Source organism: Rosa rugosa, chromosome 5 (genome assembly GCF_958449725.1).
Source record: "Rosa rugosa chromosome 5, drRosRugo1.1, whole genome shotgun sequence".
Lineage (NCBI taxonomy): Eukaryota > Viridiplantae > Streptophyta > Magnoliopsida > Rosales > Rosaceae > Rosa > Rosa rugosa.
In genome coordinates, this window is record NC_084824.1 from 18,449,806 (window position 1) to 18,510,753 (window position 60,948).

Below are 60,948 nucleotides of genomic sequence, written 5' to 3' on the forward strand. Positions count from 1 at the left end.
GAATGACCTTACGAGATTGTTGTTGTGAAATTTTAATTAAAACTCGCAAGCGCACGAATCGTCGTTAGTATAGTGTGCAAGTACGAGGTCGTTCCAACTGAGGATTGATAATCAATTTAAACCCTAACTCAATTAATCCAAACACAAAATCACATAAACAATCAAGCAAAAGAAGATATTGATTTTTGGGTTTTTTAATAAACAAATAATTTGAGAATTAAAGAAACAAACAAATAAACAAATAATGATAAAACCTAGGGTTTCTAAATCAACCACTAACAATCCTATTTATGTTTCGATGCAATTAATAGTTTCTTTTATTTATTTTGATGACAATTCCCGTATCTAAGTCCAGGTACGGCACTTAGACCATAGTTTTCCTTAAGTGTATGATTCTCTCCAGGTACGGCAGAGGTCGTATATCCTAACATGCAGTTTATCCAGGTACGGCATAAATTTAACACTTAGGACTCATTACGTACTAGAAAACAAGAGAATCATGCAAACCATTACTTCAGGTACGACAATAATGTAATTCACAACTCTTAATCACAAGAAGCTAATTTGAATTATATTGGAGGTACGCCTCAAATTCATCTTCTAATTACTAGATGTAAAGCCCTAAGGTGATCAATCGAAGAACTTAAACATAAAGCATTAATTCAAATAGTGACTAAGAATTCATCATAAAGAAACTATAAATCCATCAATATAATATCAAAGTACATAAACAATCATGATAGAGCATCATCTTAACCCTAGAAAAAGGTTTAGCAAAAGATAACTAAATAAAACATAGGAAAGACATAAAAAGAATGGAAGGGGAAAAGAAAGGGAAGATGGATGAGTCGTCTCCGCTCCTTAGGCATCTTCAATGTGCTCTGAGACTCCCCTCTCATGTAAATTCGTGCTCCCTTATATAGGAAAGATTTCTGCTCATCTTTGGCTTCATGTTTCCTTGTAAAACTTGGATTTAGATTCATTTCTTCATTTAGAATGGGAAAACCTTGAAATATCTCTTGTATAAGTAGGAATAAGTTCATCATTGAATCCTCATCTGAATTAACTTCCTTGAAACATTAGGATTGATGATCTTGTGCCACGGAACTTGAGTTCTCCACGAATGGTTGTAAATTCCCGAGCAGATTTCCTGTCCGACTTATCTTCACTCAAATAATCATAACTTTCTCCAGAAGTATCGAAATCAAGATCCGTAAAATTCTACAGAAAGTAGACATCCGTAGCTTTCCAATGATATAAAGCTCATTGTCTGATTCGATCTGAGAATTTCCCAGTAATTCGGCGAAGTTGGATGTTCTGCACAGACAGATTCCCAGTCTCAGATTGCACATTGCCTTTCAATCCTACTTAGCTCATTTTGGCTTCTTTTCTTCTTTCTATGGAACAAACCTACAAAAACGCTAAACTAACGTAAATAAATCATAAATAAAGAGAACTAAACAAAAATATGAAGATTAAGAGGCATAGAAATATAGGATAATATGAGCACATCAATTGTTGAAGCCATGGGGCTAGCCACCTTTTACCTGTGAGGAGGTGATGGAAATATACTGCCACACCCGTGGAACGCCTAACACCTTCACTATTACCCCAAGTAGGGAGGAACAACCAAACCCAAGCTCTTAGAGCGCCCTTTCGCCACACAAGCTCTATTTCAGCATCATCCACTTCACCTACCAACTCACCACAAGGATCGTAAGCCATCTATTCATGTATTTTTTTACTTGCCTCTAGAGCAGCACTTAATGAAACTCTTTTATTAGCACTACTGTACATACATAACACTTGCCGACCATAATCAGCACTCATACTTAACCATGTCACCTTGTCGGAATGACTTCAACGGTGTGACCCCTGGAAACACAGCAAGACAACCTTCACCAGCAAGCCAACTCCAGGCCAAAATATGCGTCAACGCGCCAACACGCGCCACCCAAAGTTGTCTCTGCAGAAAGGACCAAAACTCAGCAAACTGAAGTATATCAGTCCCACATCGAAAACAAGAGTGAGGTAACTCACTATTTCACCTATAAAAGGTTCACTTCTCTCTCTTCATTCATTACACATTCAATAGCTATTTACAGCTACATTTGTCAATACAAGTACATCGTCTAACTTTAGCATCGGAGGAGCGAAGACCGCCAACCGCGGTCTCCCCTCTTGACGTCGTTGTATTTCTCTTGACAGATTAACGAGATTTCGAAAACTCTATACATATCGGAAGATTGGACCCTAGTCCATGTTATCAGAAGCCGACATCATATGGCGGTATTCTGAACATTAACAACTACATATTGTCATCTCTAAAAGCATATTATCACCAACATGATACACTCGCCAATCGGTTATCTATATCGCCATAACGATTCCCAGTAAACCTTATATCTCCTATCGCGATCAAGCCATGACAAGGCCCAAAAAGATCAACAACAAAAAAAACACTAAAGGCATGGGCACGTTGTATAGCAATTCCAAAATACTGCCAACGCGTCGCTAACGATACACCCAATACATATCGCCCACGGCCGGTTTTGTTGATATACCCAAAGTGTTATCCCTCTCAAACCCTTATGTTGCCTATCGCAATCAACAGGCCATCGACCTTAACCAATAATGTTGCCCACAACCGGTTACCAACGCAACCAGGGGCTATCACTCGCTAATCACCAATTCAATGATCAATGTCCTAAGTCTAAAATGTGTATCGCCAGCATTTCAGGTCACCAATGTCGATATCAAAACATAGCCAAATTAAAGCGCATATCGCCACATTTCGATAATCGCCAACAATATCTACATTTCAACAATTACCAAGGTCAAACAAACACAAAGGTATCGAATGAAAATCAACACATTCATTTGTTACAAGACTTTATGGCCAATAGCAATACATCAAAGTCCATTCGTTACAGACAATACGATACATCAATATCTACTCTGGTCAAGGCGAGATCACCCCTTCGATAAGCCTGGTGCTTTGGAATTTGAGGAACCCCGGAAGAAGATCAATGTCGCCGACGCCGAGGGTGCTAGCTTGACGGGCTGATTAGATACCAGTGAGAAAGACTGGGGGATAGAGCCACTCTCTACCCCATCACCGCCCAATCTCCATCATTGTACCTGTGCCGCACCACCAGCAATCAGTGCCCTTAGGTTTCTCACTTGGACGGAGTTAAGCTTCCCAGGAGCACCGATTTCTCAACCCCTCAAGTGATGGAGGGGCTGAGCCTGCCTGAGATTAGGCTATAAAGCATATAACTCAGGGATGAGATTAAGCTATAAAGCCCAAAAACGCAAATGCTACAAATAATTTCTAGAAGAAATGATTTCAGCAGAAGAAGCAAAATCCAAACCTAGGAAGAAGACATGTTTCTTACTGTTAGTCTAGACTCCAGAGCACCGCACCTATTTATAGGGAAAAATTGGCCACCAAACCGCCTCAAGACGCCCAAAGGTCGAGTCACCTTAATGACCTGCAATAATGACGACATTGAAAACAGAAAAAAAAAAAAACAGTTAGTGCATTCAACGCATGGGGGACTATCGACCATTGAGGTAATCATTCCCAACAAAAAGACTTTCCATATTTTTCAAAGAAAAGAAAGGCCTACAATCCAGTCAAAACGACCAATGTCCCAACAAATTTCAAAATATATACACGTCAGCAAACCTATCGCCGACCAAAATAAAATAGCTACCATGATCAAGGAAAACTAAGTCTTGCCCTCGGCACTACGCGCTCACTGCCTCACTCGCCCTTCAGCATTATTGACCCTTGTGTCTCCTCAGTATCCGCGACTAGGACTTCGCCAACATCACCCACGCGAGCTTCAACACCGACTCCAACTCCTCGACTCTCACTCTGATCCACACTCTGCTCTTGAGCACTTGACGGTTCCCAAATCACGATACCCCCGCCACGACCACCACTTCCCGCACCAGCCTGAGACTTTGTCGCCTTTTTTGCCTGCATATCGCGAACCATTTTCTCGTGATCAAGCCAACCTTCGACACGACCCTCACGAATCCAGTGAAGGGCACCCTCCGAGAACACCCGGTCAATCTTTTCCTGAAAATTGGGCGACAAAAGATAATCATCCACAACACGATACGCCTCATCCCTCTTGGCCTTCTTAAGCTGATCCACATGGGCTCCAGCTTGTGCTCGAAGGCGGATGTACTTTTCAGCAAAGGTACTAGCCCGAGATTGCTTCTCAACCACTTCCTTTCGCAAACGCTCCAGCTCAACATCCTTCGCCCTTGCTTGCTGCTCGATAACCCTCAGGCAATCCATCTCCCACTGCAAGCGTCCGAGTTGCCCTTCTAATTCATTCATGCAATCTAGATAACAGCCAAACTCTGCAGCGCCACATCACGGAGCTCCAACTTTGCGTCCCGATCTCTAACTTGCCTCTCCAACCCTTGTAAACGCCCTTTGACAGAGCGGAATTGCTCTCTAACCTCCTCCAAGGCCTTTAACCCCACCTCGGCTAGCTGCAACTTCCCAATAAGATCTAAGTTAGCATCCTTTAGGGGACTAAGAGCCTCTTCAGCCTCTCGTTGCTGAGTTTCCTCTATCGTCAAGGATCACTCTAATTCCATCCTCCTTACAATACCTTCGTCAATTGCCCGCCTCATATCCTCGCGATTAGCCTTATCGCGATCCAGCAAATCTTGGAGCTCTTGAGCCCTCCGTCTTTCTGCTTCCAATTCGGCCCATAGCCGGGCAATCTCCCTGTCAAAATGTTCCAGCAACTACGATGACGCTTGATAATTCATATTCACAGCCTGCATGCAACACCACATAAGAAACACAACAACGTTACCATCACTAACAAAATGAAAGAATAATTACCCTCATCAGCCTCTCCTGGGCATCCCGATACCCTGGTCGAGGATCATCAGTATTGACCCAGCCCCGATCACTATGACAGTTGCACAGATCCGCCACCATGTGCAAGATAGCGCCATCAGTAATTTCAATCTCGCCAAGAGTGCGAGCAAGGCCCCCAGCCACCTCATCACAAGAATGCCAAGACCTCTCGCTCGTGGACTGCGAACGTGTTATCTCATCAACTCGAGACTTCTTTTCTCCACGAGGATCTATGCTCACTCCCACCGGGGGACTCCCGAGACAAAGTTGAGAGGCACTCCTTTTCCTCTGACTGCTAACACCATCAATACGCGCACAAGTACCAGTATCTCGAGATCCATCCCCCTCGCCAGGCTGTGCACAAACTGTCACCATAACCTCCATACCAATACCCTGGCTAGTCACCTTAGCTTCTCCACTATCGACGGTGATCATCTCCTACCACATGGGACCCTCGATATCGGCACCAAAAACGCCCTCAAGCTGTTCCAAAACGGCATCCTTCACCAAGAGAACCCTCACGCTAGCATAGCTTTGCCGCCTCTCTACTTCCTCAAACAACTCCTCCACGGAGATCTCTACCTCAATAGGAGGTGGAGCTGACTGCCTCACCCCAGCACCACCATGGGAGCCCTGCTCAATATCGCGAGCCTTTTCCTCCACTTGGACTCGAGGGGACTGCCTCCCCTCGCCCATTTCAACTTGGGAAGATGGCTTCCCCTCGCCCACCTAAACTCAGGGGGATCGCCTCCCCTCCATTCGAACCTGGGGAAACTAAACCCTTTGCTCCACCTGATCTCGAGGACGATGTTCACTCTCGCCTACCTGGTCTTGATGACCTTGCCCCCTGCCTTGTCTGCTCCCCTTGAACCGAGGCACCCTCAGCACTTGCTGGCGCCTTAGTGTCAACCGCTCGACTGTTGAGAAATTCTAAAACTCTATCGGGAAACCTGTCATATACATCCCGAGGAAATTGCATGTTCACCCGATGAGCGGTATCGTAAACCTCTTTTGTCTGCAAGTTAACATTGGCCTTCCTGACTGCCTTAGAATCACGAACCAACTCCTCGATGATGGCATTAGTGTCAACATAGGCGTAGGGGGCATCACTCTTGCTAGCAGTCTCGCTCGGCATATTAGCTTCAAAAAAAAAAAAGTCAGAAAATGCAATATCAACATAATGTCAGCTACAAAGGCAAAAACCTCACCAGGACGTCTCCCCAACTACCATCTCTCGTATATCACCAGTCTACTGACGCAGTCGGAAGTAACCCTAGCAATAAACCTAAAACAATAATTCTGGAGTCCACCAGAGATAAATGAGAAAACTCTCAATTTTGATTGATAATATGATAAAAGATAGGTTCTGCAGCCGTTTAAGGTTGCTTATATATGAGAAAAGAAACCCTAGGGCGACTAACAATGAAACCCTAAAGCCCACGGGTAAAAACAAAAAAATCCAAAACAAACTAGAAAACCGAAAATTCTGAAAATTAGTAAATTGTAGTTTTGAGGCCCTAAACGACCCCGAAAGCCTGAAAAAGCCCACACGTCATAGCATAGCAACGAGTTTTGTTCCTGGCAGCAAACCGGGTTTTCCTCCTTTTCCACGATCGAGCTATTCTTCAATTCAGACCGCCATTCATTCTACATCATCTACACATGTGATAGAACCCCCTCATCCCCAAAGGGAACTTGCCCAACACCCTCATGATGCGCTTCCGCTAATGTTAGTGTCTTGTCTCCCTACTGGTCAAAAGAAACGCTATTAGCACATACCCATAATACAATTACATCAAAGACATGATCACATGCATGACTCACCAATGGGCTAGCACCGAGTCGGGACCTGATGAACCATATCAGGGTTCTGCCAGAGGCCACCAATGAGACAAGGTTTTCCCCTCCACCGAGTGTAAATATTGGAGGGAAAATCCTTAATGACTACGCGCCCACGGGCCCTAAAATTCACACACCCGCTATCACCAATCTTCGTTGAATACTGCATCTTAAACATGGAACTAAATTCATTTATGCTGGGACACTGTTGTTTGCTAACCTTCCACAGCAACAAGACTCCCATAAGATGCCTCAACGCATTAGGCGATAGTTGACCAACGGAAATATTAAGACAAGATAGCAAGTATTGCATCTCATCAGATATCGGAAACGATAACTCGCACTTCAGTTGGTACTAATAAAAACACGCCCATCCCAATTCAGGATGACTAAAGAACCCCCCATTCCTTAGAGGCTGCAGCAACACATTATCCGGGATACCCCAAGTCGCCCTCATCTCGTCAATCTGCTCCTGCATCGTACTCGGTCTCGGTTGGTCAATTGGCATATCGTCAGAAGCCAACGACAATCGCCCACCCGGCGATTGAGGAACCTCCAACAATTCGTATTCCTCAGAGCCGAAGTCCTCGTGACCCATCTCTTCCTCAGGAGTACCAGCACCACTCGGAGCACCACGAGAGGACCCTTCCCCACCCCCCCCCCCCTCGCCATGGGCACATTACTCATAAGCCATACTGCAAAACAACATACCTAAGGTTAGTCAAAGTCAGTCAACTCTCCCTATCGCCTTCCCCAACCCACCTCACGACAAAAATTTTCAAAATCAAAAACAACACTCTTGGAGCCATAATACCCACACACCCACAGAAATCTATTCCCCTAAAACCTGCCACAACAACGCCACAGACTAAATCTTCTCCAGCCAAACTAACCCAACCCCGGAAATATTCACCCAAACCCATATTCTCTCAAAAGACAAACAAGAACCAAAACAGAAAGTAAAGAAATGGTACATGTTGATGCTGATTTGCGAATATTGTTGAGACCAACGACGACCTCACATGTCAGACGCTCCAAACTTCAAGCGCTCCCACAACAGGGGAGATTTAAGCTTTGGGAAAAAAAAAAAAAAAAAAAAAAAAAAAACCCAACTTTATCCTGTTTTCTCTCCAAAATTTGATCAGAATATGGGAACAATAGTCGCCCTCGTCTCTCTTCCTAACCTATATATAGGGTCCGCGAGGGCACAGGGACCGTTGGACGTGCAAGGACTATAACACCAGATTTCGCCACGTGTCAGACATGTCTGAGCGTAACAGTAGTCGTGCGCCGTCGCCTCGGCTCCCTCCCCACTACTCCATTATTACCTGTTACAAAACCCAGTATGCTAGACTTCCTGCACACGAAACACGAATAACAGCAGGACACGTGTCGCCAGGGCATAGAAAATATTCCAAAAGACACATGAAATCCTAGTCCAAGTAGCCGATCGCGATACAAGAAAAGGAAGCACACTCTACCCCAGTCAACACTCCTCTTAGCTCGAGACTTGGGGGACTGGGGGTAATGGTTATACGGAAGCCACGTGACAAGGAGACTCGCCTTGCACTTCCGATATCTCTACCAAAACGAACTCCCCACCTAAGAGAACTCTTGACCGAGGACTTGGGGGACTTGTTGGTATATATACCTCCCAGGCACAAATATCGGAAACACAAGGCTCATCTAGCCACCAAAAAACAACAAAGATACTCCCAAACAGGGATCCCGATACCCCTTTGGGAGGTATCGGGAACTCAACCGTCTCACATTGGATGCAAAGAAACCACATCTCCTCAAATCCTCTACAAATGGGTCATCTCCAACATCCTAAAGAGATAACTGTTTACTATCGCTTTCCATTATCTTTATCTTATAACGCTACTGACCTAGGCATCGGAGCGTTGAAGGCCAGCACACCCGGTCTTTCCCTCTAACCTCTGTTCTGTTTTACAGATAAACGAGACCGAGAGTGTACTTACATAAGCATTTTCCAAGCATAATTAGCTATAATGAGCCACGGTCATGCTACCACCAGCGGTACCAACGATTACCAATGGTGTGACCTACGGAAACACAGCCAAGCAGGCTATCACCTGAGCCCCAGCTCACCCCCAGATCACCACTGACGCGCCGCGCCAAAATAGCCTCGCTGAAGCATCAGAAGCTGGGAACTGAAGCATATCAGTCCCACATCGAAAACAAGGAAGAAGTCATCCTCTTCCCCACCTATAAAAGGTTCACTCCTCTCCCCTCATTAATTACGCATTTACTACTTACCTACTGTCATTCTGTCAACATAAATACATTGACTAACTTAGGCATCAGAGAAGAAAAGATCGCCCAACGCGGTCTCCCTCTGACGCCCTTTGTATTTTACTTGACAGCTAGCGGAAACTCTGAGAACATCACAAGTAGCGGTCAGCCCACCGGACCAGCATTAACCGAGATTTGGGCTACCGCTCAATCTTAGACATTAACATTGGCGCCGTCTGTGGGAATTCCTTGAACAAAAGGCCATCCCACCACAACAATCACCATGACTAACGGTAGTGGGGGAAACGCTGAAGAGCAGGCGGATCAATCTGCCAACCCCCATCCCACCAACCCCGCGACCAACGTTAACCCAGATGGTAACGTTAACCGTGCGTTATTCAACACTCCGGTCAACCCTAACATGGAACCCCAAGCTACACCTCAGGTCCCGCCGACTCAAACTGCAACGGAGGCCCGACCTGGCAGCAGTCGCCCACTAGGCCAGGACCTTGCCGCTATGTATGAGCTGGCATTGGCGGACCTCCATAGGGCAAACAGGGAACGCGAACAAGAGCGCAGAGAAAAGGTCGAGGCCCAAAAGCAAGTGGCCACGCTGATGTCAAGATTCGACGAACTAAAGAAAGCGCTGGAGGCAAACGATAACCCAGCGCAAAGCGACCAATCGCAGAGCACCAGACGTAGTCGACCCAATACCGGCGGATTGGTACCCGCACCAATCATACTGATGCAGCTACCGCTGAACCCACTAGAGCTACTGGGAATGGGTCCACCTCCCCCACCCCGACTAATGATAGAACAAGAAGCGGAGTCACAACCGCACACCAACCGCTCTGCAGCCAGGGCTAGAACTGAAGGTAATCAACCTGCCCCCTAGGCGGGAACTGGTGCAGCGGAACCTCTAGGCGGGGCCCGCCGGTGACACAACTGCCTGATCCTGGAAAGGATGTAACAACTAGAACAAAGGCTAATACGGGCAGAGGCGGGCGCCCCAGCGCCAATACCAAATCCGCTCTTTGCGTCCAGGCCAAGACCATTCACCGCCAGGATCCTACAGGCCGTCAGGCCAGCACATGCAAAGACGCCAAAGATGTCACAATATGGCGGCATGACTTACCCTTTCGTCCATATGGACACCTTCAAGAAAGTCACTAAAAATAAAGGATTTGATGACGCCACCCTCTGCCACCTGTTCAGCGAAACGTTAGATAGTGAGGCAATGAGTTGGTTCTTTGAGTGCCCACCAGGATCCATCGACTCATTCCACGAGCTATCAAACGCTTTCCTATCACGGTTCATCCTGTTGATCGCCGGACATCACAACACAAGTCACCAGGTGGCGAGCGGCGGCGTCTCAGTACCGCGACCTTGATAAAACAATGGCACTGGCAGCCTTTAAGCAAGGATTCCTAATGGGACCATTCCTCTATCATCTCAATTACAATCGTCCAAACGCCGCGTATGACCACGTCATGAGCGAGGTAGTCATCCACGCACATGTAGAGTTCATCACATATAGAGAAACCCCGCCAACGCCAGCAAAGTCTACGCAACCCTCCTCCAGCCAGCAGGAGACCGCTAGATAAAATCTCTACTGCGCCGCCAACTGATAAGAAGAGAGAGTGGCAACAAGGCAACTACCAGAGTAAGCGGCAGAAGGACCAGTATTACCATAAGGGCAACCGCTCATCCCATGGGGATAACCGTAACAAACAGACGGAGTCTTCCCAGCGGTACGCAGTGTTTACAGTCCTTACAGCCTTGTATGAAGAGATATACGACCAGTGCAAAGACCAGATCCCACCGCCACCCCCAAGAAAGTACCCAAGGGTGGGAAAACCAAGAAACACCGGCAAGTGGTGCAAATACCACGAGGACAGCGTCACAACACCAACAACTGCAACGCTCTCAAAACGGCAATTGAGACTTTGTATCGTGAGGGTAAACTGGAGCAGTTCAAGGTGCGTCAGCCGCCTCCAGTGGTCGCCAACATCGAGCCCATGCGCCGCATAAACACCATCGACGGTGGTGCTCCGATCACCAACATGTCTCATAGAGCAAGAAAGCGTTATCCACGCGTTAACCACCCCAAAGAAATTTGCAACATCCGCTATGAGATATCCGCTAAGCTCCCAAAGTCTGGTTGGGAACCCATTACCTTCTCAGAGGAAGAAGAGCGCGGAGTACCTCTACCCCACGCCGATCCATTCTTGATCGACGCCATGTTCGATAAATGGTCCGTGGGAAGGGTCCTCGTTGACAGCGGATCTGCTGTCAATGTCATCTTCAATGGCTGCTACAACCAACTCTAGCGGAATAGAAAATTACTACAAGATCATGAGCCCCTGCTCAGCTTCTCCGGTGACGTCACACAACCACTAGGCTCTAACTACATGAGCCTGGTCATCGGCGCTAGCCCATGCACAGCGGAGATCCACAGAATTCATCGTCATCGATTACTTCAGTTCTTATAATGCCATCATTGGTCGACCGTCGCTCAACAAATTAAAGTGCATCATAGCCGGATATATGCTTCTCATGAAGTTCCCTACACCCAACGGGACAGGCTGTGTGAAGGGAAGTCAACAGCTGACACGAGAATGTTACTCAACAACTGTGGCGCGGTTAACACGCCGCCATGAAATCCTAACAATGGGAAACCATGTGTCGTTGACTGATGCAATTGAGGATCCCAGGGACAACGAGGAGAAATATGTAAAGAATGAGCTTGTCGACCCAGAAACATCCTTGAAGGTTATCAGCATCTCCGACGAGCACCCTGAGCGGACAGTCCGCATAGGTGCTCAGCTAGCCCCAGAGATAGCGGCAGAACTCACTCAGTTTCTACGAGACAACGCCGCCGTCTTTGCATGGTCCTACGCTGATATGCTAGGCATCTCCCCTGAAATCATCACGCACAAGTTGACCATCAAACCATCCTTCTATCCAGTCAAACAACGACGAATGGCCTTTGATGAAGAAAGATATCGTGCAATAGGGGAAGAAGTCGCCAAGCTTCAGGGCATTAGGTTCATCCGCCAGGTTAATTATCCCCAGTGGATTTCCAACTTGGTCATGGTCAAGAAACCTAGCGGAAAGTGGCGGATGTGTGTAGACTTCAAGGGTCTCAACAAGGCATGCCCCAAGGATAGTTTCCCGCTACCCCGCAATGACCAGTTGGTTGACGTTACAGCGGGACATGAGTTGCTCAACATGATGGATGCCTTCTCAGGATACAATCAAATCAAGATGCACCCTAGCGACCAAGAGTGCACCACCTTCACAACCGACAAGGGCCTATACTGCTACAATGTCATGCCCTTCAGATTGAAGAACGTTGGGGAACATACCAGTGGTTAATGAAAGCCATGTTCACGGAACACCTCGGCAAAATAATAAAGGTCTACGTGGATGATATGTTGGTCAAAATCATCAAAGCCAGCAGACACATGGCAAACCTCCGCATCATATTCGCCATTCTCTTGGCCTATGGTATGCGCCTTAATCCAGAAAAATGTTTCTTTGCCGTCACCGCTAGCAAGTTTCTGGGTTACATCGTCAGCGAGAGAGGCATAGAGGCTAATCCTGACAAGGTGCAAGCCATCCTCAACATGAAGTCTCCGGTATGGAAGGTACACGTCCAGAGCCTCCAGGGCAAACTAACTGCCCTTTCTCGGTTCATCTCCAGACTCACCGACAGATGCCTCCCATTTTTCAAGGTTCTGAGGAGGACCCATAAGAAAGTAATCGACTGGACCCCAGATTGTGAAGCGGCGTAACAGAGCTTGAAAGAGTACTTGGCAGCAGTCCCACTACTCTCCATCCCTGTACAGGGTGAGGTACTCTACATATACTTAGCGATATCCCCGTCAGCAGTAAGCTGCGCCATTGTACGGCGGGAAGGACAAGATGAGCTCCCGGTATTCTACGCCGGCAGAGGCATAAATGGGGCGGAGACAAGATACACCCCCCTGGAGCAACTCGCTCTTGCACTAATTGTCACCGCTAGACGTTTTCGCCAATACTTTCAAGCTCAGACAATCCATGTCTTAACAAACCAGCCGCTGAAACAGGTAATGCAGAACCCTGAACATTCAAGACGCCTCAGCAAAAGGGCCATTGAGCTCAGCGAGTTCGACATTGACTACAAGCCATGAACCGTTATGAAGGGCCAGGCTGTGGCCGACTTCATTGCTGATCTCACGGAGCAAAAGGATGGGCCCATCCCAGAGCCAGTGGAGGGCGACACCGCCATGACAGCCGCTGAGGGATCAGCACCCAAGCAACAGTCAGACTGGAACCTCCATGTGGACGACTCCGCCTCCGCCAAGGCATGTGGCGCCGGCGTTATTTTGATAGGCCCAGGGGGACTGAACGTGGAGTACGCGTTGAAGTTCAATTTCACAGCCTCAAATAATATGGCGGAGTATGAAGCGCTCATTGCAGGCTTACTCCTCGCCATCGACTCAGGTGCTGACAGCGTCAACATATTCAGCGACTCCCAGCTAGTCGTTAACCAAGTCAACGACAGTTTCCAAGCAAAAGACAAACAGTTGGCGACAAACTTGGGCTACGTCAAAACACTCTTCATGAAATTCAAATTCCACAACATCACACAAATCCCCAAGGAAAAGAATGCCAAAGCTGATTCACTGGCAAGGTTAGCAACCGCTCAACCACACCAAAGTCCAGCGGACACAAGGTGGAGTGCCTTGACAAGCCAAGCATCACCAAAACCCTAGCGAAAATTTTCAACATTGAGGTCCACCCCAACTGGATGGATGAAATCATCGAGTACGAGCTCTATGGAACGCTGCCAACAGACAAGGTCGAAGCGCGGCAACTCAAGCGGCGGGCAACCCGCTACAACATACAAAACGGCAAGCTTTACCGCCAGGGGTTCACCCATCCCAACTTCCGGTGTCTGACCCCAGAAGTAGGCAAGGTCGTTCTGGCAATGATACATGCTGGGGAATGTGGCAATCACTTAGGCGCCAGGTCATTAGCAAATCGCACAATGCGACAAGGGTACTTCTGGCCCACGCTCGACTACGACGCCAGACAAGTCTCGAAATCTTACCACAAGTGCCAACAATACGTTGACCTACCACATGCCCCGGCAGAGCCCCTCTCGATAATCATCGGCCTATGGATTCACTCCACTTAGGGCCTTGACCTACTCGGCAAATTGCCAACCGCAAAGGAGCAATTCAAATATATCATTGTGGCCATTGATTACAATAGCAAGTGGATTGAAGCGGAACCGCTGACAGCCATAACAACCGCCAAGGTCACTCACTTCCTCTGGAAAAACATCTACTGTCGCTATGGCGTCCCCCACACTATCATCACAGACAACAGAAAGCAGTTCAACAACAAGGAACTCATATCCTTCACCGATAACCTGGGCACCAAAATGAGCTTTGCATCTCTCGCTCACCCCCAAACCAACGGCCAAGTCGAAGCGGCAAACAAGATAATCAAGAGGCTGCTAAAAAAGAAGCTCGACGACACCAAGGGCTTATGGGCGGAGAAGCTCTCGGAAGTTCTGTGGGCCATCAGGACAACCCCAACATCCGCTACCGGTGAAACACCATTCTGTATGATGTTTGGGACTGAGGCCGTCCTACCCATCGAGGTCACCCAGCCAACCACTAGGGTGGAGGGATACTGTCCCGAGACCAACGGCGCATGCATCAACCTCGACAAGGACCTCCTCGAGGAGAAACGCCACAGGGCCCATTTGCACAATTTGCAAAACAAACAGCGGGTATCGCGTTTCTACAACGCCAGAGTTAAGGCCCGAAACCTCCAACTTGGGGACTGGGTCATGAAGGAAGTCATTCCCCCGCCAACGGCACTCCGTCCAACTTGGGAAGGGCCATACAAAATAGTGGAAGTCGTCAGCCCCGGCACCTTCTACTTGATGGATAAGGATGGCGTCACAACGACCCACCATTGGAATACCGAACACCTTCGGTATTATTACAAATAGTCATGCCGCTACCCAAGAGCATCTTGACTTAGCTAAATTTTTGTTTAGTATTTAGCTAAGGGAAGCTACATGTACATACATGTACATTTGCAAGCATAATTAGCTATAATGGGCCACGCTCATTGTACCGCCAAAGGTACTAATTCCAACCAAAGGAATGACATGCAGACACACCGCCAGGCGGGCTACAGCCTCAGCGTCGAATCACCTCCAGATAGCCGCCAACGCGCCGCCACGCGTCGCGCCAAGATAGCATCAGAAGCTTCTGAAACTGGGAACTGAAGCATATCAGTCCCACATCGAAAACAAAGAGAAGATCAACCTCTTCCTCACCTATAAAAGGTTCTCTCCTCTCTACTTATTAATTACGCATTCAATACTTACCTACTGTTACTTTGTCAACATAAATACATTGACTAACTTAGGCATCGGAGAGTTGAAGACCGCCCAACGCGGTCTCCCTCTGACGCCCTTTGTATTTTACTTGACAGGTAGCGGAGGCTTTGAGAGTACCGCAAGTATCGATCCGCTCACCGGATCAGCGTTAACAAAGGTCCAGCTACCGCCGGACTTTTAGACATTAACATTGGCACCGTCTGTGGGAACCCTTGAACAAAAGGCCATCCCACCACAATCACCATGACTAACGGTAGCGGGGGAAACGCTGAAGAGCAGGCAGACCATCCCGCCATTCCCCAACCCTCCAACCCAGCGGTAGGCGTTAACCGCGCACTATTCAACACCCCAGCCAACCCCGGCGGTGAGGCAAATCCAAGCAGCAGCCGCCCACCAGGTCAAGACCTCGCCGCCATGTACGAGCTGGCATTGGCAGACCTTCACAAGGCAAACAGAGAACGTGAAGAGGAGCGCAGAGAGAAGACTGAGGCCCAAAAACAGGTGGCTACGCTGATGTCACGGTTTGATGACCTGAAAAGGACGCTGGAAAGAACCGCCAATCCAGCGCAGAGCGAGCAATCACACAGCACCAGGCGTAGTCAGCCCAACACTGGCACATTAGCACCAGGACCAGTCATACAGATGCAGGTTCCGCTGGACCCACCTGAGCTATTGGGGATGGGACCACCGCCCATCCCTCAGCTAATATTAGAGCAGGAGGCGGAGTCTGTACCGCGCACCAACCGCTCGGAAGCTAGGGCAAGAACTGAGGGCAATCCGCCTGCGCCAAGGCGTAGGCAGGCCCAGCGGAGTACCCAGGCCGGATCCGCCGGCGACGCAGCAGCCCAAATTCTGGAAAGGATGCAACGATTGGAACAGAGGTTAGTCCGGGCGGAGTCGGGCGCCCCGGCGCCAACTCAAAGTCCACTTTTCAAGTCCAGACCAGGGCCCTTTACCGCTGCAATTCTGCAAGCTATCAGACCGGCGTACGCAAAAACTCCAAAGATGTCACACTATAGCGGCACGTCCGACCCCTTCGTCCACATGGACACCTTCAAGAAGGTCACCAACAACAAGGGATTTGACGACCCCACCCTGTGCCACTTGTTCAGCGAAACGTTGGACGGTGAGGCGATGAATTGGTTCTTCGAGTGCCCGCCGGGATCCATTGACTCATTCCATGCACTATCGCACACCTTCCTCTCTCGGTTCATCTTATTGTCCGCCGAACATCATAACACAAGTCAGCTGTTCAGCGTTAAGCAGGGGGGAAACGAATCACTGAAGGCATTCGTCACAAGGTGGCGAGCGGCAGCATCTCAGTGCCGCGATCTAGACAAATCAATGGCATCGGCGGCCTTCAAGCAGGGACTCCTCAAGGGGCCATTCCTCTACCACCTCAACTACAACCATCCAAACGCGGCATATGACCATATCATGAGTGAGGCGGTCATTCACGCCCAGGCGGAATTCATCACATATGGAGAAGCCCCACCGCCACCGGCAACGCCAGCAAAGACAACACAACCCACCTCCAGTCAGCAGGAGACCGTTAATAAAGCACCCGCCGCACCGCCAACTGACAAGAAAAGGGAATGGCAACAGGGCCACTACCAGAACAGGCGGCAGAAGGACCAATACCACAAGGGCAACCGCCCAACCCAGGAGGATAACCGCAACAAGCAAACGGAGTCTTCTCAGCGGTATGCAGTGTTCACGGTCCTCACAACCTCGTATGAGGAAATATACAATCAGTGCAAGGATCAAATCCTGCCACCACCCCCAGCAAAATACCCAAAGACGGGCAAACCTAGAAACACCGGCAGGTGGTGCAAGTACCATGAGGACAGCGGTCACAATACCAACAGCTGCAACGCACTAAAAACAGCCATTGAGACCCTGTACCGAGAGGGCAAGATGGAGCAATTCAAGGTGCGCCAACCGCCACCTGTGATCGCCAACGTCGAGACCTTGGGCCGCATTAACGCCATTGACGGCGGTGCTCCAATCACGAGCATGTCTCACAGGGCAAGGAAGCGTTATGCACCCGCCAATCACCCAAAGGAAGTCTGCAATATCCGTTACGAGAGGTCCGCCAAGCTCCCAAGAACGGGTTGGGAACCTATTACCTTCTCAGAGGAGGAGGAGCGCGGAGTGCATTTACCCCATGACGACCCATTCTTGGTCGATGCCATTCTTGGCAAATTCTCAGTAGGGAGAATCTTGGTGGATAGCGGATCCGCTGTCAACGTCATCTTCCGCGGTTGCTACGACCACCTCAAGCGGAACAAAAAACTACTCCAGGATCACGAGCCACTGCTCAGCTTCTCCGGTGACGTCACACAACCGCTAGGTTCGGATTACATGCGACTGGTTATTGGCACTAGCCCATGCATGGCGGAGGTACATACGGAATTCATTATTGTCGACTGTTTGAGTTCGTACAACGCCATCATTGGTCGACCAGCGCTTAACAAGCTCAAGTGCATCATTGCCGGGTACATGCTTCTCATGAAGTTCCCCACGCCCAACGACACGGGCTGTGTGAGGGGAAGCCAGCCGCTGGCACGAGAATGTTATTCAACGACTATAGCGCGGTCAGCACGCCGCCATGAAATCCTGACTGTGGGTAATGAGGCACCGCCACCAAACATCTTTGAGGATCCTAGGGATGAGGAGGAGAAATATGTAAGGAAGGAGCCGGTCAACCCGGACACGTCGTTGAAAGTTGTCTGCATCTCAGACGAGCACCCTGAGCGGACAATCCGCATAGGCGCCCAACTAGACCCAGAGGTGGAGGCAGAACTCACTCAATTCCTACGTGATAACGCCGCCGTCTTTGCATGGTCCTACGCGGACATGCCAGGTATCTCTCCTGAAATTATCACTCATAAATTGACCATCAAACTCTCCTTTTATCCCATCAAGCAGAAGCGGAGGGCCTTCGATGAGGAAAAATATCGGGCAATCGGAAAGGAGGTCGCCAAACTCCAGGACATTGGATTCATCAGCCAAGTCATCTATCCCCAGTGGATCTCAAATTTGGTAATGGTCAAAAAGCCCAGCGGCAAGTGGCGGATGTGTGTCGACTTCAAAAATCTCAACAAGGCATGCTCAAAGGATAGTTTCCCGCTACCTCGTATCGATCAGCTAGTCGATTCAACCGCCGGACATGAGCTCCTTAGCATGATGGACGCTTTCTCCGGATACAATCAGATCAAAATGCCCCCCAGCGACCAGGAATGCACCACCTTCATCACCGACAAAGGCCTCTACTGCTACAATGTCATGCCTTTCGGTCTGAAGAACGCCGGTGCAACTTACCAGCGGTTGATGAACGCCATGTTCGCTGAGCATCTGGGAAAAATCATCGAGGTCTACGTGGACGACATGCTAGTTAAGAGCATAAAGGCCAGCGGACATGTGGCAAATCTCAGGATCATAGTAACCATTCTCCTGGCCTATGGTATGCGCCTCAACCCAGAAAAATGTTTCTTTGCGGTCACCGCTAGCAAATTTCTGGGTTACATCGTCAGCGAGCGAGGCATCGAGGCTAACCCAGATAAGATACAGGTCATCCTTAACCTGGCGGACCCCGAGTATAAGGTGGACGTCCAATGCCTCCAGGACAAGTTAACCGCCCTTTCTCGATTCATCTCTCGACTCACTGATACGTGTGCCCCATTCTTCAAACTCCTCAAAACAACTCACAAGAAGGTCATCGACTGGAACCCAGAGTGTATGGCGGCGTTCCAGGGCCTGAAGGAATACCTGGCGGCAGTCCCTCTCCTTTCTGTCCCTGTGCAAGGAGAAATACTATTCATATACCTAGCGGTCTCGGCATCGGCGGTAAGTTGCGCCATTGTCCGGCGGGAAGGCCAAGATGAGCTCCCAGTGTTCTACGCCGGCAGAGGCATGAACGGAGCAGAAACAAGATATCCTCCCTTGGAGCAACTGGCCCTCGCACTTATCGTCGCCGCCAGACGCCTCCGCCAATACTTCCAGGCTCACACGATCCATGTGTTAACCAATCAGCCGCTGAGGCAAGTGATGCAGAACCCTGAACACTCGGGGCGCCTCAGCAAGTGGGCCATTGAGCTCAGTGAGTTCGACATAGAATACAAGCCAAGAACCGCCATGAAGGGCCAGGCAGTGGTGGACTTCATCGCTGAACTCACCGAGCGTCAGCCAGAACCCGGTACCCAGACAGAGCCCGGAACAGAAGTGGTAACCGCTGAGGAAACAATTTCCCCACACTCGGATTGGAACCTGCATGTGGACGGCTCCGCTAGCGCCAAGGCCAGCGGCGCCGGAGTCATCTTAACAGGACCCGGGGGACTGAACGCGGAGTACGCGTTGAAATTCAACTTCAAAGCTTCAAACAACATGGCGGAGTACGAGGCACTCATCGTCGGTCTGCTCCTCACCATTGACTCAGGGGCTGACAGCGTCAACATATTCAGCGACTCTCAATTAGTCGTTAACCAGGTCAACGACAGCTTCCAAGCCAAGGACCAGCAGTTAGCGGCATATTTAGGGTACGTCAAAACGTTGCTAAAAAAGTTCAAATTTCACACCATCACACAAATCCCCAGGGAAAAGAACGCCAAGGCTGATTCACTGGCGAGACTGGCAACCGCCCAGCCGCATCAGAGTCCAGCGGACACAAGAGTGGAGTGCCTTGACAAGCCAAGCATCACAAAGACCCTAGCGGAGATCTTCAACATTAAAGTCAACCCCAGCTGGATGGACGAGATCACTGCATACAAGCGCAGCGGCACATTGCCAGAGGATAAGGTCCAGGCGAGACAGCTCAAGCGGAGGGCAACCCGCTACAGCATCCAAAATGGCAAACTCTACCGCCATGGATTCACTCACCCCAACCTCCGCTGTCTAACCCCAGTGGATAGAGGCAGAGCCACTAACGGCAATAACTACCGCCAAGGTAATTCGCTTCCTCTGGAAGAACATCTACTGCCGCTATGGTGTCCCACATACAATCATTACAGACAACGGCACACAGTTCAACAACAAGGAACTCATATCGTTCACCGCCAACCTTGGCACCAAGATGCGTTTTGCGTCTGTCGCTCACCCCCAAACCAACGGCCAAGTCGAAGCAGCAAACAAGATAATCAAGAAACTGCTAAAAAAGAAACTCGACGACGCCAAGGGTTTGTGGGCGGAGAAACTTCCAGAAGTTCTATAGGCCATCCGGACAACTCCAACCTCCGCCACCGGCGAAACACCCTTTTGTATGATGTTCGGAACAGAGGCTGTCCTACCTATTGAAGTAACTCAGCCTACCGCTAGGGTCGAAGGCTACTGCCCAGAGACCAACAGCAACGGCATCAACCTGGACAGGGACCTCCTAGAGGAAAAAAGACACGAGGCCCATTTGCACAACCTACAAAACAAGCAGCGGGTATCGCGTTTCTATAACGCCAGGGTCAAGGCCCGGAACCTCCAACTGGGGGACTGGGTAATGAAGGAAGTCATTCCACCACCAACAAAACTCTGCCCAACTTGGGAAGGTCCATACAAAATTGTAGAAGTCGTTAGCCCAGGCACCTTCTACTTAATGGACAAGGATGGCGTCACCACGACCCACCCTTGGAATACCGAACATCTTCGGTATTACTACAAATAGTCATGTCGCTACCCAGGAGCATCTTGACTTAGCTAAATTTTTGTTCAATATTTAGCTAAGGGAAGCTACCCAACTGGTACATCCCCACTTTTGTAAAACCTGATCCGTCAGTTATCAATGAAACGAGGAATTATTCAAACCATTGTTACCAAGTCTAGCACTGAGGGCAACTGGTAACGCCAGTAATCGTCAGCGGACTACGTCCGCTACGTTGTGCACTTGGACCAATCTTAATTCCTTTAATGTTTCATTGATTGCAAAAGAAAATTCCAAGTCAAAGCCCTAGCGGTACAAGCATATCATGACAAACCAAAATTCCAAATTTCATTTCATATATTGAGGGATGGGACTCCCCACCCAAAAATATTCTTTACATCCAACAAAATTCTGCCTCAGCGGCTACACAAAAAAAAAGGGGGAAGTTCAGCATCTCAGGGGTTGGCTTCCGCGTCGTCTTCTGCGGCATGCAGCGGCGGCTGTTCGCGACTTGTTTGTTCAGACCCGCGGGCAGTGGGGCTTGGGGTCTCTATGGTCCCATCCGGCCTAGTGTGAGCCGCCATGAAACCGGCACGGGACACCTCCGACTGGGTAGGAGGAGTCCGCCGGGAATCATCCACCGGCCGCAAAACATTCTCTCCGCTGCCCGAGCCAGCGCCCTCAACTTGGACATTCTGCACTGGCGGGCCACTCTTCGGCGGCAGTACATTCTTCGCTTGCGGCACGGTGGGCTGGGACGCCTTTGCCCAGTCAATGGCACCCTTTTGGGTCAGCATCTCCACATTGGCTAGGGCGCCAGCCTTCGCCGATTCAGTCATCGCTTTTTTGTACTCCGCCAACTGTTTAAATTTCTCCACGGCGACGGCAGCGGCACGGCTCCCTTTGTCCCTCAAGCGGCCCACCTCAGCCTCCAGTTTCTTCACCTCCCCTTGCCTGGCGGCAGACTCCCGCTGCTGGATATCAATCTTCTTTTCCTTAGCGGCCACCCGTTCCTGCAGCAGGGCCCTGTCTTGCTCCGGCTTGGAGACGTGTTCATTTCGCTCCACATCCCGCTGGACGGCCACTTCCAGCTTGCCACGAGCGTCCGCAGCATCGCAGTCCGCCTTCAACAGGCGCCGCTCCACACCCGCCAGCCTGTCCTTGGCATCCGCCAGCTCCCCCTCGAGTCTCTTGATCTCCTCCCTGAGCTGCACCTCAATCCGGGGTTGCTTCGACGCCGCCAGGAACATTTCATTCAGCCCAACTGCCAGGTGACCAAAGGCCGAGCTAAAGGGCGAGTTGTCAATCGCCGTAGGGCGCGAAATCCCCGCTAAGCCGCCAAAGCCCAAACGCTCGCAGAGATGGAAGAGAAACTCCCGCTCACTGTCGGTCATGAACTCGGCGTATTCGGCGAAGGAGTCCAGATCGCTCACAGGCGCCTCTCTGACGGCAGCCACCGGTGCCTTTGGCAGAGCTTGTCGAACCTTCTTTTGCTGACGGACCCTGATGATCTCCGCGTCATCCTCATCCTCCTCGGCGGAGTCGTTCTCCCGGCGCTTCCGCAGGAGCACCCGTGTGTTTCCAGCGGGTGCAGGCCTTGGCCCCCTTTGCGGCTGCTCCAGCCAGGCCACTGTGGCAGTCCCCGCCGGCTGTCCTGCCCTCTGTGACCCACGCCTAAGGGCAACCACCCTCTCTTTCTGCGGAGCGGGAGCAGCGAACCCCTTCTTCCCGCCCTCCACATTGGTCCCCGCCTGAACAACCGGCAGGCCGTCGGCGCCAAGGTGGGAGTGGTGTGGCATGGCCAGCACCACCGGAACCTCGGATGGGCTCAGCGCCAGCGTCTCTGGGTTCACAGCCGTCTTCTGGGCCTCCTGCCCTGAGGCGTACATGGCCTCCAAGAAATTGTCAATCTCAGCACGGTCCATGGCCTTCTCAAAAGCGTCGCGGCTAGCTTTGTTGCCTGGCGGAGTCTCTAAAAAAAAAAAAAAAAAGTGTACACGTCAGCCTCAGACAAACTAGCAAAAGGTACTGTATGGCGGTAGTTTCTTACCAACGGCGCGAGTCAGTTGTTGATCGACCAACAACTCCCAACCGGTCAGGAGACGGAAATCCAGCAAATTGCGATTCCGCCAACAGCCTCTGATGCGCGTCACGCGGCACTCTTCCTCACGAGTCAGGTTATACCGCAAGCCCGCTACACAACAAGAATAATGATTAGCATACGGTACAAGGCTATACATAACGTTAAACACCAGACGTGTTCAGTGGAGACCGCCAGACAACCTCGGATGGGCTGAAACTCCGACTTAATCCTAAACGTCGGTACCCCCTCGTTGGACTCAGATCGGTACTCTCACCCCGCCGTGGCAACGCAGAAGGTCCCCCGCCAGTAGGACATTGAATCCCTCAAGTTCTCGATCAGCTTGGGATCTCCCTGACGGCGACTCAAATTCACCTGCCCTCTGCAACCTTGGCGCTTCACGTACACCAGTTCGTAGAAGTGCAGTACCTCCGCCACAGTTGGCCCCTCGCAGCCGGACAGCCGCCACAGTGAGTTCATCGCCAACATCAACCGCCACATGTTGAGGCAGATCTGCCCAAAGGCAAGGCCGAACTCGCACACCAAGATTTGTAGATTGGGCACGAGCGGGAGCGTCACCCCTTGACGGAATATTGCCTCGTGCACAGCGGTGAACCCCGCTGGGAGAATGGAGGCCTTCTCATCCACTGTCGGCGGACGCAGTTTCACAGCGCCAGGCAACCGAAACATCCGCTTCAACCGATTGACGGCAACGGCAGTCATCCTCCCTCCAGCCTCGTCAACAGGGGTCCCATCCTGGAGAACCCATGCCGACTCTGTGTCCTCCCCCGTCGCATCTCCCCCATCAGTGGAACCACTGGCGGCGCTGTTACTTTCCAGCCGCTGCTCACGTCTATCCTGAGCAGCGGCAGCCTCCCCCGCCCTAGAACTTTCCGGAAGCGAAGCACGACCCATGACTACTTCCCAGGGTATGGTTTGTAGCGGCTCGACCTCTAGCGGTTCTGGCAGTGAGGTTCCTGCACGGGCAGACGGACGCAACGAGTCAATAAAAATTCTATCCGCCGCGCTGAACGACACGTCAGACCCGGAGTACTCACTGCTCGAAATCTCTACGACGTTAGCCATCCCAAACCCTAAAACCCAAATCGGTTAGCTCAGCAACGGATCTAACCTATCCCCATACCAGTTATAGCCAAGAACACCAAGAACAGATACCCAGAAAATACTGAAACACGAACAAACACACTCAACCCAGATTCGACCATCTAGCAAAAGCCTAAATACCAACTCTCTATCAAGCACCATAACCCACCCCCAAATCACACTCTACACCCTCCTAGAACAACAAAGAAGACACCAATCCCAGAAATAGCAAAAACAAACCCAGAAATCACCAAAACTAATGAAACAGGACAGAGAACCAGAATACTAACCTCAGCGATGAAACTTTCTGGAGTCGTGGTGCGCGCTAGTCTCCGACGACAGAAACTTTCGTCTTTCCGGGCACGTGAACTCCGCGAAATCACGGCAGCCTCTTTCTTGAATCTCGGACACACAGAGCTTGAAGACGAGTAGGGTTTGAGGTTTTGGCAAACTGACAAATCTGGCTACGTTCCCCCCCCCCCCCTTTTATGTCCACATCAGGGGCTTCTGGGCCGTCGAGTAAAAAACGACATCACGCACCGGCCGTACACGTGTCCCACGCCTACACTAACTCTCCGGGTTAACCGAGGCGACGCCTCGGTTACGAACTCCATCATTGCTCGCATTAATGGCGAGAAGACGGCCAGGCTGAGGAGATCACGCTAACCCTCTAGTAGTTTGCCATGTGTCTGCCACCATCAGACAAAGCGTCTAAGGGAAGCAACCACTTAGGGCAACGTCACCAACTGACGAAGTCTCTGCTGAGCGACACCCCGCCAGCGGAACTTCTCACTTTTCATCTCGTGACGAAGTCTCCGCTGAGCGAAACCCCGCCAGCGGAACTTCTCACTTTTCTTCTCGTGACGAAGTCTCCGCTGAGCGAAACCCCGCCAGCGGAACTTCTCACTTTTCATCTCGTGACGAAGTCTCCGCTGAGCGAAACCCCGCCAGCGGAACTTCTCACTTTTCATCTCGTGACGAAGTCTCCGCTGAGCGAAACCCCGCCAGTGGAACTTCCCACTTGTCTCGACACCGTCGAGGTCTCCGACGGTGGAGGTTCTCCCTTGTCATCCTGCAAATGAGGCGTCTTCCGCTACACCACACACCGCTAGCGGAACCCTCTTTTCGTCTGCCAAGTCGTACTTTATTCAGCACAGTACCGCTCAATAAAGTACGGCCAAGCACGTCTACTAGATGTTGTTTCCTGCTTCAACCAGCGGGGGGACATCCGCCACCGGCGGATCCCGAGGCCACGCCTGACTCTGACAACGACCGCCACGCGGCGTTACAGTCAGATTGTCCCTACGGGACACGGGGACTAGTCAACAGTCTACGACGGCCTTGATCAGGTACGTTGACCCCCGTCACTTGGGTACTAAGATTGGGCTCGCTACTCAACACCCTCTGCTCCGTGCAGCTCCCCCTCAACAAACAAAGTACCGCCCATCCGGAGGTCTATCTTAGCCGGGAAGTGGGGGACTCCCTGGGGGGCCTAGCAGGGGCCCACCCGAAAGGGTATAAAGCGTTTGCTCATTAAATCCATGGTTGACAACGCACTGACGCTAATTATGCTCTTGCAAGTCTAGCGGAAGAAAACGCTTCAAACCGCCGAGCAACTCCCCAACCAAGATTGCCCTCCTTGACTGGGGACTTGGGGGACTTGTACATACATGTACATTTGCAAGCATAATTAGCTATAATGGGCCACACTCATTGTACCGCCAAAGGTACTAATTCCAACCAAAGGAATGACATGCAGACACACCGCCAGGCGGGCTACAGCCTCAGCGTCGGATCACCTCCAGATCGCCGCCAACGCGCCGCCACGCGTCGCGCCAAGATAGCATCAGAAGCTTCTGAAACTGGGAACTGAAGCATATCAGTCCCACATCGAAAACAAAGAGAAGATCAACCTTTTCCTCACCTATAAAAGGTTCTCTCCTCTCTCCTCATTAATTACGCATTCAATACTTACCTACTGTTACTTTGTCAACATAAATACATTGACTAACTTAGGCATCGGAGAGTTGAAGACCGCCCAACGCGGTCTCCCTCTGACGCCCTTTGTATTTTACTTGACAGGTAGCGGAGGCTTTGAGAGTACCGCAAGTATCGATCCGCTCACCGGATCAGCGTTTACAAAGGTCCAGCTACCGCCGGACTTTTAGACATTAACACTACCCATCGCGTACAACCCCTCTTTTGTAAACGCTGATCTCTCAGCTATCAATGAAACGATGAATTATCCAAACCATTGTTCTCCACGCACAAGGTAATTGGCAACGCCAAACAACAGTCAGCGGACAACGTTCGCTACACCGTACACTTGGAACAATTTTAATTCCTTTAATGTTTCATTGATTAACAAAAGCAAAGTCAAAACTCTAGCGGTATACGAACATTCAGACAACACAATAATGTCATTAGAAACAATCCCACACTTGGCAAAATTTCAGAAGCAAATAGCAATACTTCATATATCTAGGGTCAGGACTCCCCGCCCAAAAATATTGTCAAGTTACAAAAAAAAAAAAAGCCTTAGCGGCATTACAAAAAAAAAAAACACAGATGACCCAGAGCCACGATGGTCTTCAGGGATTGTTGAGACCAGCGGCGACATCCTCACCATCCAACGGTGGCTATTGCCCGGCCAAGCGGCTCGTCTGATCGGACCCAGCGTCACCATGGTACCATCCGCTCGGGTGTGGGCAGCCATGAAGTCGGCACGAGAAATTTCGGATTGAGTTGGAGACGGAGTCCGCTGAGAGCCAACCGCCGGACGCTCACCGCTCTCGCCACTGCCTGAGCGGGCACCCTCAGTTTGAGTGGGAGCCACACCGCTTGCAGAAGGTTCATGCTGACCCGACGGCCCGGTCGACCCGGACGCTTTCACCCAATCGATGGCACCCTTCTTATTCAGCAGATCCGGGTTCGCGGCGTTACCGGCCTTCACCGCCTCCGTGAGAGCTTGCTTGAATATTGGAGACTGCTTCAACGGCGGCGACCTCTGCACGGCTCTTCTCAGTCCCCAGCCGGGCAACCTCACTCTCCAACTTCTTCAGCTCTGCATATTTGGCGGCAGACTCCCGCTAAAGGATTTCAGCCCGCTTTCCCTGCGCCGCCAATTGGTCCTTCAACAAAGCTATATCTTGCTCCAGCCGGGAAACCTGGTCGTTCCACTCAAGGTCCCGCTCAATGGCGACACTCAATTTGCCGCGGGCATCCACCACGTCGCACTCTGCCTTGTTTAGGAGTCGCTCGATTTCCGCCAGCTTGTCGTGTGTCTCCCCCAACTCCCTCCGGAAACCTTCAATCTCCTCCCGCAGCTGCCGCTCAGCTTGAGGCTGCTTCAACGCCCCCAGGAACAACTCGTGCAGCCCAACGGACAGGTGCCCAAATACCGAACTGAACGGCGATTGCTGAACGGCCGTCGAGCGAACGGTCCCATCCAGCCCGCCGAACCCGAGTCGCTCGCAAAGATGGGAAAGGAACTCCCATTCTGGATCAGTCAAGAATTCCGCATAGGCGGCAAAAGAGTCCAACCCGCTACGGGGCCCCTCCCCAGCAGCAGCGACAGTCATTGATGGCGGAGTCTGCCTAGCCTTCTTCTGCCTCTGCTGACGCGCCCCAATCGGCACGGCGTCGACAGCCTCTTCGCTTTCATCGACATCGTTCTGACGCCTCTTCCGAAGAACGTTACCCTGAATGGCACCCTCGACAACAAGCCTGGGCGTCCCTTGAGGCTCTAACCCCGTAATAATAACTGGCTCCTTCCTCGACACCGTCTGTTCCTTTTGGGGCCCTCGCCGCTGGGCGGGCACCCTCTCCTTGGTCTTCGCGGGAGCGGGATTGACATTGCTCCCGCCAGCAGTCCCTTGCTCGGCGCAACCCCCGATCGGCTCCATTGCCTGACCAGCAGGAGCAAGGTGTGAATGATGAGGCATTGGCATCACTACCTCAGTCTACGACTGGCTCACCGCCAGGGTCTGTGGATCGACGACGGTCTACTGAGCGGCCAGCCCAGCGGCATACATGCCCTCCAGGAAGTTCTGAAGTTCCGCGCGGTCCATGGCCTTATCAAACGCGTCGCGGCTGGCCTTGTTGCCCGGAACATAATCTGAACCAGAAAACACACAACGCAGGTTAGCGTGGCACAAAAAAAAAAAAAAACACTGGTCGGCGGAAGACACTTACTGTTAATGTCTAAAAGCTCAGAGGTAGCTGAACCTTTGTTAACGCTGATCCGGTGGGCGGATCAATACTTGTGACGTTCTCAAAGCTTCCGCTACCTGTCAAGTAAAATACAGAGGGCGTCAGAGGGAGACCGCGCTGGGCGGTCTTCGAATCTCCGATGCCTAAGTTAGTCAATGTATTTATGTTGACAAAGTAACAGTAGGTAAGTATTAAATGCTTAATTAATGAGGAGAGAGGAGAAAACCTTTTATAGGTGAGGAGGAGGTTGATCTTCTCTTTGTTTTCGATGTGGGACTGATGTGCTTCAGTCCCCAGCTCTGGGAGCTTCTGATGTTATCTTGGCGCGGCGCGTGGCGGCGTGTCGGCGGTGATCTGGGGGTGATCCGAGGCTCAGGCTGTTGCCCGCCTGGCTGTGTATCTGCATGTTATTCCCTTGGCGGGAATTAGTATTTCTGGCGGTACAATGAGCGTAGCCCATTATAGCTAATTATGCTTGCAAATGTACATGTATGTACACTTACCAAGGGCGCGAGTCAATCCCAAATCAACCAGCAACTCCCAGCCGGTGAGCAGGAGAAGGTCAAGAAGGTTACTGTTAATGTCTAAGACTTAGTGGTGGCTAAATCTTGGTTAACGCTGGTTCGATGGGCGGACCGCTACTTGTGATGTGCTCAGTACACCCGCTACCTGTCAAGTAAAATACACAAGGGCGTCAGAGGGAGACCACGCTGGGCGGTCTTCTCTTCTCCGATGCCTAAGTTAGTCAATGTACTTATGTTGACAGAATAACAGTACGTAAGTAGTTAATGCGTGATTTAATGAGGAGAGATGAGTGAACCTTTTATAGGTGGGGAAGAGGCTGACCTCTTCCTTCTTTTCGATGTGGGACTAATATGCTTCAGTTCCCAGTTTGTGGAGCTTTTGATGCTGTTTTGGCACGGCGCGTGGCGGCGCGTCAGCGGTGATCTGGGGGTGAGCCGAGGCTCAGGCGGTAGCCTGCTTGGCTGTGTTTCCATAGGTCACACCGTTGGTGGTAGTTGGTACCGCTGGAGGTGGCATAAGGGTAGCTCATTATAGCTAATTATGCTTGGCAAATGCTCATGTAAATACAGTTACGGTTCCGCCAACACCCTTTAATCCTTGCTACGCGGCACTGCTCCTCGTGCTTCAAGTTAAAGCGCAAACCCGCTACACAGAAAAAGAAGCAATGATTAGAAAAAATACAGGCATATCATACAAACAAACCCGACAACTTCGATCAGCGGAGGCTAGCGACAACCTCGGATTGGTTGGAACTCCGACTTAATCCTAAACGTCAGTGCCCCCTCGTTCACTCCCGCATAATATTCTCATCCCGTGGTCGCAACACAGAAGGTAGCCCGCTAGGGGGACATGGAATATTTTAGATTATTGATCAACTTGGGCGCCCCCTGATGACGAGTCAGGTTGACCTGTCCGCTACACCCTTGGCGCCTCACGTAGACGAGTTCGTAAAAGTGAAGTACCTCCGCCACGGTTGGCCCTTCACAGCCAAACAGACGCCAGAGCGAGTTCAACGCCATCAGCAATCGCCACATATTAGGACAAATTTGCCCAAAGGCAAGATTGAACTCGCAAACCAAGATTTGGAGGTTCGGCAGTAGCGGAAGCGTGACCCCCTGACAGAAGATGGCCTCGTGAACGGCGGCGTGCCCCACTGGTAGGATCGACGCCCTCTCATCCCTCGTCGGCGGTCGCAACTTCACTACCCTAGGAAGCCGAAACACCCGCTTTAGCCGATTCACGGCAGACACAGTTATCGGACCCCCCGCCTCATCAACAGGAGTGTCGTCACGAAGAACCCACGCTGACTCTACTTCTTCCCCGCTAGCCTCTCCCCCATTAGCGGAACCACTAGCCGCACTATTACTAGCTAACCTCTCCTCGCGCCTCTGGCGGGCGGCAGTTTCCTCCCTTGTCGTCGAACTCTCTGGTCGCCTACCTCGAGCCATCACTACGTCCCAGGGTATATAGTTTGTAAAGGTTCGATGTTTAGCGGTTCTGGCAGTGAGGTTCCTGCAAGAGCAGATGGACACAACGAGTCAATAAATATCCTATCTGCAACGCTGAGCGACACGTCAGACCTTGAATCCTCACTACTCGAGATCTCTACGACACTAGCCATCACAAACCCTAAAATCCAAGTCAGTCAGTTCCAACAAGATCTAAGCTAACCCTATGTCAAACTTTAGCCAAGAACACCAAGAACAACCATACCCAGAAAAAACCCAGAAAATACCAAAACAAGAACACAATGTATGTACGACTCAGAACCCAGATTCGACCATCTAACAAATCCATAAACCTCAACTCTCTGCCACAAACACCTAAACTCATCCCCAAAATCATTCTAGACCCTCAGACACACATTGGAATGGCACCGTTCACTTCAAATAGCAAAAGCAGAAATTGACAAAAACAATAAAACAAGGCACGGGACTCAGATTACCAACCTGAAATGGAGGAACCCTTGGTGTGCTTGGAGATGATTGTCTTCCCGGCGACGACTCTCTTTCTGCAAAGAACAACACACTCGATTTGCAGAATGCACTCCTCGGCTCTCAGAAAACAAGGCTGGAAGATGACAAGTTAGGTTTGAAAGGAAAAAAATGTTAAACTCTCTAAGCTTCCCTCTCTTTTATGTCAAAATCACGAAAATCCAGGCCGTCCGCTGAAAAATGACATCACACGACAGCCGTACATGTACCCCACAATCGCACTTACTATCTGGATTAACCAAGGCGTCGCCTCGGTTACAAAAGCGATGATTACTCGCATTAATGACGAAGAGACGGCCGTGCTAGGAAGGCGTACACCCGCACGCCAACCCAATACATGACAGCCACGTGTCGGGAGTTGTCAGACGAAGCGTCTATCCGATGTAACCGTTAAAAAAGCAAGCATACCAATAAGCGAGACGGTCTCCGCTAAGCGCAACATCGCTAGCGGGACTTCTCCCTTTCATCTTGCAAGCGAGACGGTCTCCGCTAAGCGCAACACCGCTAGCGGGACTTCTCCTTTTCATATTGCAAGTGAGACAGTCTCCGCTAGGCGAAACACCGCTAGCTGGACTTATCCTTTTCATCTCGCAAGCGAGACAGTCTCCGCTAAGCGAAACACCGCTAGCGGGACTTCTCCCTTTCATCTTGCAAGCTAGACAGTCTCCGCTAGGCGAAACACTGCTAGCGGGACTTCTCCCTTTCATCTTGCAAGCGAGACCGTCTCCGCTAAGTGCAACACCGCTAGCGAAACTTCTTCCTTTCATCTTGCAAGCTAGACCTCATCATATGGCCCTTGGGCCCAAAGCCCGCCCGACCCGTAGGGCCAAAGCCCGACCCGGCCCTTCCATTAGGGCAGGCCGGCCCGACCCTTTCTCAAATAGGGTAGGGTAAGGGTCATACAAATTAGGCCCGGCCCGGCCCTAAAATTTATATTTTATTTTGTTATTTTCTATTCCATGATATATATGTATAAAACTATAGAAGTATAGAGTCTGTCATATTAGGAAATGGGTCTTTTAAATAGAGTCTGTCCGTTTGAGGCCCAAAGGTACGAAACCCAACTCCAAAAAACCAACGATCCAAGTCCAACTCAAGTCTACAATATGCCAAACCCTAGCGCTACCGAGTAATCGAGGTCTTCAGACAAAAGCTGAAAAACGAAGTTATCCTCCTCTCCATCAAAACCGTCTCTTCCTTTAGAGAGCAAACCCATACTCCTCCAATCCTCCGCCGCCGGTACAATCACCACTACCGCCTCCGATTCCCGATGACCCAGTGAGGTAAACAGCTCCGTCTCGATCTGCGACGCTTGGTGGACGGCTCCTCCGTCTCGATCTACGAGGCCTGGTGGATGGCTCCTCAGTCTCGATCTGCGAAGCTTGGTTGACGGCTCCTCCGTCTCGATCTCCGACGCCCAAGGTGAGGACTTCCGTTCCCAGTTTTTGTTTGTTCTGGGTTTGGATCTCTCTCCATCTCACGAAATCTCACACTTCTTCGATTTATTCGATTTGTCTTCCTTTTGTGTTTGACTTGCAGTCAGATTGGATCGGAATATTGATTTTGATTTTTGATATTTCAATTGTTAGGTGCATCTGCTGGAGAAGAGCTTTGAGACAGTTAACAAACTGGAGCCGGATGGGAAGACACAGCTGGCCAAGAAGCTAGGGCTGCAACCAAGACAGGTGGCTGTGCGGTTCCAGAATCGTAGGGCTCGCTGGAAGACAAAGCAGCTCGAGCGCGATTATGATGTTCTAAACTACAGATGGTGTTGCTATATTGTACTTCCTGTCTAATAACTACTGATGGAAGAGAAAGCAGCTCGAGCGCGATTCTACTTTCTGATATCGGTGAGGTACTCATTCCCATACACTTGGTGATATCGGTGATGTTATGTATTGAGCATTTGAGTAATTGACACAGAAGGGGTTGAATCAATTGAAGATTAAGGAAAGGTGTGTGACTGTTTTTTGGATCTGGTATGTTTTGTCTGTGCTAAAATTGAGGTTTCAATGTACTTCTTTGCATTTGTTGCTGAACTGAAATATATGTGGTTAAACTGAAAGTGAAAATGAAATATATGTCCAGAACTCCAGAAGCAAGTTTTTTTAGAATTATTTGTTCAGTTGCATTTATATATGTTGCTAAACTGAAATCCCACATAAACTAATTATATGGTTTTTCTTTGCAGGTTCTTTGTTTGGTTGCCATGAAAGATTACCACTTGTGAATTGATGAAGGCTTGATCAGTTTTTGTATCAAAGTGTCAAACATTGCTTCATTTATTGTAGCCTCAGTGGCTTACTGCCTCTGTGCAGTTTCATTTCAATTTCAAATCTATTACTTGATCAGTACGAATGTGAGTTGGTTTGTAGATATTTGTAATTAAATCAGGTTCTCAAATCTATACATATATATATATATATATATATATATATATATATATATATATATATATATATATATATGAATATGTGTGTGTGTATATATATAATTTTGTTTTTCCGTTTGAGTTTATGTAGTTAGCAAAATTGTGTTTTATGTGAGTTAAACAAAGGCCCGGCCCGGCCCTATTCGAAAAGGGCTAGCCCAGCCCGGCCCTATTCGAAAAGGGCTAGCCCGGCCCTGCCCTTTCGGCCCTTGAGGAATGGGCTGTAAGGGCGGGTAAGGGCTTAAGTATTGAAGCCTCTGCCCGGCCCGACCCGGCCCTAACTTTTGTTGACTTGGTCAAAGCCCGGCCCGGTCCTACCCTAAGCCCTAAAATTTAGGGTAGGGCCAGCCCTAGCCCGGCCCATGATGAGGCCTATTGCAAGCGAGACGTCTTCGCTAAGCGCAACACCGCTAGCGGGACTTCTCCCTTTCATCTTGCAAGCGACACAGTCTCCGCTAAGCGCAACACAGCTAGCGGGACTTCTCCCTTTCATCTTGCAAGCGAGACAGTCTCCGCTAGGCGAAACACCACTAGCTAGACTTCTCCCTTTCATCTTGCAAGCGAGACAGTCTCTGCTAGGTAAAACACCGCTAGCGGAACTTCTCCTTTTCATCTTGCAAGCGAGACGGTCTCCGCTAAGCGCAACACCGCTCGCAGAGCTTCAAGAAAGAAGGTCCCCGCGACGCTTCTTACCGCTTTCTATCCGCGGAGGGACATCCGCCAATGGCGATTCCCGAGGCAACACCTCATTCTGACGACGACCACCACGCGGCGTTGCAGTCAAACTACGTTCCTCCGAGACAAGTAAGGGGACCAACAACAGTCTTCGACGACCCTAATCAGGCACGTTGACCCCCGCCACTCAGGTATCAAAAATTGGGCTCGCTACCCAGCACCCTCTACTCAGCGCAGATCCCCCTCATCAAACAATACGCCGGCCAAACGGAGGTCTATCTTAGCTGGGGAGTGGGGGACTCCCTAGGGGGCCTAGCAAGGGCCCACCCGAAAGGGTATAAAGCGTTTGCTCAAAACAAATCCATGGTTGACAACGCACTGACGCTAATTATGCATGTGCAAGACTAGCAGAAGTAACGCTTCAAAACAGCTAGGCAACTCCCCAACCAAGATTGACCTCCTTGACTGAGGACTTGGGGGACTTGTACTTACATAAGCATTTGCCAAGCATAATGAGCTATAATGAGCCACGCTCATGCTACCGCCAGCTGTACCAACGATCACCAATGGTGTGACCTACGGAAACACAGCCAAGCAGGCTATCACCTGAGCGCCGGCTCACCCCCAGATTACCGCTGACGCGCCACCACACGCCGCGCCAAGATCGCCTCGCTGAAGCATCAGAAGCTGGGAACTGAAGCATATCAGTTGTAACATCCCGTATCTTCACTTACCCGTTTACTAGTCATTTGGACGGTAAACGGCCTTTACTTCCACTTTTACTATCGTTTAAGTACTTTTAGTGGCCCTAAAAGTTGACTTTTTGTTCGGGTCAAAATTTGAGAAAATGTTCTTCATGGAAGTTGTAGAGAACGTTAAACCGAGCGCGTGGATATGTGGTACGTAAACATCGGAGTCCGTATGCGAAAGTTATAAGCGAAATACTAAAGTTACTGTTCATGTGGTAAGTTTCTATAAATAGCCAAGTTACTGTGGTAAGTTTCCATTTTTGGAAACCTACCGGGCTTTTCTCTCTCCTCTCCCCCGATTCTTTCCCTCTTCGACCCGATTGCTTCTTCCTCCTCCGGCCACCCCACGACGGAATCCGGGCACCGGCAAGCTTGCCTCTTCATCCTTGTCACGCCTATGGTGGTGTTTTGCGGTGGCTCGGCCGGTGGAGCTCGGAATTGAGCCGTGAAGTTCACTGTAGCAGTTTGGGAGTTTTGTCGATTTCCGGCGATTCCGGCCGTCTCCGGCCACCAAACCGGCGTCGAAGTTTCGGTTTTTGACATAGATCATTTCCCTTAAGGTATTTCCTTTCAATTTGCAGTGTAGAGGTCGAATTAACGATTTGCAATTTCTAGGGTTCTTGGAGTTTTCTGGAAAAATTTCACCGGCCAATTTGGAGCCCTTCAAGGTAAAATTGGGACTTGTTGCAGTTGAGAAATTTGTTGGGTTTGTTGTTTTGCAGCTACTGTCAATTTTTGGTGGCCATCGGAGGTGGTGGCCGCCGGCGCGTGGGTCCCACGCGCCGCCACTGTGGGTGGCGCGTGGAGGCGTGTTGGGCTGTGTTTTAATTCCAGTTTTTAGCCCATTAAATCCTATAAATATTGTAGAGCTTGTATATGAAATTTGGTGAATTTTGGAGAAGCTTGGAATTAATTATGAATTTTTGAAGTTTAGGGTTTTGATTATCTAATTATGAGAATCCGACCGTCGGATATCTCTCGGTTCTGCCTTAGAACCTTTAAATTAACGAATTGGTATTAGTGGTATAATTTGGGCTGAATCCGAGGAGAATGGGAGATGTAATTTATGAGGAATTGAGTTTAGGAATCATATTAAATTGTTGAATAATTATTCACGGAATATAATCATGTACAGGATGTCGTACCGAGCTCTAGCTCGATAAAGGAACTCGTATACGTGACCGTCGGAATAGTACTGTGAGTGGACTTTTGTTTTTAAGAATTGATGCATGCATTTATTTCTTAAAGTAATGCTCTAATTATTTATCATATTACATTTCGAGCATATGATTTATTTTCAGAGATTGATTATTATTTGACGAATTATTTATTTCCGAGGTGATTTCCGGAATTATACTTTTTTATTATATTTCTATTCGTCGATTTGAGACTTTTAAAGGATTTTCGAAATGGGATTTCGATGGAGTTATATTTCTTGTTTATTTATCGACTTTCGGTTTTGGCATTGGGAGTGCCTTGATGATGAACTTGGAATTGGTTTTGTTTCGATTTATGGAGATTATGTTTTATTATTATTTTCTCTCCTATTTATTTTTGAACTTGAGATTATCTTGGCGTGTGGGACACGTCGTTGGAAATTCATTTGCGAGAGTTGGGGAAACTTTATGGATTTATGTGGTTTTCGGATTTTCTTTTGCCCTACTATGGGTGACTATTATCATTGCTAGCATTGATTTTCGGCCTTTGTGGCGCGGTGATGGGATCACCGTAGCCCTCCGCCTTTGTGGCGCAGGTTACTGTCTGTGTGACAGTAATTCTGTAGCCCGGTATCCTATCGCTACACTTAGTGGCGTAAGGGTATATTACGGGAGTAATGGCAGTATTTTATCCTGGGAGGCTATCACCCGAGCCTGGGAGGCTCACTCGTATGGCTATCGTCTTCCCCTACTCATTATACTATTTTCGACTAGCGGGGCTAGTCCGATTTATTTTAGTCAGCGGGGCTGGATTTATTTCCTTGAGTATCTGAGTTTCAACCTTTTCTTTTATTCGTTTGTGACTAGCGGGGCTAGTCGGCTTGCATGAGCAGAACTCCTCTTATTTTATTTTTGTTAATCATTGCATGCATCGGGAATTTTTAAAGAAATAAATGTGGGAAAGTATAAAATCCATTTGGTTTAAATTTGTTTATTTTTGTCCACTTACGCTAACGTTTTTATGTACTTTCCCCTGGGCCCTACGGTTTCAAATGCCCAGTGTGCAGGTGAAATTAGTTGAGGTCGGGCGTACATGGAGTCGAGACATAGTCAACAGCATGGCTTCCGCGTTTGCCTTTGAATTAGGTTTTCCTCATTTACCTTTCTATTAGAATTGCTCTGATTACCTGAGGAATTAAGGTTATTAAGTTGAGATTTGTGTGTTGTGAATTTGGTTGATGTTGATTTGGGGAGCAGGGTGGCTCCAGGAGTATAAGGATGGGTAATTTAGAAGTGTAAATATGCTTTCTACAGGTTTTGGGTAGTCCATTTTAGGGGAAATTCCGCCAAATTTTTGGCAAAACTTCTTCTAAGGTGGGCCCCGCAGGGCCACCTCAGATTTCGGGGTGAAATCTGGGGCGGGTCCTGTCATTAGTCCTACATCGAAAACAAGGACCCACCTATAAAATGTTCACTCCTCTCCCCTCATTAATTACGCATTTACTACTTACCTACTGTTATTCTGTCAACATAAATACATTGACTAACTTAGACATCGGAGAAGAGAAGACCGCTCAGCGCGGTCTCCCTCTGACGCCCTTTGTATTTTACTTGACAGCTAGCGGAAACTCTGAGAACATCACAAGTAGCGGTCCGCCCACCGGACCAGCGTTAACCGAGATTTGGGCTACCGCTCAATCTCAGACATTAACAGAGAGTGATAGTGACGAGACATCTTGTGATTCTACTAGAGTAGACTACCCATCTATACAGCTGAAACAGCCCTAATCATGTATTGGTTTTAACATTAGTAGCAATAGTCAATAGTAATAAAGGTTTGTTAATAGTGCATTTTATTGGTTTGAGGTTCATCTTGATCGATTAGTTTTATGCAGGTCGCTCAAATAAGAGTATTGCATTCGTTAATTGTAGAATTAGTATGTGTGCCTCTTTCTTTATCAAAAAAAGCCTAACACTACAAAAATATTGGCCTTTTGTGACATCTAATTGTGACATAATAATGCGGCCGTCGTAAAAACTATTAAAATTTTCATAATTTCCAAAATATTACGCGCTAAACCTTACCGCTGTATTTAATTACGATACGCAGTTGCATTCGTCGCATCGTATGTCGCAATTAAATAGTCCAGCTTTTATTTTACTTTTTTTCTTTTTTAAGTTTACTTTTTCACAGTTACACGAATACACGATTTCTTCTTAGAAAGGAAAATCGGCGTCTTCTCTCCAATAGGGTTGCAAAGAAAACTGTTCCGTGGGTCATTCGACGGCTACTGGATTATGATCGGAATTTGGGGGGGGGGGGGTTGATGGAGAGTAGGAACTGAATTGTTCGTTATTAGAGAAACGACGCCCATGAAACTCCGAATCTGAATGGTTGGTGTCTGTTTGTTGTGTTTTCTGGTTATAGGAGTTAAAGTATCCACCAATAAGCATCGATCTCATCTGCAATTGCATTCATGAAACTCCGATTGGTGATTCTGTTCAACCAGATATGGTTCAGATTTCTTCTCTTCCGACTAAGCAAATAGCAGATTTCAGTATGGTATTCACTGGTTTTGCTTGTGTTCTATGCTGGGTAAGCCCATATAATCTCTGACTCTGAAGAATCTCTGATGAGTTATAATTTTAGTCATGTTATTTTTCAAAGGGCTTGTAGTTTCAGTGGCCCGTATAAATGATGATGCATGTATATATATATATATATCAAAATTCTATGCTTTCCCAATGGATTTCTTATATATATGTTCATAGTAATGGTGCAAAGGATTATCATGTTTGTAGGACCATTAATTCAAATAAGAGTTGATTAAACAATCTAACTCTATATTCTATACCAATTTCTAGTCTGTATGAGTTTTGGTTCCTAATTCCATTGATGATTTTTCCCCCGTTTATCTTGGTTTGTATTATGTTCTGTCTTTTTGTGAAGAACATTACAGGTATAACAAATATTTCACTTGGGAACGCTGCCAATTGTAGCTTAGTAGGTGAAAGAGGTCCACTTTCCTTTCAGGTATCTCATCCCTAATATCAGTCTGAGCTTTTGCACGTTTTCTCTCTGAAGTTATTTAGTTTTAGCTATTTAGGTTTATTCCAAAGCATCCCTTGAAATGTTCTGATTAATTCTTACCACTATAAACCTCATAAATTTGACATTCTTATGAAGCCAATCATTTGTCTGATAATACAACATTGTTTTGCTTCTTACTCTTCAGGAAAAGCTATAACCCACAGCTTTTGTAAATAGGTGACGTCTTCTTTTGAGGTAAACAAACTCGACTTTCTTCTCTTTTAGGTAATATTTGGTCTTAAAAATCTAGTTTAGACTCTTTTAGTAACTCTATTGTATTAACCCCTTGTCAATGTGAATGAGTGAATATGACCACATTAATGCCTTGTCAATGTTTTGTTATCACTGGCTGTTCAATATACAATTGTGTTGACATTTATGTATGCAAAGCTGTTGTGACTATTAGCTTTATTGTTTATATTTGAAACAGCCAAGTCAAAGTGCTCTTTGGATTTTGTAACTTGGAAGTTGATTAGAAAGTAAATTGTTGCATATGCAAGACAATATTGGAGATGCTAATGTTACCTGCAATAGCATAAAGTATTTGTTGCAGGTTCAGATTCTTCTCAATGATTAAGAGAATTCCTGAGTTCTTGACTTTTCTAGTCCCTTCAAGTATTGCTGCCTTGCTGGTATAGTTTTTTCCTAATGCTTTTAATGAGAAACTTTTTTTATTCAAGTTTTCTGGTAGTTCTAACTGTGGGTCTTATATGCTTGTGGAAATGAACTATCAGAGATCTGCAACTTTGTATAGCAATAATAAGTGAGATCAACTAATATATACTTGGCAATACTAATCAAATCTATTTGTATGTGCAGGCTTTGGTTTCAAGATTATAAACTCTATATGTGCGGAGACTATACTTTTGTATAAACACATAATGTTTGTTTTAAGTAAATGGTATTATATAATAATTGGTTGGAGAGCTTCTTTGATTATAATAAGGTGAAAGTCCAAAGGCTCAATTGCGACAGTCTTAGCTGTCGCTATTTTTTTTTTATTCTCTTGTCACAATATTTGCGACGGAAGAAAAAGCGTCGTAAAAACTTGTATACTATTTAGGACGCTTCCTAATGCGTCGTTTTTAACCAAAATTGATTACGACGTCAATATATGCGACATGCCAAGAAGCGTCGTAAATCCGTCGTAAAAGTTTGTTGCGACACCCAATTATGCGTCGTATATAACGAAAAAGTATTTGCGACTCGATTTTTGCCGACGCTTCACCAAGCGTCGCAAATCCGTCGCAAAAACTCTTTTGCGACGCTTTTTGCCTTTTTGCTGACGCTTTCTTATTGTCGCAAAAAAATCAATTTTTTGTAGTGTAAGTTCTGACTTCTTAGGGTGGAAAATGAGCTGTAGAGTCAAACTAGAGTGAAAGTCTAACCAAACACATTAGATCGAGAGATCATTACTATAACAATTGGTATTTAAACTTGAATCAACAAAAATGTATCCAAATTGTTTAAACCACATTCAATTGGTATCGATCCTAGTGGAAGTCTAACCAAACACATTAGAGAGATCATTACTATAACAATTGGTATTTAAAGTTAAATCATCAAAAATGTATCCAAATTGTTGAAGCCACATTCATTTGGTATCGATAATTAGGTCTTTCAGTAAATTTCACAAGTATTTTAGTCAAATCATTTGGCAAAGTTTCAAGATTATGTGATAGAAAAGTTGATAGAAGTTTCCAGTTAGCATTGGGTGTGTGTGTTTGGTGGGGTGGTAAGGCTTTGGTCTCATATATAAGAGGTCAAGAGTTCGAGCCCCATCAAGGGTGGGAATGGGGTGGGTTTTTTTTAAAAAAAAAAAAAAAAGTTTCCAGTTAGCATATATACCAAATTGACATGTTTTGAATGATGTGTGTTCTATTAAACAATTTTGAAATTTTGAATCAATTAAGGCAAAATTAAGATATAATTTATCATACGGTTCTAATCGCTACAAAAATAGAATCTCATCTCTTGAGCTACAATCTCCCACAGTCAACAATAGCTTAAGCTACTCAAATTCAACTCAATCATTTAGTGTAATGGTTTTGACATTGTGATTGTATATGTTAGGTAGTCAACTGCATTTGTTGTTTATTACTGAACATTAGCACATGCTTTGGTGTGTCCTTTGCTAAGGCTCTAGGGTCTCACAGCCTCACAACCATAGGAAGTGCCGTAGTGGCAATAAGATTAGACTCAGCTTTTAGCTATGGCTATGCCTATGGGTGCATTTATATATTGTGGGTGGGTAATCATCCAAGCTCAGCTAGACCACCCAAGAATTCATAGCCAAAAGGGGTTGTACTCGATTTGCCCATTCTGGGTTTCGTGGGCATTGCTCAATGCTGAGAATTAAGATGGTGGTTACACATTTCTTTTGCACAGTGAACTTAATAGTTTGATGACCCAATGAACACCTTTATTTTTTTTTTTTTTATGGAAAATTAAATTTTCTTAGTAAGACTATTCATTTCAATGGTATGCTTCATGGCTAATTACAGTAAATCTAGTGATATTTCCTGTAGGGTTGATTTCTTGGAACCAAATATCGACAAACCGCTTGTAACAGTCCTACATTGACAACCAGTTTGCACAGATAACCATTTTGTCAAAATGGACTAAACTAAAAACTTCAATTTCAAAATTAGTTTTCCTTTTGACTTTTTGAGAAAGTGCCACCCACTACAATGAGCCATTTATTAACCCACGACACTAGACCGCTTCCTCATCGATCCCCACTTCTTCTTCTTCTTCTTGATCTGGTCTTATTTTCAACTCCACTTGTAGCATATCATCTTCTTCTTGTTTAGACCAACATGCCACTGACATCAATCGTCTACTTCTTCAGACATTTAGCTTTGCACGACGGTACCACATCCCCACTATTTTTAGAATTGAAATTGCAGCAATAATTAAGGTGCGACCTCAACGACACTTCACAATTCCAGGAAATCGAGGGCGTTATATTCTGGTAGTCAGTTGTCAACCTCAACTGTCAATATTCCCGCATACTCAATCAAAGCATGTGTCCATACGACGCATGTTTTAGGGAGCTAACGCATCAAATATTCGTCAGTTATTGTTTGCACTGACTGAATTAAAGATCGCAGAGACGATCTGTATTTTTCGAAACATTAACTTTTTCGCATACTTATCGCCAGACATGAATTCTTCTAAATAAAATCTCAATTAGATAAAATTTCCCAAAAAAAAAAAAAAAAAAAATCTTGCAAGTCTAAACTGAAACTCTGAAAGTGCAGCACAGTAGCAGCAGTACAGTGAACTCTACCAGACCAATAGTAAAGCGAGTCAGTGACCACGGTATCGGATCAAACCCATGACGTCACCTCTTCTCAATCCCACGGCTCACAGCCCAAACTCCTCTTCACCTATGCCACACACGATCACTGCCCAAAACTCTTCAACCAATAGCTTGTTAATAATAAGACATGTGTTAAGAATGTGTGGAAGCACATCACACTTTGGGAAGGCGGGCCCCACCTCTTCCCCCGACCGAGATGATCATTATTTAGTCTTCGTAATCCAAAGTACTAATAAACCTATATCCTGTCTTTGTAAAATTTGACATTCCCAGGGGTAAAAAGTAAAAAAAAAAGGCAAAGGAGGAAGAAAAGTAAAGCCTCTCCTCCCCCCACCCTCCCTTTTTCTTCTTATTGGGCATCTTCTTCTTATTCCAATAGATAGATGACTACTACTACATTACCAGTATTTCAGGTCTGTCTTAATGACCAAATAATTAATTTTTATTTACAAAGTTGTTGTCTTTTTTTACTTAATTTTGGAGGGGCCCTGTGTTTTTCTTTACCTTCTCTTACACAACATCAGTTTCTTCGATTTGTTGATCTGCTCCTCACACCTGTTGGCCTCGATCTTTCTCTTAAATGGCCACCGGAGATCCTAGAGAGAGAGAGGGGCAGTTTGAATTGGAATTCTGAAGATGGGTTTTGTGTGAGTGGAGGAAAGTTTCAAGCTTTGTTTGTGTTTCTGTATGAGAGAGAGAGAGAGAGAGAGATTTTTATAATTGTAAGTGTTTGTGGGGCTTTTGTTGGTGTTGTTGGGTGGGTTTGAATTTTGGGTTTGGAGTTTGATATGGGTGGGTGCTTTCCTTGCTTTGGATCATCCAACAAGGAGGGTAGTGGTGGTGCTGGTGGTGCTGGTGTGAAGGAAGTTAGCAAGAAGGAATCAGTTAAAGAAGGCTCAGCTACTCAGTCTCACCATGTTACCAGAGTTGGCTCAGGTGAAATGAAATTCTTGTCTTTCCAATTTTGAGAATTGTTTCTGGGTTTTTCTTGTTTGAATTAGTCTGATTACTTGGTCTGTTATGGTTGTGCTGAATTGTCTCGTTTTTTCGTGTGTTTTGATGATGGGTTGTTGGTGCAATTTTGTGTTACTTTGATCTGATACATCTGTGATTGTTTTGGTTGGTTTGCAATCCGAGTCTTCGTGCTTTCTCTGTTGTAGATGGTCTTGATGTTTGTCTTGTTTGAATTGTGAATTGATGGAGTTGCAATGGATGGTTCTGGAGATCTGCAATCAGTTCCTAAAGGTTTCAAGAGTCTTGCTTTCTTTTGATGACCTGTTCAGTTCATCGTTTAATTGCCAAATGTGATGGATGGAGAATCTAATATGTGAACTGCAAGTGAAAGCTTGAATTGATTTCTTTTCAGCTCTTGTGCTCCACTGTGTATTAGTTCAAAATTCAAATGCTTTAGTTCAAAGGCTTAAGCTTTTAATTGGCATGTTCACTGTAGTGGTATTATTGCTGGTTCTCACTGTAGCACCAACTTGCTTGAACTTCAATTCTAGTTATTTGATTCTATATTTACACCAACGGAATATACAAGGTACTACAGCCATTACTATTTACTTTTTACTTGTCTGTTGAGATACTAAATATTTTCTGTAACGCTGCTAAGATGTTTACCATGGCTCTTAGGTATTATGGTTGCATTGTTAACTAAAATGCCTGTATAACTTCTTTGTGCCCCCTGTTTTGCATCTAATTCGATCATTTTTGCAGATAAATCAAAATCTCGGAATGGTTCTGATCCTAAGAAGGAACCACCTATTCCAAAAGATGTACCTACAGCACACATTGCTGCACAAACATTTACTTTCCGAGAGCTTGCAGCTGCAACAAAGAATTTTAAGCCCGAGTGTTTATTGGGTGAAGGTGGTTTTGGACGTGTCTACAAAGGTCGCTTGGAGAGCACAGGGCAGGTAGGTTGATTAGGCTGAGATAAGATGGAGAAGCATATGTATCACATCAATGGCCCAGTCTCATCTTGTCCATGATGCTGTCTTTGCTTTGGCATTATTTGTTCCAGGTAGTTGCAGTGAAACAACTTGACAGGAATGGACTGCAAGGAAATCGAGAATTTTTGGTGGAGGTTCTTATGCTTAGCCTTCTGCACCATCCAAACCTTGTCAATTTGATTGGCTACTGTGCTGATGGGGATCAACGCCTTCTCGTTTATGAGTTTATGCCTTTGGGATCCTTGGAGGATCATTTACACGGTCAGCTTGAATTTCTTGCATTTCCATTATAAGAGACACTCTTACTTTATTTAGTGTAGAAGCCACCTTATGCAATGTACAATAGAATCACAGTCTGGATAATGTGTTATTTTCCTGCGGAAGTGTCTACAATTTTAGTTTCCTTAAAGTGAAGTTAGGATTTGCAATAAGATTTTGGGGGATTTGTTATAGCAACATCTCTTAGACGAAGCATGTTTTGCTGAGGGTTTTATCTAAAGAGAAGTGCATAGCAGTGCAAAGTGCAGTCTTCTTTCTATTGAAATATCTGCAGCATGTATACTCTGTGTGTGTGTGTGTGTGTGTGTGTGTGTGTGGTGATTACTTAAGAATATGAGATGTTATTGTAAACTGTGAATTCGAGTTATTTTAGGAAGTTTGCAGTGTAAAATTGTATTAACTTTACATACTGATGTATATTGTTAGTTATAAAAAGTTAAAGGGCACTATTACTTAGGAGTTCTTAACATGGTTATCTACTTATCTTTGCCTGAAAGCTTTAAGGTATATACTGTCATGTAGTTATATATACTGAGTTAGTGTCGGTAGATTGCTGAAGTAGATGGGAATGCTGATGTTGGTTCATACACTAAATTATATAGAATTAATGGTTTTTAGCTTCCACCAAGCTGCAAGACTAATCATGGAAAAATACATTATTGAGTTGATAGAGTGTGCCAACCGTTCCTTAATCCAATATATTCCTAGTTTTGGTTTTGGTGCACTCAACTGCTATTGTTATCCTGGTCAACATGCTTTGGGCTTTAATGCTGTGTTAGGTTTAATGTTAACATTCGGTGTCTCTTCCCTACTGTATTATGCTTCTCATATCCTCCCAGGACCCATAACTGTGGGAGGATACAATGCCTTAATATTGTAATTTTAAGAAACCTAGTCACCTGGCAACTATTTGACCTATGACTTTTCATATGGTTCACTTCATTGGTGGGACATTGTGTGTATCTTTTGTAGTTCTAAGTGTGGTATTAGTAGTCTAAGTTTCTGTTTGTATCTTTCAACTGTTTGTGTTTAAGTTGGGGATGCTAGTAGCCTAAGAAAGACAACTCTCCAATGTACATGGAGGCAATGGTCCTAATAGACTGCACTGAAATGTTCATGGTATAAGAACATAAGCTTTATGGGGGAGGCTGACATGGCAGTAATGATGGTTATTTAGATTGAACTGTTGAACTAGCTATGACTTTGTCATAGAAGAGAAGGGCAACCTTTGCTGTGTATTTTCTGGCTGATACCAGATATGTTTTATGTTGCAATTTGTTTTATACTTGATGATATTGACAAAATTAGCAAAGACAAAATGAGGCTAGGTGAATGAAAGAAAGATAGATGACTAGAGTTATATCCTTTTCCAATAAGTAGAAAATGCTACTGTCAAAGTTGATTTGGGGGGGAATTTGTCTAAATTGATCTCTACGTGGCAAAAAGGGTTCAGTCAACCTTAAGTTGTTTATATTGAGGCTCTACCTTCAAATTATTCATCTCCAAACATGTGAACTGCTCTCCTGGTAAAGTCTTGTGAGGCTCAATTTTCCCAATCTGTGTTTAAGTTTTACCAAGGATCTCTTTCTAAGCAGTAAAACCTGAACAACCAGTAGCGCTCTGCGAAAGAATTGATATACTAACTGGAAAGTTTTAAATAACAGAATGACTTATTTAAAAATTACTGGCCTTTTCTGCTATATTGTGATTCTCTTGGCTTTATATAGTATTTCAAAGATAGAATACAAGTCAATGATCACATTGAAGAATGCATATAGATGATCATGCATTTCATATATATAAAGAGCATCATCAATGAGTGTGTCAAGCCTTGGTTGCATTGCAAGATCAACTATTGGATCATCATGTCTTGCACATACGGCTAGGATTTTCAAAGTAGAAGGAAACTTTTGTTCTCACTGTCATAGACTGAATACTGCAGATATTGAGTCATAATTACTTAGATTCTAAATATGGAGATGCCTACATTTTGCTTCAGGTTTGGAGTTTTGAGCTCATAAGATGCCTCACGTATATTTTTCTTCAATATGCGCTTTCATAGATATAACGGATGCCATGATGGGTGTGTCAAGCCGGTCTTGTACTGGATTTCATATGTAGGAGATCTAAATCACAACTACTTTATTCTTGGTACTGAGAAGCTTTAGTAAATATTTTCTTAATCATATCACCAAGGAGTGAATGATGCATCATTCTCTAAGTCATTAGTTTGTCATTCCTGTTACTTCACTATCTGAGTTCTGAATATTCTTAAGATGCCTAGTATTTTGTTGCAGTATATTGTCTTCTTTTTCTTCAGCAACTTATTCCCACTCAAGTACAAGTCAAGATTGGTTATGGATGCGTAAAATTTCTTTAAGCTTTTCTTATTCGATGTTTTCAGATATTCCAACAGAAAAGGAACCCCTCGACTGGAATACAAGAATGAAGATTGCAGCTGGTGCAGCTAAGGGGTTAGAATATTTGCATGATAAAGCAAACCCGCCCGTTATATACAGAGACTTGAAATCCTCCAACATCCTTCTTGATGAAGACTTTCACCCAAAATTGTCTGATTTTGGGCTTGCAAAGCTAGGTCCTGTTGGTGATAAAACACATGTCTCCACGCGTGTGATGGGGACATATGGCTACTGTGCTCCAGAATATGCTATGACAGGCCAGCTTACTCTGAAATCCGATGTGTACAGTTTCGGAGTTGTCTTTCTCGAACTTATAACAGGACGAAAAGCTATTGATAACACCCGTGGTCCTGGAGAGCATAATCTTGTTGCATGGGTAAGCATTTGTTCTTGCCAACTTGACAATTCTTCAGTGTTGTAAAATATTTCTCTAATTAAGAGAAGCTTTTCTTCACAATTTTTTTGTTCTCTTTTCATTTTGTCGACTATTTGGTCTGCAGGCACGACCACTTTTTAAAGATCGTAGGAAGTTCCCAAAAATGGCTGATCCACTACTACAGGGCCGTTATCCAATGCGGGGGCTTTACCAAGCTCTTGCTGTTGCAGCCATGTGCTTGCAGGAGCAAGCAGCTACAAGGCCTTTAATAGGAGATGTTGTGACTGCTCTTACATACTTGGCTTCTCAAACCTATGATCCAAATGCAGCTAGTGGTCACAGTAACAGAGTTGGTCCATCTACTCCTAGGCACAAGGACGATCGAAGGAACATGGGAGATGGGCTGGATAGCCCAGATGAGCCTGGACGAGGTGGACGGCATGGTAGCCATTCATACAGAAACTCACCTGATTTCAGAAGGAAAGATCCCAATAGGGACTTGGGTGCTGGTGTAGAATTAGGGAAGATTGAAACCGGTAGCGGCTCTGGGAGGAAATGGGGTCTAGATGGGTTAGAGCAACAAGATTCTCAGAGGGACAGCCCTGTAAGTGCTGGGAGAGCAAGGGAAACTCCGCGAAATCGTGATCTAGATAGAGAACGTGCGGTGGCTGAGGCGAAGGTTTGGGGCGAAAACTGGAGAGAAAAGAAAAGAGCAAATGTGATGGGTGGTAGCTTTGATGGTACAAATGAGTAAATGCAATAACATGCCAAGCAAAATTTCTTATCTTCTGAGGAAAGCAGTGTTGTAAAGTTCTGAAGGTCATTGTGATGAAAGAGAAGAAATTGCAAGGGTGCACATCATCTTCTACAGTCTTGGTTTGCATCTTCCAAGGAAATAAGTGATCTTTCATCCTCCAACTTTGGCTGTTGTTTGCTTGTCATATGTCATTCTTGTAGTCGAGTATGGAAAGTGAATGCTTGGGAATTGTGGTAAAAAGGAAACGCAGGAAGAGAAAGGCATTGGAGGATGGGAAGGGATAGTGTCATGATTTGGGGGCATTTACAGGTCGCCCCCCCCAGCAAAATGGTTATGCAACATTGTTCATCTTTGTATTTAGGTTCTGATGCTCATATTACAATGGGGAGTCAGAACCATGTGTATTTTTGCCCCCATATGTTACAGTCTGTAAGTGGGGAAATTAGTGGGTTTGGTTTTGGATGTTGTTTCATCTTGTATTCATACAATCTCATGTATGGATTCCTGAGTCATGTTTCGGCCTATACAGAAATGTTTCATCCATTTGTTCTCTGTGTACATTTCTCTTCTTAATCCTTATCAAGTTATGTTACTAGTGCTCCTATGTCATCATTATTCAAGACTTGAAGTTAGCAAAGAAACAATAAAAAAGTTGCAATTGCAGCATGTTGGTTTTCATGGTTAAACTGTGTTATTCATTCCTTTTTGTTTTTCGGAGGAAAAGCCATTTGCAACCAAAGTTTCTGGGATGGGAGCCGCTTATAACCAAAGCTTTAAAGAAGGGACTCGAAGCAGTTGCCCAAAGGGTAACAATCTTGCAGTAATGACTTGTTCATAAGCTCAATCCTTGGCAGCTGCAGGACGACGTCAGCTTGGTGGAAACCCTCAAGGAGTCATAAGAAGACTGTCACTGGGATAGTCCGACCTGTGGATCTGACAAGCTCCTGCTCTTCCATTCTGAGGTTTCACATTGATGAGTAGTTAGTGATGTTGGCTGGTCCTGAAAGTGGTTCAATTGGCATGGAAATGTGATGCATTTACCAATTCCTTTGATTCAGCTGCATCACTCAAAGACCACATAAATGGGGTGGTATCACCTAGCGGCCAGAGCAGGGGCCCTCCAGTTCTATAGACAAGTCCTTAAAGGTAGCAGCTTTCATTACAAGGACTCAGAGATGGGCATACTCAAGTTGTTAGGTCCCTTGTATGCTAGGATCAATTTATTTTTTCATGTACCTTGGATCAACGTTGAAATTTTGTTTCCTGCTGCAGCTACGGATCAAAGTGGAAACAAGAACTTGGAAGCCACATATACTCACAGTGAAGAACATGTTTGCTTGGACACTCTGGGACTAGTGAATCGGAAGGCAACGCATTGATGATTTGTTCATTTATGATGACACTCTCCGCCTCTATGCATGATCTGCCATCTTTTTTGCAAGGTGCAGGATTTTATTGAAGGGGGAGATACAAGCAATCTAGGCAGGCCCTCATGGCTTGTTTTTCAGGACATGAAACTGATCTGGTAGTATGGAAGTTCATGAAATTGCCAAACAGCTCGAGCCTAGAGGACAATGTACTGTAATTTTTCTTTCTTACTTTTATGAAATGTACAAATTAATTGACAATATTCAAGACCTTGTTACATTTTTGTACTTTATGAACTATGAACTTGAGCAGTTGTGATGAGCTGCTGTCGATGACAAATGGTCACTTTGTAATAAACTGGAAAACGGAATTCCATTGCATAAATTTAAGCACTAAAACATTCTCATCTCAAATCATCAAAACTAAAAATAAAAAATAACCTTCTGATTTCAATTTGGATCATCCATACAACTGAATAATTCTTTCTGCCAGATAGTTCTAACAACACAGAGTGAGAATGAGAAGACATAAGAAACAGACTCATCTTTATTAGTTCCTTTGACAACCCCTTTCTCATTATTACATGATGACTTTATTCTGGGGAGGTTTAGGACCACATTTTCTTCCACTGTGCTGAAATTTATAGGTCTAAAACAAATTTACAAGAAAACAAAAGTGTATTTTCATTAAAGTACTTCACCATCTGAAATCTTCTGCTTGGAGCCACATTGGGATGGAATGCTCCATGATCATCCCTGGGTGCAGCTAAGCTCTTCAACTCGAACTTCAAAAGCTCTGCGTGTCATATTTCACATATGATGTTGCAATAGTTGTATTAAACCCTTGATTTTGTCTGAGATCTTTAATTGTCTTACTCAGAGTTTATTTCCCTCGACTGTTTTGGAGTATTGTTACCGACCGAAAGATTGAATTAAAACAAATTAGCAAAGAGAAGGCAATACATTTGTTATACATCAGAAAAGATGATTACACTAATAGGCCTATTAACAATTTTAAGGTCGTAGGCTGGTAGCTTCAACTAGTTTTGCTAGTTTTTACTTTATAGTTTTGCTAGCTTCAACTACACTAGACGTCCCCAAGAAAGTACTGAAACTTTAAATTGAGACTACAGTAGAATAGGGAGACACATAAATTGATATAACTACTAAACCATAGTTCTATCATTGAGAACTTCAGGCTATTTCAAGAATCAGTTGCATAAAGGAAAGATTATCTGAATTTTTTTTTTTTTTTTCTAAATCCAAAGTTAAACTAAAAATTAAAGAATACACGGTACAAATACATATAAGAAAAAGATTGTATGCCAGGTTTAAGAGATTCTAAGATACATTCATCACACATTCACACAACTAGTGTGCCAGGTTCTCATACCAGTCATACGCATCTTGGCGCACATAATGGAGGGACCAATGCAGTCACTGAATTATTATTCAAATGCTGCCAGGTTCTCATACCAGAACTTTGTATCACAAGTTAAACTAGGTAATTATGTAAATACTGAAAATGAGCAGAATCAAGGGTAATTGCAAGGTGAGAAAATCATTGGCCAATCACTGCTCTTTGGAATCTCATGAACTGAATGAGGACAACGAGATGACTGGGGAACTAAGACTAGAATGAAGTTTAGTTATAATAAATTTTAGTCAAGTAGGGTGGAAATATGACTTCAATGTGAGGAGATTAACATGGAAATAAGATTTTTATTTGGTCAGAAACATGGTCATTGAAGAAATAGCAAACATTATTGTATTTTATTGTACATACTACATACCGTTCAACTGGATCAAAACCAGTACAGACCTCACTAACCGTTCAATCCACAATCCACAGAAATCGAAATTGAGAACTGCAGAAAAGTATATTTTCCATATCCAATGGCGAAGACCATGAGTTGCCAATCTACAATATTGAATTAGAATGATTAATGGGATCTACAGCATATTGCAGACAGTGAATGATATGATGCACCAAATACATTAGCTGCTTACAATTGGTTTTTCGTTAGTTTAACTTTGTGATTACCAACTGAAGAACATTACATGAATGCAATCGGTACACTGGCAATAGCAGATAACAAAGTTTGAGATGTTTAATTCAATGGCTTAAATGAGTGGCATGATCATGAAGTAGCACACTGGCAATAGCAACTTTGCGACCGGTGACCGGTCACCGGAATCCCTAATCCGGCTATCGGACTGGTGACAGGATTCCGGCGTCCGATTTTATTGCCCTCTAATAATACCCAGTAATCATATTATTGCCCCCCAATAAACATATTATTGCCTCCTAATAAACTTGTTATTGCTCCCCAATAACAAGTTTATTGGGGATCAATAATTAGTGAAAAATGAAGATGGTTTTAATTTTGAAAGCTTTCGGAGGTTTATCCAAATAAATAATCTTATTATTACCCCCCAATAATCTTATTATTGCCCCAATAAACATTTTATTGTCCCCCAGTAATCTTATTATTGCCTCCCAATAATCTTATTATTGCCACCAAATCATAATAAAAAAAACAATCACTACTGGCAAAATTCCCTTCCATTCTCAGTTTACCACAAAAAATAAAATAAAATAAAATTTGACCACCCAGAAAATGTTGTGGGCAGCAAAAAAAAAAAGCTAGAAATTGATTTGGGCACCCAATCACCATCTTCACCGCTCTCTTGCATCAAAAACACCTCCTCCATTCCTTCCCAACCTCACAGCTCCCTCGAATTCCGAAAACCCCCAGGATCCGACCTGACGCAGTCGGTCGGGTCCTGCGACTACTCCGATGGAGCCTGGATCTACGACCCTAAAGCTTCTCCCAAGTACGACAACACCTGCAAGGAGATCTTCAAGGACTGGAATTGCATTTCCAGCAACAAATCCAACGGCCGTGAACTCATCAAGTGGAGGTGGAAGCCTAAGCACTGTGATCTGGCGAATCTCCGACACTAACGGCGCCGACATCAAGTCAATGCCGGCCCTAACGGTCAAGAGGTTGAACCGCGACATCAAGTCAATACGAATCGACAGCGAGCTGCAGCGGAGTCTGGGCAAGAGGTTAAACCGCACCGGAGTTGGAGATCGGGGAGAGAGATGGTGCCGGCGACGTGGAGAGTGAGGAGAGAGAGGAAATAGTGGCATCTATACAATTTCTTAATCATACGAAGGGCAAAACTGTCGTTAAATGTCAAATTGAGTAAATGAGAGTAAAAAGCTCTTAGTAGAGTAAGTGAACAATTTTTAGACTCAAATTGTATAAATAGTCATTATCCCTTCAAATATTTGTCACTAATACAAACGGTTAACCAAATCCTAATATACAGCTATGAATTCAGTTACGCCTTCCACTGATAGATGATGGGTGAATGTTGAACCCTGACAATTATCCTAAAACCATTCGGAAGGAACACTACGAAATAACTCTAGCATCATGCTTCATTGCTTCTCAAATACAGCATATCTGAGGTTTCCAAACCCCACTACAAAATAATGAAAATATTCTTCAATTCAACGTCTAGAATCATCTCCTCCTCTTTCCCTACACACAAAAAAGGACACAATTTAGTTATTAGTCGCCGCCACAACTTATTGGGATTAAATACACAGTGCAATTAGACAAAAGAAACATAGTTAACATACCGTGCTAACATAATCGTCCATAGTTAATTGCTTCCTCTTCTTCAAAGAAGAGGGGCTCTCAGTTGGCTGCCTCCCCGTGCCACGCTTTGATGGTGTCATGTTCTGAAACAAAACATGCAACAAGACATTTACCAATTTGGAAGTACTTATATGTATCATCATGATTTGAAGTTAACTTGGCACTAAACAATGACAGGAGAAAAAAAAACAAATGTGCATAAAATTGATGCACGAAGCAGAGATCAAACCTTAGCAAGCTTCTTCTCTTTGCGAGCTTGTCTCTCCCTCTCATCAACTTCTTGGTTCTCTTTCTCCACCAATCGAATTAATGTATCACACCTCCTAGCAAGTTCCTGAGTTGTGCGCGACTTCACAAACCAATCAAAACGAAACAAAGGTGACGTGCGAAATGCTGCTTTCAACTCATCCCAGTTTCCATACCCAAGCTTGTGAACCATGCATATCTGCATCGAGTAAGAGACATGAATACTAGAGATATTGAAAACAATGCAAATTTCAGCAGTATGAATGACATAGAAGACAGAAAGCTGTTTTCAAACTGTACCATGAAACGGTCACATTCTTCATTGTACAACTTTCCCTTGTTCTGACCATACAGGATCTTCAGTTCTAGCCATGGATTCTTGTAACGATCCAACTTCTTCCCAATAGCTTTCATTATCTCATCCTTACGAGAGATTCTAGCCTCTCCTCTTTCAATGTTCTTAATGATCCTATCATAATCTGAAAGCATCAAGGGAGTTAATTGTTTAGATTAATTATTTCATAGAAAAAGCTACAAAAATCTAGAAACAGTATATTTAACAGTCATCTGTAAAAGCAAACAAGAGTATATACATTGTATTGTATACAGATTACCAACCCAATGTCTTCTCAATTCAGTAGCATCTCAAATGAAAACCAACTCAAGTATTTGGACCATCTAGCTTAAGACTAACCTAGCTCGCTCAGATCTCTCAGGGTGGGGGTAAAAGAGGCTTAAAGAGGGTGCTTGATTAACAAAAGCTTCAATATGAATCACAAATCAGAATAAGCATTTAACGGGTAGTAGGCCCGAGCAACACCGGTCATATGAGATCAGGTCATAGATTCCAAAAGTCAAGCCAGAAAACCAAATTCAAACTTCTATTGCATACATTGACTCAAGGAATTTAAACCAAGAAATAAACTAAATACTCATAAACATATTTACTTTCAATAAACTACAATCCTTACTCATTTGCATTAATTGAATACAACTTACCATTTAATTCCTTGTATCTCTCTTTGAAAACCTTAGCATATCTTTCAACTTCCTCCTCTGTTTTCCCGTCCATCTCAGCAACAATGCTTTGTATGTCACTTCGCCCATACTTCTCACAGGCCCTGATGAAGGTATTGAAATCTCTTCTACTCCAAGAAGAGAATCCCTAAAATCCAACAATAATCAAACTCAATAAAGAAACCCAAGATGAGCCTTATCTGTAACATCTCTTTTCTATAAGACATCTACATCTATATTTTACTTACCTCTTCTAATAGACGTTCCTTTTCTTCCAGCTCTTCAGCAGTCAATGGATCTCCAACTTCTAAACATTCAAGACAAAGTTAGCAGAAATAATAGCAAAAAACACATTAGCAAATGATCAATAGGGAAAACAATAGATACCTTCAGGTTCATCCACTTCTATAGTCGTGTCCTTCAACTGATTCTTCTGATGATTTTGCTGAGAATTTTAATTAAAAAAAAATTCAGACAAATGATTTGCAGATGTACACACTCTCGGACCATAAATCAGAAAGGAAATGAGTAGAGTTCAATTATACACACCATGAGGTAGCGTACTTCCTTTTCATACAGCTCACTCAGCCTTTGTGTGTTGAAAAATTGAAAATCATGTCTGAAGACAAGACAGCAAATAGGTGAGAAATATTCAAGAAGAGATGACAGAGCACAGATAACAATCAACAAGAAACCAGCATCAAGAGGTGCTTACAATTGAGGCATGCGTGGAATTCGAGGCTCTTTGGGTTTTGCTGGAGCACCTTGGCGCATTGTTTGCTTAAAGTATTCTGATTCTGAGTAACTAATAGTGAAATAACAAAAAATCATATTTAGACAATGATACAAAATTCATGCACAACAAGAAAGCCGACAGATATAACATTTACTTGCGCTTCCGCTCTCTTTTTGGTGGTTCAATCCAGTTTTCACTAACAATCTTCTTGAAGTCAAACTTCTCATCCTTCATCAGGTCAAAAGAGTAAAATTACAAAAAAAGGAACACATAAGTGAGCAGTAAATCACAAATATGAGTCATAAAGCTATAGTAAGCTGATAATGCACAAGAAATACTACTAAAAGTCATACAAATATGAGTCTCTACCTTCTCATCATCAAAGTCATACAATTCAGCAGCTGCAGAAACAGCACCAATATTAGAAATGTTGAAATTCTGGTTAACACAATGTCTAATGCAATATCAAAAATATGAAAAGTTGAATTAAACCAAAACACAAGAACTTTTCATTGTTGATAAACGTACTATCGTCCATCTTAAATTTAATCGCATCCTCAGTAAATTTCTTCATCTTCGCATCAAGCTCAGCAGTTGCCTCTTCTCCTTTCGCGATGATTCTATCAATGTCCTCATCAGTAATTGTGCTATCCTTGGAACTAAAAACCATTTCAGCACCAAACCTCACCATTTGAAGTAGCTCATCTTTATTAACAGCTGCATCAAAAAAGATACAAATAAAGGAATTAAATTTTGAATCAATGGCTCATGTTAAAAGGATAGATCTCTTAGAAGTTTTGTTGCTTACTTTTTTGCTCAGCTAATCGTCCTTGTTGAATCACCAAAGCATCAAGGGCAAGCTTTTTATAAGCCCTCTCAATCACTTTTTCCTCAATGGTATACTGTTTGAAAATAATAGAAATGAGAAATTAGGTTACGCCAACACTGCATAGCTTGAAATGTATCATGTCAGAACACATCCATACCTCAGTGCAGAACCGGAACACTTGAACTTCTTTCTTCTGACCAATCCTGTGAGCACGATCTTGTGCTTGCAAATCAACTTGAGGGTTCCTATAACACGTGCAAAGCATTATCAGGGCAACCATCGCTAACTAAAGAAACTGAGGAATATGCTCACCAACCACTATCAAACGAAACAGGTATAGACATGCAGACAGAACAACAGTCGCTATCACTGAAAAGAAACTTGTGAGAATGCTCACCAATCACTATCATAAAGAATAACGACATCTGCAGTAGCAAGATTGATACCAAGTCCTCCGGCTCTGGTTGATAGCAAGAATACAAATTTCTCACTTCCAGGCTTATTGAAGGCATCGATGGAAGCATCACGGTCTTCACCACCAGTATTTCCATCAATCCGACAATAAAGGTATCCTTTAAACATTAAATAATCTTCGAGAATATCTAGCAGCCTTGTCATCTGATATTAAACCAAGAACCATAAACACAATTCAGATACGATATTCCTGAGCATGCATAACAGCCCTGTAGCATAAATGATTACAAGCATTTACAAAGTTTCATAACATATAAACAACACAGACTGATATTAACCTGTGAAAATATTAAGACCCTAGAATCACGCTCTTTTAACTTTGGAAGTAACTTGTCCAAAAGCACCATTTTACCTGCAATGAAAAATAAACAAACATGAGTTCAATGATCACAATCAAACAATAAGTATCAACGAATTCAATGGCCTGCAACATGTTGATTACCAGCATTTGTGATAAGATGGTCTCCAGTTGTATAAGGAGGCCCAGGCTCAGCACCTTGGAAAAGATATGGATGATTACAGCATTTACGAAGCTGCATAGCTATATTCAGAAGCCGCTTACGTTCTCCACCAGCATTAACAACTTCAAGATCTTTCTGCAGTAAAGCCTTATAGTACTGTTTCTGCATTTGTGACATGCCTACTTTGAGTATTGTTTCTTTTTTCGGAGGCAAACCTTTCTCAACATCTGACTTCAACCTTCGGAGAAGGAATGGCCGGAGGACCTTAAAAATATATAAATGCAGGTAAGATATTGCAATGATAAAAGCAGGAACAACGATAGTCAACAGCTGAAAAGAATTTACGCCTACCTTGTGAAGCTGTTGAACAACCTCCTGCTGGTCATTTTCACCAGATATTTGAAACCATTCATCAAAAGTTTCAGCAGAACTAAATATCTCTGGCAGAAGAAAGTTAAGCAGAGACCATAGTTCATGAAGATTATTCTGCAAGTTAAAATGCAGGGAGAAAACATCAGACATCTTATAATAAACCTAACATCGGACAAGAAATATTGCTTTAACTCCAAAACGATCAAAACAGTGAACTCAAGTTACCCTCCAAATAAGTATATCCAGCATTTTTCTTCTTTCTTTTTTAAATATATCCAGGAAAATAAAGATATTTAAAGCGGAGTTCAAGATAAGAAAGATTTAAACACACCATCAAATTAAACAGACTGTATCTTAGCTTAGAAATCAAACTGATATCACAATCATACCTGAAGCGGTGTGCCCGTGATTAGAAGACGGTAGTTGGTATTATACAGCCTCATTGTTTTTGAAAGAAGTGAATTCTCATTCTTGATTCGATGGGCTTCATCAATGATTATATATCGCCAGCTGAAACGGCGTAAGCAAGACTTCTCTTTGATGGCCATTTCAAAACTTGTAACACAAACATCAAACTTCCCAGCAACCAGCAAGTCCTCACGTATATGCTTCTGCAAGATTAAAAAGTAGTGAATAACTGAGCACAGTCTAATCCAAATAAAGAATTCACTAATACTAACCAATTAGAATGACTTACTCTTTCATCAGGATTACCAAGAAACTTCACAGCACGCAAAATGGGACAGAAACGCCGAATCTCATTCATCCAGTTTCCAAGGGTTGACTTTGGAGCCACAACCATATGAGGGCCGGTTATTCCTCTGAATTCATGCAGGTAACCCAACAAGGATATGGTTTGCAAAGTTTTACCAAGACCCTGGTGACATGGAACAGAACTCATTTATCTCACTACCGCTTATCAAAATAAAGTAACTCATGTAATAAAACAACCAAATGAATGATAAAGAACCAACTGTGAGACATTACAACTAACAAACAAAACATCAGTACATAGTTCAACACAAACAGAACAGAACTGTCAATCCTAAGAGCCACCACTTAGTGCTTACCATCTCATCTGCAAGGATTCCATTTATGCCATTTTCATAGAGGCGTATGAGCCAGTTTAATCCAGCAAGTTGGTAATCCCTCATCTTCCCCTGAATACCTGCACAAGGGGAAAAAAGAAAACAATTGTCAAATTTCAAGCCACACTTAATCAACAAAGTGCGTCATCTACAAAAAAGCCATTGTGGAAACTTTAAAAACCATATATCCAAGCAAAACAAATAAACTAAATAAATTCAAGGAAGATCTCTCACAGGAAGGTTGCGTCAATAGCCGTGTCGTTCCGGTCCCAGATAAACCATCTTCTTCCTCTTTTAGGCATTCTTCATCCTCTTCCTCTTCAGTCTTTTTTGAAGCATGGCGCCCCCTGAGTATGGATAAATGGGAAAAAGCAAAGTAAGTGCATTTCAATCTAACGCACTCATGCAGTTAAATGCAACCAATTAACGAATTTTGTCCTATTCATAATAGCAATTATAACGCGAAATTTTGGTTTTTATTTGTTTCACTTTCTCAAGTGTAATAAAGTGGAAGCATAATAATCGACGACCCAACTCACTACCGATTTGGTATAGGCATAACTTCAAGGGATCAAACATACCTTCCCTTCACCTTCTTCAGGGATGCAGACGGGTCACCTTTGGCAAAATGGGCAAACAACTCCGTTTGCTGCAGAAGATATTGCAACCGACCCTTCCCTCGATTGTTCTGCCATCAAACCAAAACCAATTAGCTCCACCACCATATATTATAGACTACAAATAGTGAGTAACAATTAAAATAGCCACCATATTAAACCATTAAATATACTAACCATGTCAGCATCCACAGCTGCATTTTGTGCATCCAATATTTCCTGAATCTTTTGTTTCTTCATTTGTTCCATGCGTTTAAGCCTGGCCTTCTCGCGTTTGCTCACTTCAGCATTGCTTTCATTACCTCCATCCTGCAAGTCAACCGGCAAAACAGAGCATAAGGGATGGCAAAGTGAAGCCAAAAATGCTTTGACGATTACAACAGGAAACCTCAAACAATTAAACAGTGCAAACGAATTTAACAATACCAAATGTTAAATGAATTCCTTGTAAAACTGTTAAAACCAACCCAAAATACCACCCTGGCCTTTTCTATGGGAAACAGAAATCATTGAGAAAAATAATGCAGGAAGAAAGCTGCAGCCTAAAAAATATGAGCAAAAAACAAGAAACAAAGGCAACAATAACCACACTAGAAACTCTTAAGAGACTAGACAACTGCATCTCTCCAATTAAAAGCAATAAAAACGATAGCAAAAGTCCATAATAAGCTAAGAACCGAACCTTCTTTCACAGATTAAATGTCTAGAATTTACAAGAAACAAAAAAATCCCTAAAGACTCCTAAACATTATCTAATTGAGCTACTAAAGACATGCGCATGCCCCAACCACATAAACTTGGCCTTTTTCACTAACCAAACAAGGTGACTGCACAAATCAACAAGCTTTTCTTCTCCTCTGCTCAGTTCTAGCTTCCGAAAACGGAACATGCAGAAAAAATCAGTCAAAAAACCCCAAGTCCTAGCATTTTCCAATCTCCCTCGCTATTACAACAGGCAAACCTAACCAATCCCTAAACCACGACTCCCGAACGCAACAAACTCCACAAAATACAAAAGGAAACAACTCTAGGGCACACAAATGCCGACACCTAAGCTCAGATCCAACCAAAAACAAACCGGATTCTCTCAAAATCGAAAATATACCTCTTCTTCAAAGTCATCGTCGTTCTCGACCGGCGCGGCCTCGTCGTCGGAGCCGCGGGAGTTGTCCTCGGCGGCGTCCTCGTCGTCGGAGTCGGCGGGGCGAGCGACGGCCTCGAGCTCCTCCTCGTCCTCTTCGTCGTTGATCGGCTCCTCCTCCTCGGAATTGGATAGGGCTTCGTCGGAAGAGACCTGGGGCTTCGGGGCTCGCGCCATGGATCCCGAGATCGAGGGTTTGGTTTAGGGAAAGAAGCGACTGAGATAGATAGTCGACACAAAAATTATAACTAGGGGAAAATTGTGGGAGGCCAAAGCGGCTTCGGGGTATTTATAATTATATTGAAAGCCGTTGGATTAGAAAAAGGTGAGATGTGCGGCTTAGAAACGTCAGGTGGAAATATGAGAATTTCCCGCCAATAATAGGGAAATGTGAATTCCCGCCCATTGACTGGTTACATTTAACACTTCAGATTGAGAGATCTTGATTTCTATTGAAACGTAAAAGAGACCTTTGCTTTGTTTGTGGCTTGGTTTTTTTGTTCGCAACATGAATGAAAACAAGTTAAAAGTTATTCACCTGTAATTGAAATAACGGAAATTGAAATATCTGTTCGTTAATGATTGCAGATATGACAGTTAATTTATTTGGTGAGATTGTAACGCCTTGATTTGCATGTTGCCAAATCAATCGTGTTACAATGCCGCAGACTTTTAGAATTACAAGATAGGTGAGGCCAAAATAATACCCTAGAGATACAAAAAGGAATATAAACTAAACAGTTAAATAAGTCAAGAGCACTTTCTATAATTG

General features: G+C 45.1%; 2 protein-coding genes and 1 long non-coding RNA gene across 5 annotated transcripts; 2 read left to right on the top strand and 1 right to left on the bottom strand.

Annotated features, from left to right (window-relative positions):
* Nucleotides 1-8,040: 8,040 nt before the first annotated feature.
* Nucleotides 8,041-60,433, bottom strand: LOC133708901 (ISWI chromatin-remodeling complex ATPase CHR11). 3 transcript variants are annotated; one of them, XM_062134470.1, is made up of 26 exons: nucleotides 60,141-60,433; nucleotides 59,213-59,344; nucleotides 59,000-59,106; nucleotides 58,653-58,765; nucleotides 58,401-58,498; nucleotides 58,028-58,207; nucleotides 57,720-57,941; nucleotides 57,310-57,444; nucleotides 56,940-57,222; nucleotides 56,776-56,849; nucleotides 56,421-56,641; nucleotides 56,181-56,268; nucleotides 56,003-56,096; nucleotides 55,723-55,911; nucleotides 55,564-55,595; nucleotides 55,349-55,422; nucleotides 55,174-55,263; nucleotides 55,008-55,077; nucleotides 54,846-54,903; nucleotides 54,707-54,765; nucleotides 54,441-54,606; nucleotides 53,742-53,920; nucleotides 53,425-53,640; nucleotides 53,177-53,278; nucleotides 53,030-53,075; nucleotides 8,041-8,050 (listed from the first exon to the last, which is right to left on the bottom strand). In XM_062134470.1, the coding sequence occupies exons 1-25, from the start codon at nucleotides 60,351-60,353 to the stop codon at nucleotides 53,058-53,060; spliced, it is 3,213 nt and encodes a 1,070-aa protein (XP_061990454.1). In that variant the 5' UTR covers nucleotides 60,354-60,433; the 3' UTR covers nucleotides 8,041-8,050; nucleotides 53,030-53,057. The 3 variants fall into 3 exon arrangements, with proteins under 3 accessions (XP_061990454.1, XP_061990455.1, XP_061990453.1); XM_062134471.1 differs by lacking the exon at nucleotides 8,041-8,050 and adding an exon at nucleotides 41,722-41,731; XM_062134469.1 differs by lacking the exon at nucleotides 8,041-8,050 and having other exon boundaries at nucleotides 52,771-53,075.
* On the top strand, nucleotides 37,936-40,362 carry LOC133712063 (uncharacterized). Its single transcript, XR_009847137.1, has 3 exons — nucleotides 37,936-38,985; nucleotides 39,188-39,674; nucleotides 39,862-40,362. It is a non-coding gene; the product is annotated as an uncharacterized LOC133712063 (long non-coding RNA).
* Nucleotides 42,766-48,697, top strand: LOC133708903 (serine/threonine-protein kinase PBL27). The gene is made up of 5 exons (XM_062134472.1): nucleotides 42,766-43,303; nucleotides 44,087-44,286; nucleotides 44,394-44,583; nucleotides 47,006-47,397; nucleotides 47,522-48,697. The coding sequence occupies exons 1-5, from the start codon at nucleotides 43,156-43,158 to the stop codon at nucleotides 48,149-48,151; spliced, it is 1,560 nt and encodes a 519-aa protein (XP_061990456.1). The 5' UTR covers nucleotides 42,766-43,155; the 3' UTR covers nucleotides 48,152-48,697.
* Nucleotides 60,434-60,948: the final 515 nt, after the last annotated feature.

Bases quoted from the DNA above. Each gene is read 5' to 3' on its own strand.
- LOC133708903 (XM_062134472.1), top strand. From the start codon at position 43,156: ATGGGTGGGTGCTTTCCTTGCTTTGGATCATCCAACAAGGAGGGTAGT. The intron at 44,287-44,393 runs GTAGGTTGATTA...TATTTGTTCCAG, and splicing joins GCTTGGAGAGCACAGGGCAG to GTAGTTGCAGTGAAACAACT. The intron at 47,398-47,521 runs GTAAGCATTTGT...TTTGGTCTGCAG, and splicing joins AGCATAATCTTGTTGCATGG to GCACGACCACTTTTTAAAGA.
- LOC133708901 (XM_062134470.1), bottom strand. From the start codon at position 60,353: ATGGCGCGAGCCCCGAAGCCCCAGGTCTCTTCCGACGAAGCCCTATCC. The intron at 55,596-55,722 runs GTACGTTTATCA...CTGTTTCTGCAG, and splicing joins TAAATTTAAGATGGACGATA to CTGCTGAATTGTATGACTTT. The intron at 54,766-54,845 runs GTATCTATTGTT...TTGAATGTTTAG, and splicing joins AGAAGTGGATGAACCTGAAG to AAGTTGGAGATCCATTGACT.